At 41.6% G+C, this 72089-nt stretch overlaps 2 protein-coding genes across 5 annotated transcripts; one reads left to right on the forward strand and one right to left on the reverse strand.

Moving 5' to 3' along the window:
* Positions 1-12227: 12227 nt before the first annotated feature.
* On the reverse strand, positions 12228-46743 carry LYRM7 (LYR motif containing 7). 4 transcript variants are annotated; one of them, XR_012463700.1, is made up of 8 exons: positions 46699-46730; positions 43609-43681; positions 42883-42953; positions 40854-40935; positions 33388-33490; positions 32612-32690; positions 17128-17168; positions 12228-16447 (listed from the first exon to the last, which is right to left on the reverse strand). XR_012463700.1 is itself a non-coding variant. In XM_074165878.1 (5 exons), the coding sequence occupies exons 1-5, from the start codon at positions 46714-46716 to the stop codon at positions 33414-33416; spliced, it is 321 nt and encodes a 106-aa protein (XP_074021979.1). In that variant the 5' UTR covers positions 46717-46730; the 3' UTR covers positions 32872-33413. The 4 variants fall into 4 exon arrangements, 2 of the variants coding, with proteins under 2 accessions (XP_074021981.1, XP_074021979.1); XR_012463701.1 differs by lacking the exons at positions 12228-16447; positions 17128-17168 and adding an exon at positions 26882-27824; XM_074165878.1 differs by lacking the exons at positions 12228-16447; positions 17128-17168; positions 32612-32690 and having other exon boundaries at positions 32872-33490.
* An 8059-nt stretch (positions 46744-54802) lies between these two features.
* On the forward strand, positions 54803-58597 carry HINT1 (histidine triad nucleotide binding protein 1). The gene is made up of 3 exons (XM_074166051.1): positions 54803-54950; positions 57394-57498; positions 58256-58597. Exons 1-3 carry the CDS (start codon positions 54840-54842, stop codon positions 58418-58420), a joined length of 381 nt encoding a protein of 126 aa, XP_074022152.1. The 5' UTR covers positions 54803-54839; the 3' UTR covers positions 58421-58597.
* The last annotated feature ends 13492 nt before the right edge of the window (positions 58598-72089 follow it).

The following is a 72089-nucleotide window of genomic DNA, read 5'->3' on the forward strand; positions in this document are numbered from 1 at the left end:
TCTGCTTTTTTCCAGTTTAAAGCCATTACCCCTTGTTCTGTCATTGCCGGCCTTTGTAAACAGACTCTCCCCAGCCTTCCTTTAGGCCCCCTTCAGGTACTGGAAGGCCGCTATTAGGTCTCCCCGGAGCCTCCTCTTCTCCAGGCTGAACAACCCCAGCTCCCTCAGCCTGTCCTCGTAGCAGAGGTGCTCCAACCCTCTGATCATTTTCGTGGGCCTCCTCTGGACCCTCTCTATCAGGTCCATGTCCTTCTTATATTGAGGGCTCCAGACCTGCACACAGTACTCCAGGTGAGGTCTCACCAGAGCAGTGTAAAGTGGCAGAATCACTTCTCTGGATCTGCTGGCAACACATCTCTTGATGCAGCCTAGGATGCGGTTGGCCTTCTGGGCTGCAAGTGCACACTGCCTGCTCATGTCCAGCTTCTCGTCCATCAGCACCCCCAAGTCCCTTTCCTCAGGGCTGCTTTCTAATACCTCATCCCCTAGTCTGTATTGATAGCGAGGATTGTTCCAGCCCAGGTGCATAACTCTGCACTTGCTCTTGTTGAACCTCATGAGGTTTACTTGAGCCCACCTCTTCAGCCTGTCCAGGTCCCTCTGGATGACATCCCGTCCCTCTGGTGTATTGACAAGACCACACAGCTTGGTGTCGTCCGCAAACTTGCTGATGGTGGACTCCATCCCTCTGTCTATATCGTTGATAAAAATGTTGAACAGTACCGGTCCCAGCACAGACCCTTGAGGGACACCACTTGTCACTGCTCTCCATCTGGACTTAAAGCCATTGAGTACTACCCTCTGGATGCAACCATCCAGCCAATTCCTTGTCCACTGAACCATCCACCCATCAAATCCGTATCTCTCCAGTTTGGTGAGCAGGATGTCATGGGGGACCATGTCAAAGGCCTTACAGAAGTCCAGATAGATCACATCCATAGGTCGTCCCTTATCTAGTGACATAGTCACTCCATCATAGAAGGCCACTAAGTTAGTCAGGCAGGACCTGCCCCTAGTAAAGCCATGTTGGCTGTCCTGAATCATCCCCCTGTGCTCCATGTGCCCAAGCATGGCCTCCAGAAGGATCTGCTCCATGATCTTCCCAGGCACAGAGGTGAGGCTGACAGGTCAGTAGTTCCCAGGGTCCTCCTTTCTACCCGTTTTGAAAATGGGTGTGATGTTTCCTTTTTTCCAGTCTGCAGGGACTTCACCTGACTGCCATGACTTTTCAAATATCATGGAAAGTGGCTTTGCAACTTCATCAGCCAGTTCCTTCAGGACTCTGGGATGTACTTCATCAGGTCCCATGGACTTGTATATCTTCAGATTCCTTAGGTGATCACGTACCATGTCTTCAGTTATAGTGGGATGGACTTTGTCACCTGGGTCCTCAACTTGTGGGCCATCAACACAAGAGCTAGGAGGAGAGGGGTTGCCAGTGAAGACTGAGGCAAAAAAATTATTGAGAACTTCCGCCTTCTCCTCCTCCGTTGATACAAGTTCCCCACTGCTGCTCATTAGGGGGGGTACATTTTCTTTAACCTTCCTTTTCTAGTTAATGTACCTGTAGAAGCCTTTCTTGTTTTTCTTTACATCCCTTGCCAAGTTCAATTCTAGCTGTGCCTTGGCCTTCCTGACCTCATCCCTACACAGCCGGGCAACATCCCTATATTCTTCCCAGGATGCCTGTCCCTTCTTCCATTTCCTGTGTAGCCCCATCTTGCCCCTTAGTTTGACCAGCAGGTTGCAGCTCAACCATGGTGGTCTCTTGCCTTCCTTGCCCAATTTCCTACATGTTGGGATTGAGATCTTTTGTGCTCTACGGAGAGCATCCTTAAAGATCTGCCAGCTTTGTTCTGCTCCCTTGTCCCTAAGGGCAGTTTCCCACAGGGTCCTATTTACTAACTCCTTGAAGAGCTGGAAGTTTGCTTTCTTAAAATTTAGCGTCCTAACTGTGCTTCTTGTGGGCTTCAAACTTCTTAAGAGAGTGAACTGCACTAGAGCATGATCACTGCAGCCCAGACTGCCTTCAACTTTGATATCGCTGATGACCTCACTTGCATTTGTGACCAACAGGTCCAACAATGCATCTCCTCGAGTAGGGCTGGTGATTTCTTGTCTCAAGAAGTTGTCGTCTAGGCACTCTAGAAGCTTCCTGGAGTGCCTGCAGCCAGCCGTGTTGCTTTTCCAACAGATGTCAGGGTGGTTAAAGTCACTCAGCAGGATGAGAGCCTGTGATCGTGATGCCTCTTCCAGCTGGAGTAAGAAGGCATCGTCGACAGGCTCTGCCTGGTCAGGCAGCCTGTAGTAGACTCCTACCACAAGGTTCCCTTTGTTGTCCTGATCTCTAATTCCTACCCATAAGCTTTCTACCTGCTCATGGCTATTCTTTAGCAACAACTCTTCACACTCTAGCCACTTCTTTACATAGAGGGTAACACCTCCACCCCTTCTTCCTCTCCTGTCCCTTCTGAACAGTTTGTAGCCATCAATGGCCACACTCCAGTCGTAGGACTCGTCCCACCAAGTTTCCGTAATTGCTACTATGTCGTAGCTTTCCTGTAGCAGGATGGCTTCCAGCTCTTCCTGTTTGTTTCCCATGCTGCGTGCATTGGTGTAGAGACACTTCAGTTGGTCTGCTGGCTGTGTCTTCTTCTTAGAGGGGCACTCCAGTGATCCCCCAACATGCTTTATGCCAGCTATGCTTCTGTCTCGTATTGTCTCAGGGGATCTTGATCCCTCTCTGCAAGACCTTGCCTTTGTTACAGTGTTCACAGCATGTGTCAGTGCAACAGGTTGGAGGCCCTTGCTGTCACTACATCCTACCAACCCTGATGTGTCATCCTGCCACTTGCCACGGACTCTTCTGATACTGTTGTCATCTCCCACTTCAAGTGAGATGGCAGGCTGAAGGCTCTCATTAGGCTTATTTCTACTGGACCTGTGTTTAACCCCCTCCCTCTTCGAGCCTAATTTAAAGCCCTTTCAGCAAGCCCTGCCAACTCACATGCCAGTATCTTTCTCCCCCTCTGAGACATGTGTACTCCATCTGTTGCTAGGAGACCTGGTGCCATATAAAGTTCCCCAAACTTTATGGGGATTTATGGGGATTTGGAAGTTCCCCAAACTTTATGAGGATGCAGTTGGCCACCTGGGCACACTGCTGGCTCATGTTCAGCCGACAGTCAACCAACAGCCCCAGGTCCTTTTCTGCTGGGCAGCTCTCCAGCCACTCTGCCCCAAGCCTGTAGAGTTGCATGGGGTTGTTTTGACCCAAGTGCAGGACCCGGCACTTGGCCCTGTTGAACCTCAAACCACTGGCCTTGGCTCATCAATTCGGCCTGTCCAGATCCCTCTGCAAAGCCTTTCTACCCTCAAGCAGGTTGACACTCCCACCCAACTTGCCCCCAAACTGACCGAGGGCACACTCAATCCCCTTGTCCAGATCATTGATAAAGATATTAAACAGAACCGGCCCCAATACCGAGCCCTGGGGGACACCACTTGTGACCGGCCACCAACTGCATTTAACTCCATTCACCACCACTCCCTCTGGGCCCGGCCCTCCAGACAGTTTTTTACCCAATGAAGAGTACTCCTATCCAAGCCATGAGCAGCCAGTTTCTCCAGGAGAATGCTGTGGGAAACAGTGTCAAAGGTTTTACTAAAGTACAGGTAGACAACATCCACAGCCTTTCCCTCATCCACTAAGGGGGTTGCTTTGTGATAGAAGGAGATCAGGTTTGTCAAGCAGGACCTGGGTTTCATGAACACATGTTGATTGGGCCTCATTGCCTGGTTGTCCATCATGCGCCGCATAATGGCACTCAAGATGATCTGTTCCATGAACTTTCCAGGCACCAAGGTCAGACTGACAGGCCTATAGTTCCCCGGATCAACGTTCCAGCCCTTCTTGTGGTTGGGCATCACATTTGTTATACGCCAGTCAGCTGGGACGTCCCTGGTTTGCCAGGACTGCTGGTAAATGACGGAAAGTGGCTTGGAGAGCATTTCCGCCAGCTCCCTCAGTACCCTTGGGTGGATCCTATCTGGCCCCATAGGCTTGTGTATGTCCAGGTGTTGGAGCAGGTCCCTCACCATCTCCCTTTGGATTACGGGGGCTTCATTCTGCTCCCTGCCCCGATCTGCTAGCTCAGGGGTCTGGATACTCGGAGAACAACCGACTCTACTACTAAAGACTGAGGCAAAGAAGATATTAAGTACCTCAGCCTTCTCCTCATCTTTAGTCAATATGTTACTGCCTTCATCTGATAAAGCATGGAGATTCTCCTTAGTCCTCCTTTGGTTGCTAATACATCTATAGAAACTCTTTTTATTGCTCTTTACATCCAAAGCTAGGTTAAGTTCTAGTTGGGCTTTGGTCCTTCTAATTTTCTCCCTGCATAGCCTTACAACATCTTTGTATCCTTCCTGAGTGGACTGCACCTTCTTCCAAAGGCCATAAACTCTCTCTTTTTTCCCTGATTTGTAACCATGTCTCTATGTTCAGCAGGGCTGGTCTTTTCCCCTGACAGCTCATTTTCCGGCACATGGGGACAAGCATTATGCCTGCTCCCTTTATAGGTAGCATATGTCTTTTTCTGATTTAGATCCAGAGACTTGAAACACAAGCTGAGCTGCTCTTTCACCAAGTAGCATAAGGCAGGGTCACCACTCACCAAGAAAGTGTGGGGAGAATGGAAAGGAATGTGTGTCCTCTGGACTCAGTCATTTCTCACTCACCATATAAAGATCTGAATTTGGCAGAGCTTTTCTGCCCAATAAAAAGAAGATCCTTGAACAAAAGAAGCTCACCAACTGAAAATCCAAAGGGATTTTCTCAGATAATAATACTGTTTCTATCAGAAAGGAACTTTGCTAAATAGCAGTAATACAGTTGCTTCATTGTAAGCCTGCAATGAAATCTCTATATGACACCTTCATTCATTGTCTCTTTTTCTGACAGAAATGCAACCCACAAACAATAACATTTTTTACATTTGCAAGAACCAGGGCTGGTAGTTACATTTTTTGTAACTTCTCTTAGTTTTCTTTCTGTGGATGTACGTGGCTTTGTAAAGTCATAATTATTTAACAGGCACCTCTGTTTCCTCTCTCACCAACTGGCTGTCTGGTTTGTCTAGATTGGATATTTCTGTTATGTTTGTGCTATGTTTGTACATTGCCAGCTATTAAGCAACTCCCAATTTGTTTGGCTTCTTTATTTGCTATTGTGGTACAAATAATAAATAATTCTACACCTTTAAAATTCGTTATTATTTCAGAAGCTCTAGGGATTAACTTTGTTTTCCTGTTTATGATAATATAGTTTTATTGGTTTTACCAGAGATCAGGGGTGTTCCATTAGGCCCTGTGAAAAGCAGGCTTGGCATGTTACAGGCTTTGTAACATACTACTATGAAACTGGGTAGAATGGTCTGGGAATGGGAGGAAACCCCCTGGAATCCTCTGTGATGTCTAATTCTTCTCCCCATTGCTGTTAATATTCCTAAGTGTCTTGCTAATGTCACAGAGAGCTTTACAGATTTATCTAATTAGTGAACCTAGGTTCAAGTGTTTTCCTAGGAAGCTTTTATTTATCTAGGAAAAAGTCCTCTGAAGTCAACAGGAGGAGGTAAGTTACTTACTAGGTCTCTGAACCATTTATGATTATCCTTCCTAGCATCCAGCCAGCACTTCAAAAGCTGATATTGTTGTCCTGGTTTTGTTCTTTAAGTTAATTTTCTTCTTCTTTTTCTTTTTTGATTTTTTAATTGTCACTTCCATTAAAGATTTATACTTATGCTTTTTTTGAATGCAACCATACCAGCCCTGTTCTGAACTGCAAACCAGGTGGACTCACATTGTCACAGCTATTAACCTGCCTGTCCCTGCAGCAGAACCAGCTCAAATTAATTGAGAAATGGTGACAGCATGACAGCTCTTCATCAGGTAATGATATAAATCCCCATTGCTTTTTCTCACTTCAAGATCTTCAAATCCTGCCACCCCCCCACCCCTCCCCCCACCCCAAAAGAAAAAAAAAGGGAACATGGAAAGGAAACGAGCATTCCTAATACTTTCAGAATAATTCTATTTCTCACTTTAAAAAAATTCAATAGGGTGCTGTATCCAGTGTCAGGGGTATTTTGTACTTCTAAGGTGAATTCTGTTCTTTCCATGAAACATTCTCTTGGTTCCTAAACACAGGGAAGTACCCCAATCTGATGCTGACCTTAGAATTTGAATGACCTAGTGGAAGATACACCACTGTCTTCACTGAGACCAGATTTTTACCTTGTAGCTTCCTAACACAGTACTTTGTGTGTCTAAATCTTTTTTCTTCATACCAGGAGCTTTCATATCTAGTTCCAACTTACAAATTTGTTACTCTTTTCCACTGTGCTTTGCTTTTTCACACTACACTACACAGTGTTTACAGAAGCTATTTTACTTTTGTTATTTAATTTCAAGCAAGTGAACAGAATCTTACTCAGCTGATGGATAAGTAGTACTAAAAGCCTGCTTGCAGCAGTATTTGGCTGTGTCATCAGCCACTATATTACGATGCCTTCCTTGTTTACGTAACTGGCTGTAAGTTGCATCAACTCATACATTGTTGGTATTTTTGATCTCTTGCCAACCTGCTAGATTAATTTGGAATTGCTTTCAGTCCTAAGCCACCAAAGATTGATGACATTTGTTTTGAACAGGACACTCATATTCATGAGAAAAAAACAGCCCCCCTCAGCATCTGAACAGTGACTGTATGCCCTGAAGCATATGCTCTTTGAACTTGCAACTAGGATTTCAGACAGTGCTATCATTAAGTACTAGAGTTTATTTCTTTTCCATAGTACCAGTCAAAAGAGGTGGGGCTTACAACAAAACTAGGTGATATGACAGGAGAAATGTGCAGAGCTTTTCCTAGAACAGGAATCCCACTAACTGCTAGCAGAGTTGGGAAAAATTAAGAAAACTCTCAGGTCGAGCCAGTGGGAGGATATATATGAAGTTGCCTCAAAAATTAAACTCAAATGCTACACACCCCACAGAAAATACATGTGTGAGGTTACAGAGGGTTTTTTTTTTTATCACCATGCCATCAGCCTCACTGATTCATTCTTGGGGAAGCTGCAGGTTTGCATTTCCAGCTGCACTGCCAGACAGAGAGAGTTTGCCACAACAGGGCATGGGTGTCTGCACAAGGTTCAGCCCCAAAACCTGCCTTTTTATTCCTGAATTGAACAAGACCACTGATGTAGCAAATAACATTGACAATGGGGTAGAAGTCATGTGGATGTTGCCCATAGTATTCAGTAGGAGAATGTTTTCCTGAAGTGTAAATGGATGATAACATCCATTCTGAATGCTAGTCTCAGATTTGCAAAGGGAAGGGAAATCTTGATCTTTTCCAAAACTACAAAAGAACAGGAACATACATATAGGTTGAAATATGACCAAGATGGACTAACAGTAAGAGAACAGTATGAAGTTCCATGAATGCTGGAACCCATAAATTCTAGGTTTTTAGGGGTTTTATCCTGTGATTGATTCCCTGGTGTTTCATAAAAAGTCAAATGACCAGTTTTTCTTGCAGTGGAGACATTCACAAAGTCTTCTGTGTGATTTCTCCACAGTCTAATAAAGGGAAATAACATTCTGTAGTTTTCCACCTCCTGGGCAGGGTTTCTCTTATCTCTTGAGCTACCTCTTTTATTAAAACTTGAAGGGACTTACAAAACTGGGACTTTACCTTTTTACGACAAACACAGAGACATACACAGCAAGCACAACTTGAACTAAGGTAAGAAAAACCTTACTTACGGAGACACAAAAAAAAAGAGAAACTCTAGCACAAAACTGAAAAAGAGAGCAAATAGAGTAACAGGAAAAGAGCTTTAGAGAAATCTCAGATTTTCACATTTAAGTATTTGGGAGAACTGCAATTGAAAATGGGGCTATCCAATTACCCAGTTGACATGATGAAAATCATAGCTGCCATAGGCAGCCAGAATACATTTTTTCCAGCCTTATGCCTGTAGCAATATATGGTGGCAATAAGTTCTGCCAGCTAATCGCACTGTAAATCCAAACAGTCCCTGAAACTCTATTTCCCCTGTGTCTTGAGTAACTGTTGAGCTCTCTGCAGCAACATTGCTGTTAACATACCAGAGCATTGGGATATCTAACCTGAATTAAATATAAACCTGTTATATCCAAAGACAAAAGTAAATATACATGTATTTCTATAATAAGGGAATTTAATGCCTTGGAAGTCATGCTGAAAAAAAAAAATACACCTGTATGAATTAACTGGTAAGTTGCAAACTAAAGGATTATCAAGTATGACTTGTCAAAAGAAGTGGGTTTCAGAAGCATGAGCCCTCAGTGGAAGTAGCCTGCTGCTGTGCCTTCAGGGTTTTATCTGGCAGTCAGCAGCAGGTGCAGTGCAGAAGGTTGGTACTGGTGTAATGAGGGTGAGATGCCCAAAGCGTCCTTCCCACTGCAATGGAATTTGTATCAGGCCTCTGTCCAGTGAGACAAGACCTTAGACGGTCTTTGGTATGATAACCAACACTTTGGTTGTCACTGAAAGTAAATTTAAATAAGGTTGATTGCTCTGTGTTGTACTTCACGTGTTCCTGGAATGCTCTTTTTTGTGGACAGCCACAATAGCACTGCAGGAGGCAATTGCAGCGCAGAGTAACTTCTTCCCTTGCAATCATTCAGAGAAATCTTGGGCCATTCAGAATTCACCACTTGTATCAAAGTCTTGCCTCCATCATGTTATAGATTTGTCTAAAGAAAATATTTGAGGTGAAAGTAATAAAATGACCACAGTAATTCATACAAGTAAGTTTCTGTGAAAAATTGCAGGAATGCACACCTGATTTTCCCCTGTAAATAGAAGCATTCAGCTGCTGCTAATCGGCATACCCATGTCCTGCAATTTTAGTAGAGTTTGGTGGATTCTGAGTAATTGCAAAGAAAAAGCAGACACTGCATGATTAAATGGGGTGGAGAAACTTAAAAACAATCTAGGCTTTAAATGGATACTAAATGTAATTCAGGTTCCAGATTAGGAGCCCCAGATCTTGGAGGTGCTCCAGATATTGAACTCCAGTTGAAACTTACAGCAACTTCAGCCACATATCTTATTAAAAAGCAATAGGACTTTCATTGTAGCCAGGTAGATTTCAGATACTCATTCCAGAACCGTTCATTCTGTAAACAAAGCACTCTAATGTAGGTACTCTTCATAAGCAAAGCAACTATGCTAGCAGACCAGGTTTAGGAGTTCGATGGGCTACCCCTTGCTAAATGCTATAACTGTTATTTTTCTAACATCCCAATAATAGTCCAAGCAAAATGTTGATGAATCGTTTTCCACTTTGAAAATCCCTGACACGGAGACTGATTTCAGTGTGCATAAATAAACAAATAAGTTATAGTGAAAAGGTGGAGGGTAGCAGCAGGGAACAACTATAAAAAATGTCCCACCCATTTATAGATTTAGGAAAATAGTCCAAAGATTTCTATGCTGAATACCTCACTGAAACTGTAAAGGGTCTTTTCCTCAAACAACTCATAGCTGAGCTGTACATGGCAATGCTACCTAAATAGGACTGTGCCCTGGAGGACATAAGGATGTATAATTTTGAAAAGTCAGTATGTACTTTGGTGCTTTCTGTCCACCATGTGATTGCTTCCCTTTTGGTTTCTGTATTTTTAGCCCTGTTGGTCCAAATACACATTTGGAAGCAGGTTAACCACCCTTGTTTCACTGAGACCATACACAGCCTACCTGCGTGACAAACCAGCTGAGAGGTCCTAGTTGTTAACACACTGCATTGCCCTATCCAGGGAGCAAGGAATTCAAAACGGGGAGTAACATCAGTGTATCACACAGGTCGTTGTTATGGCTTTATTTCGGTCCCTTTATTGGGTAGAAGAGGGTCTGTAGGACACCAAAAGCAAGCGACTTGCTTTGGCATGTGGAGGACTGGGCATGGCATTTTGCTTCATGACTCCCCCAGATGTTTACAGTTTTGTCACCATCTGGTTATATATAGTAGCTCTATTTTGAGGCCCTGTCCCTCAGGCCCTTCAAGTGCTGATAGCCAGAGCTGGGCTTAAACCAGAATCTTGCTAGAAAATAGCTAGCGCAATTTACCCATGCAATGTGAGATCACATTAAAAAACCACTTAAATCCATTCAACACTAAGCTTTTTGTTTAAATTAATCTACACATTGCCAGCGCTAGGGCAACTTCAGTAACATTGAAAACAAGTGGGAACAACAGCAAATACATGCTGCTGGCAACCAGTGCTGCTCAAACCTGTTCCACATAGCTGTTAGAGCTTTCCCTGTAATACTGCACAAGCAGATTCCTACCACTCAGGAATGGTCGGAAATTTCACAAAAAATTTTTGGTAGCCTCTAGCAAAAGTTTATAAATTGGTATTGTAAGATACTTTATCTAGAAGATATTTGTAGTGGAAAGCTGAGTTTAATATGTAGGCACATGTCAATTTGGATTTAAACAAAAAAAAGTACTGACTCATTTGGGTCATAGGACAGATTTGGAGTGGTCTTCCAGGTTTCTTCCCCAACTCATTCTAGATTTGGAAAAAAATTAGAGATTTCCTGGGAAGTGAAACTCTTTACCTATCTCCCATGCCAATTCCTCAAGGATGGAGAGGTACTTATGACGACATAATCTGACAAAAAAAAAGAAATAAATGATAATGCAAGGATGTATCCTAGAAGCCTATTTCTGTTCCCAGTGAAATCAATTTAAAAATTCCCACTGACTTCAGTGGAAGCTGGATTAAGCTTAGTTAGTTTTAGAGGAACTTTAATAGGAGAACAGATGTCTGCCTTTGGCAAAAAGAGAATGAAGGACTTTCAAAGTATCAAATTAGAGATATGGGTCTCATGTTCCATTTATTATGCCCAGAAAATCTAGTGTGGGAACAGAACAATTAAATATGCTCTGGTCTTCCTTCACAAATTTCCTACTACTACTTCTCTCAAATGAGACTTAAAAAGAACACACAGAGACACACAAAACCCCCAAACCCTCCTGTTGAAGCTATAAATTCCTCTCTCCCTTCTTCCCTCCCTCCCCAAAACTCCCTCTGTATCAAACAGTTCTTACACACACAAAAATTTATAACCCAGGAACAGGCCAGATTCTGTTGCAGAATGTGCCTCAGCTTTGCTGATAATTTCATGTTTACCTGTTGCCATCAATTACATGCATTTCAACTTATATTATTAATTGGGTCATGATTGTCTTTCCAGTGTCTCAATCTAGGAGTGCACACTTATATAGAGCTGGGATACAGCCAGGGATATGGAAACATAGTGTACCTTCCTCTTGTTCCCAGCTGTACCTTGCTTGTTACACAGAGCTAACCAGGGTTAGCAGCCCACTGGGGACATGCAATGTGCTCCAGCAGGGTCTATGTTCAGCATGGACCAGGACAAGGGAAGTGCCACAAAGCACACCTACCCCACAGTGAAGATGCACCCTATTTGTCCCATACTAATGTTAGAAAATCTCACAACTGTCAAATTGCAGTTCAAATTTTTTAACTACTGATATGTAGTGCCTGAATGAGATACCAGTTTCTCTGGCTTTTCAGTCCATTTGAAGTTCACTCATATATGACCACTGCATATATACAATTTTTACAAGCACAACAAACTGAATTTACAGAAGCAGAAAATGGCTGTATATTCATTAATTCCCAAGGTGGTCAACTGCTTTGAAAACAGGGAGCAAGAGCAAGCTGAAAATGTAATGGAAGCTCAGGATATTAAATATGATTACTCTTAGTTTTGTTGTTGTTTACTGTTTGTCTTGGGCCAGCATCCAAAAGCCCCTCTATGTCATATTCAAAACCAAACCAAGAAAATTCTCACATATGTAGAAATAGATTCTGCCTTGAGGAGCTCACAGTAAAGATGAAGAACAAGATGAAACAAGTAAAAGTAAGAAACAATCATGAAGGAGGAGATGAGGATGGTTAAATGACAAGTTCGGTGGCCTTGGTAGCACTCTGACAGTTCCAGACTACCCACTGAAAGACAAATCTTTCTCCCCAGGTTTTTATCAAAATCGTCTGTTTCAAACCAGTTTGACACTGAAAAAAATGCCTTTGCTAGTGTGAGCACCAAAGGAAAATAAACCAAACAAAATTTGGCTACAGGCATATCTTATAGCAATTTCTTTATTTCAGTTGTCTCTTTTGCTTATAATCATTTCTCCTTTAAAGTACTGAGGATTCAGGAATTTCCAATTAGTTCACACCTGCATTTGTCTTCCAAAACCTCCAAAATGTGTGTACTGTAGACATCAGGTCCTCTGTTTTGCTCTACTACACTGCTGCTGCTGCACCATGCTACTTGCACATGTAGAAACTGTCTTTCTGAACTATTTCAGATTTAGAATAAGCACACCACGCAGCAGACTGTAGCAACCCATGGAAAAAACATGGCTGGAGTGTGTTAGGCTTTCTGTCTCTTCTAAGCAGCTCTGTCATACTGTGTACCCTATTACAATGCTTAAGTATGGATTTACATACGTAACTTTTGTCATCAAAATTTGAAAGTGACTTCTAATCTGGCTCAGAACTCAGGACTGTTGGCTTCCCAACCTATATTCAGGACATCTTACAATCCCACTCTGCACATAGGATATTTATTTATTTTCTACTTTACTCATTTGAAAAACATAACTGCTGGATCCTCATTTGGCAATACAGAAAAGAAAACTGCATTGTTATACACTTGTTTAAGTTTCAGATAAACCTACTGTGACACAGAGACATCAAAATGTAGACGTGCTCTAAAAATTAACTTAGGCCATCTGAATTCACTGATGTACACAAAAGATGTAAATTGAACAGCTCGGCATAGAACGTTTCACTTCGATGATGTTCAAAAATTAGACTGTCGGGCCTTGGCCATTCAAGGACTGTTTGATTGTACTTGTATTCTCTACAGAGAATTAATAAATATTTACATCAAATACACGTGCATGCATACATGGTTGACAGAGAGAACTAGTTCCGTGAGGCTCCAACAACCGTAAACTCCTATGACATCATAAAAAATGGAGAAGTGCCTTACAAACTGAGTACTAGCAAGAGTAAATTTGCAAATAACAGTGTATAAATATAAACTAATCACAAAAGTAAGTTTTGAAAACTCTCTATAACAAGGCAAGTGGTTCATTAACAACATCCCCATTGTTTTTCTGTATTCCCTTTTGTATCAGTGGTTCGGCTGTAATTCATTTTGTATTCTTGAGTCATTGCCAATGGTGCTATCTGGAGAGAAACAACTGAAGTGAGTTTAGAGATTGCTGTCTTTATATGGCCACAAGATGCTAATACTGCGAGGCTGCTAATTCTGCAAGCTGACTTTCTCTCATTTCATGCTTCTATTACCCCAGATAAAATAACTATTGCAGAAAATGTTGTGCGTTTCTCCTCAGGTTGGCAGCAAGGTGTTGCAGAAAGCTGTGTTCTTAGCTGCTACTTCTCCTGCACATCTTTCCCAGTGTGTCTTCGCTCTACTGTCAATGGTAAAGTGGGTTTGCAATCACAAACAGCAATGCAGAAGTCAAAGGAAGAAAGCTACTGACAGGGAATAGTGAAAGTACCCATGAAAGAAGAGGACCCTTTTTCAGTGTCCTCTTCTAGCAAGGAAATCGTCTCCTTGGCTTGTGGTTTTGACTAGGTTAGACTGAATGAACATTCATTCTTTGACAATGCAAACTGTCCCTTTTTAAACACAAAAAGGGAATAAAACACACATTCCCTAATTTGCTTGAAACACATGTTGTGGTGGACAGTCAAAATGCACTCCAAGCATTCCCCTGTGGTGTAGGCCTGTAAATAAACTCAGGAAGATGGTGTAGCACAATACTTATGTTTGGAAATCAGGAGACTTCTGTAGGATTTAGCTTTCCTTTTTAATTTTTCCCTGAATATATCATTGCAACAACTTTAATACATTATAAAGGCCCTAGCCCTTCACATACACGTCAAACTTCACATGGACAAGTTGTCTTACTCATTTAGCATGTTTTTGAAAATGCAAAGCTACTCATATCTGATACTGCCTATCACAGTGCTCTACCTTGTGCTGCTTGCCCTCACCAAGTGCCTGTTCTGAAGTGAGTGTAGGTAGCCCAGCACTTAAACCCAGACTATATGACTTGGCAGTCAGCCCCCAGAGCTGCAATTTCACCAAACGTGTGACCTGTGGATATCTCTAGAATGGCAATCTGCCTCACAAGTAAGAAAGATGGATTATTCTTCTTTGTCGTCTATATGTGAACAATTCAATTGCCTTCAGTAAGACTATTCACAAAGTTGCATGTAGATTGAAGTCCTGCTGTGCACAGAAAAGAAAATATGAAATTCTGATACTGCTCTAAGTTGTTTCACTTCTCTGTCTGATAGAAGAATTCAGATGTAGGGTTTAGGTGTTTATTGTTAAAAACTTCAGTGTAAGAGGAAAGTTAAGTGTGGAGAGAAGTAGCATTCATTCCATTTAGAGTTAACCTGGTGAACATGCAAGGAGGCCTAAGATATCGCATATGTTTTAAGTCTTAGAATGTCTTGTTACTAACCAGAAACTTTTATTATGCAAAGAAATACTTTTCCTGACTCATGTAATCTGATGTAGTTTATTGAAAGCCTAAGTTTAACCAAGCTATTTTTATTTTCAGGAAGTCATAGTTTATATGGTTTAAAACATGAATGCATGGAAGACAGCCCTGAGGAAACTAAGCCCATATCTGGAAATGCAGCAGACGATCCCTTGTGCCAATTGCCAATTTAACAAAATCTGTTTGCAGAAATCAGAACTAATAGTATTCACGCTCCCAGTTTACTCAACATTGTACTCCTCTCAGCAGCAAACATCCTCCTCTATTTTATTAGTGATTTTAGCCATATTCTCATCATTGACAACTTCTTATAGTTCTCCTTTCCTGTAACTGGAATTAAGTATTTCTATTATACAAAAAAAGCATATGTGGATAATGAGATGCCCTCAAAAGAAAGTGTCACTTAGATCAAGGCCATGAGACTTAATATTCTTGAACTACACTCTCACCTCTGCCACCTACTTCCTTTAAGATGTTTGATAAACCACTTAATCTCTCTGCATCCATTTCTCCATCTGCAAAATGAGAATGGCAATACTTTCCAAGCTCACTTTTTAATATTTTACAAGGTACCTTTGCAATTCATCAGAATGTCTCGCAAGAGCCAGGTGTTACTGCCCAGGCCTCGATGAACTCGTCACAGTATGTGGGATGGAGAGAGCCCTGGTTTGACCTGGGGGATTATACAGCTGGCTGGCCATGACTGCTTTGCATGTTGATACTAGTGGAGGCCTACAGTCACTTTATTGCAGAACTTTCTTTGAAGGTTTGTAGATCTGGAGTTTATTCAAAAGCTAACTTTGTTAGCAGATGTCATATACTAATCTGGCAGAGAACAGTTTAAAACCCCAAAGTAAAAATACAAGCAATTTTATTTATTTTTTTCCCCAGAAATTTAATGTATTAAAATTGTCTTTTGGTGCATCTTGAAAATGAACGTCATTTTTAGGATATATGCAATTTGACTTTGGATTTGAATATTTTCTAGAGTTGAGAAGCATACGGAGGGTTTGGGGAGAATTTAGGATTAAAAGTGGAGACTGATGCAGACAAGAGGTTCTTGTCACTCTGCCAACCTCCCCTGTTCCTCTGGCTTCCTTGACTCACTCCTCTTTTCCTTCCTTGACCTTTCCCTCTCCAACCTCTTTCCCAAGGGCCAAATGATCCCATCCCAAATGATGCTTCAGTTCCTATGCTTCTGCTAAAGCACTGTCACTCTTCCTGACACTAGCAGAGAATGGGTTTCAGTTGTTTATGTGCTGTATTATACCACTGTGCTGTATGACTATGGGGTAAGAGCTGGTTGAATAAAGGATACTTTTAAATTTCATCAATTGTTTAAAATAAAAAAACAATGTTGATTTACATCAGGGCTGTTTTATGAAAAGGGGTCAGGAAAGGTAGGTATTTCCTTAGAGGTGCAGTAAAAGATGGAAAGCTATCTACCTGAAAGGAACAGACTAACCTTGGTACTTGTTTTTTCCTGTTTCTCATTTAGATATTCCCAAATTGAGAATTTACTAATGACGGCCTTTATAAGCCCCACTCCTTAGCACGTAGCCCATCTCAAGTGCTGAAGAGAAAGCCGAGGATACAAACTCCATTCCACTACTAAATTAGACATCAAAAATATAGGGGAAATAACATTCAGCAGTGCAACAGCTTTTTCCTCCTGTAGAGATGCCTCTAGTCTTTTCTCAAGTGACAACAGCTGCAACACTTCCATCATAGAATGTAGGTCTTAATTAGGTACCCTATAGCAGGGAAGGGAGGTAAGTAAGGAAAAGAAAAAGAATGACATATTAGTCACTAGAAGGATATATTTTATTTTTATCATCTATTTAAATTTTATTTTATAGGTATTTATTGCCATCAACTTCTATATATGAAGGCTGCTGTTATTTCCTTTAATGGGCTTATTTCACTCCTCTGCCCACATACTTTCTTTGCATCAAGCATGCCTTCCTGGCAATATTGATTATGAATCAGTTTACTTCTGACTACTCCGAATACAGCTTTTAGAAGGCCAGGAAATCCTTTTTTCCCAAGGTGCTTCATGCACAAAGAAAAGTTAATAACATAAAACTTAATGTTTTCTACAAGCTCAGCTATAGTGTACAAAGAGAAACCAAGACAGAGACATAGTTATTTTTGTCCAATGGTGTTCACTTCACCACAGGGTAAGCAAAGAAACCTTTATGTGACAGATGTCCATAATAACTGTCTGGGACCAAGCAGGCAATGGTCATAGAGCAAGACACCAGCCTCACAAAAGTACATGCTAAGATAATTTTAAATGGCTGTGAGGGCTGCTGGGAGGGGATAGATCTAATATTCATTTATTTTCCCTCATTATTTTTCCTCAATAATGAGGATTTAACTCTGTCTGTAGCTGTACCACTTTAGCTCAAATTTCCATAAAGACAATTAGTACCTTCAGAGGTCTTGAAGCCAGCCTGCAAATGTCAGCTGTAGCTGAAAGAAAAAAGGATTCAATTAATAAGAATCACATCCAATTCGCTTGGGAAATGCAGAAGCATAAATTGTACCTGTGGCTTCTTAAGACTTTTGCATCCCAAAAGAGAGATTTCTCCTGAGAGAGGTCAGGAGCTGTTTTTACCAGGAGCTCTGTTATCGCCCCCAAGAGACAGCAGCAGAACTGAGATGAACTAAGGGGGCATCCTAAGAGAGCACATGGTTTCACTGTCACCCTGAGGTAATCTTAAGCAGTGTTGCTGTTAAAGAAGCACTCCTGCTCCTCCCATGACATCCAGCTGCTCAGGATTGCCATGCGTTTGCACTGGCTGTAGTGATCCCTCAGCCATGAGACATGCCAGACCTCTGATCTTACTGAAGGCCAATATGTCTTTCTTGAAGGCATAGTTTTCAACCACATCAACAAGCTGATCTGACTTGCCAAAAAATTCCTAGTTTCGACAGGAAAGAGGTAGCAAGAACATATACTTGGGAGCGAGGCATCATCACCCCTTTCAGTGGCAACTCCATCTCAGAGCAGCTTAACCTAACAATGATATTATGCTGAAGAAATGTCTAGAACACATGCTTTGCTCTGGTAGAGCCACCTGATTTTATGTCTTCAGTGTTCCCTTGCATTCCTTCTATTAGCATTACATTTGACAAAATGTATTTTCATCAAACACAGCCTGATAGTGTCAGTATCTGGTTAAGCCAATTTTAAACACAACCATTACACTTACATGAGAAATCTGCATGTAGCAGCAGGGAGCATTTGGGCTTGTCCTTATGCCCCAGTGAGAGCCCTAGGCCTACACAGGTGAGGTAACGGCTAGCTTGTGCTGTGGAGCAAGAAGCCCACAGAGACATGTGTCACAATTCACAGACTCACAAGTGCAGCTACACAGTGTCAGCTTCATGAGATATTATTTTGTGATCAGCTCCTCTAAGTTTCACCTGAAGGCTCAAGACATTCAAGAATTACTTATATATGAATAAGCAAGCACACACACACAGCATGTACCATAATCTAGGCATTTTATTAACAACATGACCATAACTTTCAGAGCTTTTTCTAGGACAAACTAAATGCAAACATGCTGTATTGGTTTTTTTATGTCTGTATTGTAGAATTGTACAACATCAAACAGCACACCCAACAACTATTAAACTTCCAGCATGAAATTTTTCATATAATTATTGCTATCCTGTTGTGGGCACTAGCAAATTCTCCCCAACTTTACACAGTGCATGTCTGCAAAATGGTTATTGCTCAGAAAGTATTTTCCATGTGAAATATTTATTTTGTAGCACTGTGAGGATGTATGTAATTGACCAGAGAATTGTAGTAGAGCACCATATCTCATTGAATCAACTTTAATAAGTGATTTCTAAGAAAAATTCCTGCTGTAAGAAGCAGAAAAATTAGAACAGTGTTCAGTCCCTGCAGATGTATTCTTCAGCTCCCAGATTTGCTATTGCCCTAAAAATACTACTGCTTCCCTATAAAAAGTCACTGAAAGTAACCTTATCAAGCCTAATATATGACAAAATGACAATATGGCTGTTATCAAGACTTTTTACGTATGTGTTTGTGAGTGCATTTACACACATGCAAATCACATATGTAGGTGCCAGTCTCCTCATATAAGGGAGGAGGGTACTAAAACTGGGGATTACAAGAATAAGACAAGGTACAGTTCCTCGTACAAAAATGGACAAAAATAACAGGGACACAACCTCAAGCACTGAAGTCTAATGAGAAGTATGGGCAGGACATTTCTCTCCAAACAGTATTGATACATCCATCTCAGATAAACACTGTGAAAACAGACTTGAACTCTTCAACATCACCCCAAATCCCAGACTTTTGCTCTTCCTCTGGACCTTTCCTCCATGTTTTAGATCTGCTGACATATCAGGGGAAGGCCAGGTAAAGAGGCAAAGGCAAATGTTTTCTTCTCACCAAACCAGTGGAAAAAACCACATAATTTCATGCAACCTCCTCTTTGTGGGCAAATTAATTTAAAGATCAGACATGAGAACTGCCTCTGCCGATACATCTCCCTATCAGCTGTGCAAAGCAGGCCATCCAGGTGCACAAGCAGGTTCTGGAGAGCGTACTGAAAAACAGGAGTTTTAAACAGGCAGCCTTATCCCTGTCCCCCTGAGGGGCAAGCTCATTTATTCCTCTAATAAAGAGATACTTCCTCCTAAGGAAACTCTGTAATGCCACCATAACCAATTTCTTTCTCCTAGTCTGCTTTCACAGGTCTGCTTGTGGCCAGCTGTGAGCACGTGCTATTCTGTTTCTTTGGCTACTTGTGTTCTGTTCCAGTTTAAGAAGTGTCCTCTTGTGTGTTGTGGTTATATGCATAGCTGCTGATCACTTATTCACTTCTTCCATGGACCTACTCCCACCCCACCCCTTTGTCCCAGCATTGTGCAGGGTATGCTGGTGAGTAACAGAGCAATCTTGTATTCTGTACAGCCACTGTATCAGGTGCACACTCATCAGCCTGCTGCTTGTGTGATGTGAATGCAAATGCAATCCCATCACTGCTAATTTTTATAGTGGTCCCATTCCTGCAGCTAAGTGCAGAAGACAAAAGAGAGAGGTAGAGTTGCTCTGAAATGCATGCAACTCTACTGTCACCCAGACTCTGCCTTTGGGAACTATCACTTGCTCTAGTCTTTTCTGCTGGTAGTGTCTAGTTTTTATTATTTTTAGCTGCCATTATTGCATGGGCTATTAATGCACCATGGATACATAGCCAACATTCATCCTCCCACTTGGCCAGACATCTGGCAGTTCATCTGATCTCGCCTTCATTCTGGACCAGGCAGTGTGGGCAGGTTCACTCCCCGGTACCCCCATGCTGCCATACAGATGGACCCTCCAGATCCTGATGTGGATACTGTGCTCTTGCCATGGCTCCAGATGTTGTCTTCAGACAGTACTTGCAAAAGAACCAACAGCAAATTTCAAGATGGGAGGGAGAGGCGTTATTACTACGCAAACAATTTTGTGCTTGCAGGGAAAGTACTTTGTATATAAGAACTTCAAAGTAGGACAAAGTGATAAGAAACAGATCTCAATCAGAGATTAATTTCCTGTTTTTTACTGAAAACAGTCCTATGTCACAACCAGTGCAGTATTTCTACCCTAGCATGGCCAGAGAGATTTTATCCTAAACACTTACTCATTGCTATAAGCAGAATATGAAGAAATAAGAACACACAAAATATTTTTTCAATAAAAGATTTTAAGATCTACTTTCTTTCTGCTGTTCTGGTAACGAAACTGCAGCATAAATTCTCACAATCCTCTACCATGGTTACTGAAACTTCTTTCCCTCTGGCTTCCCACTGCCATTTAATCTACAAAGAAGATCTTAAAACTGTTCTCCTTGGCTATAAGCCTGACGTTGTCCACTCTGTTACATTTAGCTCAAGGCTGGTCTTCTGACCTCCCAGTCAACTGCTAGCCAGCTCCCCTTCAGGAATTCAGCCTCTGCTGCATCTCAGCCTTCATGATGCTGGGTTCCTATGCCCACGTCATGGTTTTCTCTTCCTGCAACTGCCCTCAATCTCCTTCTGACCATCTCTGGGTCTTTTCTTCGTGAAAATCTCTCCTTAGTTCCCATTTCCATTTCTTACCTCAATCTCTGTTTATGTGTCTCTGTTAACAGTATATACATACATGTCCTAAAACAAAACTTTCTGGTGTTAGGCTGAGCAGCTAGGTCAAGTTTTTGTTGTACCCAGGTCTATTTCTCCTTTTGTTGCGTTATGTTTTAAACTAATTTATAATCTCTTCTTTGCATTTTAAGGCCTCATCCTCTGGCATTTGCTTTTACTACTGTTAAAAATGGTAAATAATTGTAATCATTATTAATTTACACAGCAGCTTTTGGATTTGCAAAGTTCAGTCTGAGCCACTAAATTAATCTTTTTGGAGTCAATGAAGAAGGAGTCAAATATCACCGAGTAATTAAATTCAACAGACTACCAGACCTTACGCACAATTTGTTGTTACTTTCTTTTTCCATATAATAACTACAGCTCTACCCTCAGCATCTGGCCTACCAAACTGAGACTAGGATAAAAATCCTCCTTTGAAGTACCCAATTTAACTAGTTTTGCAAGTGTGACAAGCATAAAGACTAACAGACACACATTTCCTTTGCTTAATTAATTGGTATTGACATTCAAAATACAATATGGTCAACCCCTTTGGCAGTTTGCCTCCAGCACAAAAAAACTTGAAAATGAGAAAAAAAAGAGTCATGTCCCATTTCCTAAAATAGTTTCTAGCCTGGAGTACTGTTCTTACCAGGAAGGAATAATGAATAAATCTTCAGGGAAATGACTGCACCTAGTTCTCAGCCTGTATGCAGACTTCAAAATGCAAACATAACAATCTGCATAGTTATACAGCACTTGTAACTTAAAACCAATACTTGCCAATACCTAATGCAACAGCAAGGGCAAATCTGGACTTCCTGAGTTGCATGTGGCTTGCAAACAGTCCAGCTACAGGCAGTACCTGCTGATAGATTGTGCGATGAGAGGGCTGCATAGGCACAGAGGATGGGCCTATGTTGGACGATGCCAAGTTCCTTGGCTAAAGGTGAAAAGAAGAAAAGGAAGATTTCCTGTGATCAGTATCATCATATAATCCTCTTTTCCTAACTGACCCTCAGGTTGCTGCACTCACTTGGCTTAACCAACAAAGAAAATCCAAGCAGGAAGCTCTTACACCACTGAAGGGAATTACAAAACCACTGTGGGTCTGGAGGGAGCTGTAGAGAAGCATTTTGATCTTTTCAGAAATCTACAATATTGCCTTGTCCGGTTCTTCATCTTGGGGCAATGTCCGTCTCCCACAACCCCCCTGTCATCTTCTATGCTTTTCCCAGTACCTCTCTCCCTCTGCTCATGCTCAGACACTGAGAACTGCCATGCAGAGGGCTGGTCATTGCTAACCAACCCTGTTTAACAAGGATAGGGACTAGCGTGCAGCCCCCTTGACTCCACCATGTTCTCATGACCAAGGTGCTAGATGATGTTGGGAGGATCCAGTCCTGCCTCTTGGATTACAGGAGAGGCTATCAAGGCAGCAGCAATATTTAGTATATTGAAACTGTGACTAGCGTGGGGGCTAAGGATGACTCTGCAAGGAGGTCAGGACACTGGAAACTGCAACACTGCCAATTCCTGTGCAACACACTCCTAAATACCACCAATAGCAGCTCCGGGCTGAGAGCAGGCACAACTAGCCCTCCCCACTCCCATGCCATGCAGTTCTCTCAGCAGTGTCCCAGGGACTGCTTGCAGGACCCATCCTCACCTGGTTTCATCCATGAGATAGGAGATTGGGCTCCTTAAGGTCTGTGGAAATGGGCCAAAATACTGTCTGCCATGTGGAGCTCTAAGAAAGCAGTTCTAAAGTATGGAATCAGGTTTTTAATTAGGATGCCAAGAATCAATTCTCCATTCACATCTCCAATTTTCCTGTCATCCTGCAAGGACACATTATTACATACAATAAATCAGCCTACAGCACAGGTGAAAGCCGTAAAACACTTGTGTGTTGGTGTCTGTCTGATGTGTTTGCATTCATCTAAGATTATCTGAAGATGTTCAGGTATATGGATGGAAAACTAGAATACTTTATTATTTCAAATGTAGTGTTCAAAAAAACAAATGCATTGTTCAAATGGCCACAATCATAGAGTTTCAGTCAATGGCTCAATGTCCAATTGTTAAGCAGTGACAAGTGGTGTTCCTCAGGGGTCGGTACGGGGACCAGTGCTGTTTAACATCTTTGTTGGTGACATGGACAGTAGGATTGAGTGCACCTTCAGCAAGTTTGCCAATGACAACAAGCTGTGTGGAGCAGTTGACATGCTGGAGGGAAGGGACGCCACTCAAACGGACCTTCACAGGCTTGAGAGGTGGGGTTCTGTGAACCTCATGAAGTTCAAGAAGGCCAAGTGCAAGGTCCTACATGTGGGTAGAGGCAATCCCAAGCACAAACACAGGCTGGGTGATGAGTGGATTGAGAGTAGCCCTGAGGAGGACTTCAGGGTGTTGGTGGATTAGAAGCTCAACATGAGCCAGCAACGTGTGCTCGCACCCCAGAAAGCCAAACACATCCTGGGCTGCATCAAAAGAAGTGTGGCCAGCAGGTCAAGGGAGGTGATTCTGTACCTCTGCTCCACTCTCGTGAGACCTCACCTGGAGTTCCAGCTCTGGGGGCCCGAACATAAGAAGGATGTGGACCCATTGAAGCGAGTCCAGCGGAGAGCCACAAAGATGATCAGAGGGCTGGAGCACCTCTCCTGTGAAGACAGGCTGAAAGAGCTGGGGTTGCTCAGCCTGGAGAAGGCTCTGGGGAAACCTTATAGCGGCCTTTCAGTACCTAAAGGGGGCCCACAGGAGAGATGGGGAGGCACTCTTTATCAGGGAGTGTGGTGAGAGGACGAGGGTTCATAGGTTGTAAACTGAAAAGATAGGTAGATTTAGATTACATTTAAACTTGATAGGTTTTAAAGATGGTAGATTTAGAGCAGATATTAGGAAGAAATTCTTTACATGGTGAGCATGGTGAGACACTGGAACATGTTGCCCAGAGAAGCTATGGATGCCCCTTCCCTGGAGGTGTTCAAGGCCAGGTTGGATGGGGCTCTGAGCAACCTGCTCTAGTGGAAGGTATCACCGCTGAGGGCAGGGGTGTGTGGAAGTAAGTCATCTTCAAGGTCTGTTCCAACTCTAACCATTTTATGATTCTATGAAATTATTTCTGAAGTCAGGGAAGTTAAAGCATTAATGTACCATACATAAAGGCATAAAGATGAGCATTACAAACCAACTAAGCTACAACACTTGATGCAGTGTGTAACTTGGCTTTTTGAAGCAGCCTATTCACAGCTGCACAGCTCTGCAAGCAGTCCGTAGTTTGTGAGTTTCTTTGACAATTTTGTTGCTCCATATTAAAATGCATGTACTGATTAGAAGGTCTGAAGAAGGCTTTGCTGATGGTCTCTGCAGCTGGTTCTGTGACTGTATCTTTTTGTACTGTTACCATCCTATATATATAAAAATACATATATATTTAACTGTACTATATACACTTCTTAGATAACAGCCACATTGTCAGTAGTGATCGAACGTTCAAGTTATGAGCCGCAAAGCTACTTTCTATGAAAAGAAATCAATCACCATGGTGAAGAACTATACAGATATTCTCCTAGTTAAAAGTTTTAAATGGCTCCAGAAATTAAATGAGTGGTTACATAACTTTTCTATTGATTTCTGTATTGCTTTTAGGCTACTACTTACCCAAAGTCACCCAGTGCAAACAAGAGCTTGGCACACTTTGAAGACTATACCACATCCTACCTGCTTTACGCACCAAGGTGAATTCAACGAGACTGCTTCTGTGCACAAGGAAGGAAAGATTTACTCCCAAGTTCCTTATTTCCTTGGCAAACTGTTGCCAAGGAAAACTTGCTGCCAGTTCTGCAAGCATTTAAGCACTGCATTTAATTGGCCTGTTTATATAAGCTGGAAGGTGTATTTGTTTAAATACTGACCTGATAAAATTCTATGCCATAGCTGGAATTGTCATATAAAGTCATGCTTTAAGGAGGTAAGACACTCCTTACTGAAAGTCCTCTTCCATTGCTGCAGCAGTAATGGTGTAGGTGAGCGCTACACACCCAACGGTTTTAAACCTGTAGTTCCATACACTGCTTTTCCACTTCCTTGTTGTGAGATTGATGGTTGAAGATAAGGCAACAAGAAGTGCTAGCCCTTCTGGTTTTAATGGACTCAGAATATCCACAATTATTTATATTCTGCAAATATAGCTATCTGGCACAGAACAGGCTGCTGTTTCTTCTCGCAGTTCAGCAGGGGCAGAAAAACCCATCAACCTCTCAAAAAGAATCATCTGAGGTATTTGGCACATGGTTAGCATTAGTCCCTGTATCTTGACGAAAAAGGAGCATTCTGGTTCTCAGACAGCAAGAGAATGACAAAAGTCTTGAGGGAAGAAGACCACGACAGATGGTGGCTAACAGAAATGAAAGATAGAGAAAAAAGACATTTTTGTGTACCTAGGCTAAGACTGGTCCTGTTATTGTACCCTTGTCAGAGTTTGCTGGGGGCCAACACTGTGTAGGTAAGCAGACTTACAAGAAGCCCTCTCACAATCCTGGCACAGCTGTTAAACGAACCCAAGCCAAAACATGTTGAGTGCTTACACTGATTCAAGTGGGATTGAGTTTCCTCACATTTAACTTAGTGGAAATATTAGCAGAGTCCCTGCAAATGATTTCTAGCTGACTTCTTTCTGGAGTAGAATATCCAGAATCCATCGGCTGGGTAAGGATTAAGTAACCCATGCTAATACAGTGTTAACAGTTAGTACTTGACATCTGTGAAACTGGCTCTGCACAGGGCTCCTGAAGGCACAGGCAGGAGAAGTCAAATGTGCAATGTTCATACATAAACTATTAAGACAAAAATAGAAGAGTAGTAGCTCAGACAATTTTCATCTTAAGTCATCTGGCAGGAAGACTTCCTGTTGTAGAGACCATGAGGGGTATTATAGAGGGGTGTGCTCCCACCAAACCAAGTGCAGCACAACATCTTCTTTTCCACTGTCTCTCTCCTTGTCTCCTAATTTCCTGGTAAGCAATGGTGGAGGTGTAAGAATCTCCTTCCCTTTCAGCTGCTGTTGCCTTTGGTGTGGGTGATCATGTTGCTTCTAAATTACTTTAACATACATATGTTATAGCCGGTACAGCTCATTATTTCCCCAGCACCCAGCTGAGCCCTCATTCCTACTCATTCTAATCTGTCTACTGCATATGCTTTAGTACTGTGGGAGGTGAGACTTCAAACATCCTAATACAAAAGGTGTACGCTTCCCTGAAGGCAACACGCACTAAGAGAAGATACTGAGCAGAGTGTAACTGGCATCAGTGAGAGCTGCACTTCATGCTTTTCTTGATATTCAGCCTGTATTTACCCCACTTCCTCTTATCCCCAGTTATATGTTGTCAAACCATGCCAACCTTGCCTTACCTTACCTTCTGAGGGTGAAAGTGTGCAATTTTACACCAACCAGAACTATAGCTCCTTACTCTTAATTTCCTTATGTATACCGATACTTCTTTGGAGATTACTGTTCAGCTAATCTTAGTTTATTCCTAACTTCATATTGGAATGGATATAAAACATTCTTTCTTGATCTGCTTTAATAAATATTACGATAGCTTTTTGCACCTGTTTAGTTACTTAGTGATTTCCAAATATGAAACATTGCTCTAAATAATTAATAAAATAACAAAATTCTCAAAATTTCTTTTCTTCTTGCTAAAATTTACACAGGTGTATTACTTCCGCAGAGGTTGTTTTTCTAAGGTCCAAGGGGATTTTAGTTTCAAAACCATGCCAGATGCTACAGGCAGTTCAGTTCAGATGCTTTTGTGATTTTTTATTTCTTTACAATTTCAGCTTTCCCTATTTATTTTCTTTCTTTGACATGGAATAGAGGAAACGGCACTTAGAAGAAATCCCTGAGAGATCACTTGACTAATTTCTGTGGTTTGAGTTACTGTGTATTTGAATAAATTACTTAGGTAACTACTTCATCTGCTAGAAAAATAAATTTTAAATAAATGGAACTGTACAAGATCAAGGTGTCGAAATTTGCAGCAAGCTTTACTGAACGTCTTGATCACAGAAACAATGTTCTGTACTTTGTTCTTTGGTTTTCAGGTGGTTTTCTTGGCACTCCTTTCCTCTTGCATATTTGGGGTCTTCTGCCCTGAAATGATGACGGAATGCACATGCCAGCATTCTTCTTTTCTCCATTTGTCTTTTCTCCATTTTAAGTGTTTTTAATTTCAAACATTCATTGAAATGTGGTTAAAAAATATAGCGAAGGAAATCCCAAAGCAGAATTCCAATCACCACTCTTTCCCCTATAAGGGAACTCTTAAATGTTATAATAAGGAGTCCTATATTCCATTTGGTCTTCCTTATATGAATTTTAATGCTCTCATCTTCATTTATATGCTCATTCATTTCACATTTCATGTATTGCTTTGACAGGATCCAGTGTCACCTCAGCTACTATTGGACAACACTGCAGGTTCCAGTGAGACCACTTGTCTGCTTGTATTTCCACAAGGCATGTTCAGAGGAAATTTACTGGGGAAACCAAATGCATAATTAAATACTAGTGACCAAAAAAATCTGGCACGTTCTTAACATTAAAGTGAAATTCCTTCAGGGACTATTTCCTGCTAGGTAAGAACTGCTTCTCAGTACTTCCTTTTTCAGTACTATGTTGTTACATAGGACATTTCTTCCTTGCTGATCCAGTGTAACACGTCGGCCAAACTGCTACAGAAATTTTACTATATATGTAGTCTTTGAAATGGCATCCAAATGAATTACAGCCCAAAAGCCATACTCCGTGTTGTGACATAGCTAGACACAGCTAACTGTGAAAAGTGCAGGTTTATTCCTTCTCCTTAAAAGCACTTGTTTTTCATGGGCAGAGTTTGTGCTCCAAAAGTCCTGAACTCAAGCCATAGCCTTTCAGGTAGATGAGATGGAAAGCTGAAGCACATACTGCAAGAAAAAGGGAAGCATAATTTGAAAAGTTGATGCTTTTACTCCTCCATCTCATGCAAACCATTTTATTGAAGTGCCAACTGAATGGAATTATTTGCTTATAAAGCCAGCAAATTATTTAAACTTAGTGCTGTTTATCAAAGTATAAAGATGTGCCGTTCCTTTCTTTTCCTCTCCCCAGATTTATGCTTTGTGGCAAAAAAAAAAAAAAGTCACAGGAAACTTTTAAAAAGCTGCATAAAGCTGTCATAAAAGCTTCACTAGTGAAGTCTTTCAACGGAATTAGAGATCTGGATACCTACAGCACAGATTTAGCCCATACAAGTAACATATACTTTACCCTCAAAGATGACTGGATTTCTACTAGAATTATCAAAACATTAAACCTTTGTAGCTGTAAAATACCAGTTTTTATAGCAAATTCATGTTGCAATTTGTGCTTTCTGTTAAGTAAGTGATTTCCCATAAAGCTAAGGATCAAAGATTTGCGAGCCCACCAAACTCCAGAGTTTATGATTAAATTGTTGCAAGTAGTTTGGAAAGAGTTATCTAAGGCAGGGAAGTACTAGAACTCAGCTTTTCCTGTAAGTTGGTCAGCCTTTAGTTTTCAATTGTTAGTATTTTTTTCCCTTTTTAAAGGAAGCGTAAAGCACTGCCAGTACTTGAAGCGAAATTACTTTACAGGTCCAGTATGATACAAACAGGACTGATGATGCTATGCAGCATTCAGACTAGTTCAGCTCCTTCAGCTGGCATGACCTCTAAGAAAAAGAATGAATGCTAATGCTAGATTCAGTCACTGAAGTTGCCACAGGTTCGTTGACCTCATATTACCTGAAAAACTGCCTGAGAACTCAGCACCTTGGGGAAGGTACAATCCACTTTTCCACATTAAACTTCTAATGCTACTTCCAGATCAAGTCTTAGTGGAATCCCTTTGTGGTGTATAAGAGCACTCCCTCTAAAAATAGCAACTACATTCTTCCTTTACCAAAGTGCACAGGAACAGAGAAGGGGATAAATTTGGCCCTGCTAAATTAGAAAAGCCATTTTGTTTCACCTGAAGAACATAAAGACTTCAACACAAATCCTACCCATGCAAACAAAATCAATTCATAGATGAAATCTATCATGTGTGTTTTATGAACATCAGGCTATAGCAAGTGTACCAATACCATGCTTGATCCCTATCCTGAGCTATTGCTTGCAGAAAAAACCTAAAGAAAACTGTGTTTTGAAACTGTTAAATAAATGAGACGGGAAACTTTATAACAAAACCAAAACTTAGTATTTAAAAGGGAAATATTCCCTGGCTGTATTTAATGCTTTCATTAAAGCTACAGTGCACATAAAGTCAGCACTTAATGAAGGAGAACACCAGGGCAGAAGGCTCTAACAGACACGTCTCTGGTAGACGATTTCAAAAGCTGAAGTGCTTAGAATTTTCTTATGTGTAATCACTGAGGTGACATCTGTTCTGCCAGAAACTGTGTAAGCATGCGACTACCTCAAGTAGACCTGAAACTTGCCTTTAAAATACACTAGCAGTGCTGCTTAGCAGTACCTGGTATCTGCACGTCTCCAGCTCTGGAGAGCAACATCCACTGGTTAGACCGTGCTGACCTATTGGCTAGAGCAGCCGAACCGTAGCAGATCTGAATAAGCAGTAAGCCTTTCCCAACAGAATTTCCTACCCACCTGCAAAAGATTTCTACAGATTTTTTTTTATATAAGACATAGTTAAACTACAGTTTAAAGAACTATTACCTTTAAGACTTATCTTTTAAGAGTGATGTATACACATCTGCTCTAAAATTCTGCAGTTCCAGTAAACCTGAAAAAGTTTACTGTGATGGAATCATGTTCTTGTGAGCCTATTAAAGTACAGTTTCTACTGTAAAGAATCAACTTCCCTCCCTCCCAAGTTATTAAGTGAAAGCCCATGTAATGTTTTACACAGTTTCAGCTAACATTTCAAATTTTGCAGAGGGAGTGCAACAATACCTCCTATCCTTTTAACATCATTTATTACTTTGTAACAGTATTTATGACATTTACCAAGGAAAACAAAGACATATATGAGCACAAAGCCAGCAGTATCAAGAAAAGATTTACGCCTGAAGTGAAATGAAAATGGAAGCTGGGGAGGTGACTGGAATGTGAACCAACAGGTAAGCATGGAATAAGGGGAAGAGGAACAGCCACTACCACCAACTAGCACGGAGAAGCCTTTAATTACCAGCTGCTTATTAAGCAGTTTTGTCAGTCTTTCAAGGTTGGAAAGTTAAATTTGTAGAAAGCAAGCACCTGCTGGAATCAGACAGTGCCCAACTCTGAGATACTTTTAGGCTCAGTTCCTTACTTGGATTCCTATTTATCCTGATCTGGATACCCCCTGGATTCCTGTTTAAGATCATATTGAAACAAGAGCAACAAATAGGCCTGTTAGCCCCTTACTTTAGTAGTCTTTTGCCTATTAACTTCATTTTCCTCATCTCAGCACTGCAAAATTCAGTTTATCTTTGCTGCCCAGGAATGCACAAGGACAGCAGGAACATGCAATGTTAACGCACAGACCATAAATACACTGCACAGGAGTGTAAGGAGAATTCTTCTGAAGGCCATTAAATTCTACCAACTTTTTTGTACAACGTCCTTTATTTTCAGCAGTTGTGTATGTTATTCAGGTGACTCATTCTGTATTTTTTATTACGAGTATTCAAAATGTAGGTAAGATGAAGCACACAATCTGAAGCCTGATCTGTAACCTGGTATTTCCACAGTGTCTTTCCATTAATGTGTTAATTCTTGTTAAAAATAACAACCTCAAACACATAACAGCAGAATATCGAAGCAATAGTCACATGAAAATAGTTTCTACACTTGCAATTTCCTCAAACATCATACAAAAGACTGCCATCTACTGTTGACATCACTAGGTCTTTTAGAACATATTTTGCATAGTAACAGGCAATACTATTTTATGTCATTACCAAAAGAGAAGACCTACCAGGCCTCAGTTCTATGAAGTTGATCTGAAGGATAAAATCACTTATACGTTACTCCCACAACCTAAAGCAATAGGTCTTTGAGAGATTAATTCCCTGCAATTACAGCATGCCATGGGATGTATACCTTAACAGTTGTATAACTTGTCATTTTTACCAGACCCATGTTAAATTATTTGTGCTTGAAAATTGGTCACTTCACTAGAGGTAATATTCTATTTTGTTTCCTCTTTACAGCTGCAACTACCTTCTATTTTCTCTCCCGTGCATATTCTTCTCTCATGCTCCTTATGGAAAAAAAAGTCAATGTAGACTGGCTGCAGAGAGATGGGAAACCAGACACAGAATATGCCTTCTCCTTAGGGAATTACACAACACAAGAGGCCTATAACAGCACATTCCCTACAGACCAAGACATTTGGTTTTTAGTGGAGCCACTAGACTGCAACAAATAGCAAGAACTGCACTCATTTTATTCTATTTCCCATTGTTTCCCATCATCAAACCAAGATTGTTGGTTGTGGCGCTAAGGAAGCCAGAGAACTTTTGGCAAATACTGTTTACTGGCATCCTGTGCTTGCTATTGAAAGACTTCCCTGCAGAATGAAACGCGGGAGCTGTTTTCTGGCAGGCCCACAGGCGCTTAGGGCAGAAATTAAGTATACAGTGCAAAATTGAAAGGAGAACCTTGGTTGACAGCATCATCTTCAGAAAGAATGTTTATCTTCTATTCTGTCAGGCTGTGAAAAGCTGTTACTAAATGGGCCAAGGATAGAGTTAAAATTGCAGTAAGTTGTAGTGCCTTTCAGTGCTGTGTCTCAGATCTCTGTGATCTCCAGGGTTAGTGGCACTACTCCTTCCTCTGAACAAAAGAGCTGAGAGGGACAGAGAAGGTTCTTACATTATTATGGCTGATTATTATGCCCTCTGTAAGGAGGATCCTTCTGGTCTGGCGTGACTGAGAGCGTAGAGGGGCGGGTGTCAGGCTCTTCTCCCAAGTTGTGGGTGATAGAAGAAGCGGAAACGGCCTCAAGTTGTGCCAGGGGAGGTTCAGATTGGACGTTAGAAAAAATTTTTACACTGAAAGGGCTGCCCAGGGAAGTGGTTGAGGCACCATCCCTGGAGGTATTTAAAAGACAGGTTGACATAGTGCTTAGTGACATGGTTTAGTGATGGTTTTTTATCAGAGTTAGGTTGATGGTTGGACTAGATGATCTTAAAGGTCCCTTCCAACCCAGACAATTCTATGATTCTATGATTTGCCTGCTGCCTTCCAGCTATAACACAGGGAGCATTAGCGCAATTGAAAGAGGGTTACCGACAACATATTCACTGCTGGCTGCCCTGCTCAAGGCAGCCAGAAGCAATAGTTTTAAAGAAAGGAGTACTTAACCACACTGACATGCTGTGAGAGGAAAACAGACTGGATGCAGACAGTAGTTTTCTGTTTTATTCAGACAGTGAAGCCGCATCAGTGCCCACACGGATATGCAATAGTGACATGTTGGAGGCTTACTAAAAATAAACAGAATCACTGGGACCTGTAATACAGCTGAGGGGTATTACTGGGCTACCTCACTCCTGTGGTGAGGTATTTAGATCCTAGTATGGTGCCTGTTACTGATTTCACACACAGAAGATTCTATATGTCACCGTAGTTGTATCTGGTTCCAATTAAAATGGAAATGAACAGATCACTGTGATGAACTCTGCAAGAAGCAGAGTAAGTCTCCTTTAAAAAAACCTAAGTGATAAGGGCTTAGTAAATAAACTCACCATAAATTCACTCTAGGCAAGTCAGATCACTTGCGACTAAGCAACAAGCCTCTTTTCTTTGCAACGTGCCTCAGTAACTCTACAAACACAAGACAAAAAGAAAAACCTTTAATTCATAGACCATGTGATCTAAACCAACATCCTTAGGTTAGGTTGTGGCTGGGTTCTCTTGTTCCACTGTCATCTATCTAAAACTCAAACCCTGCCATTCTTGCTCAAAGGTGTGGGGGAGAAGAAAAACACTACACACACTCTCCCATCCCTAAAACCTGAATAATTTATTCAGATAGACATTAAGAATGCTCTCAAACATCATAGTATATTAGTGTACAATCAATGACAGTCTCAGAAACCACATTTTTGGTGCAAAGCATAAATTCAATGCTAAGTGCCACAAGACAGTTTTTCATTACTTCAAAGCAGCATATGATTCACAATAAACTTATAAATATTACCAGGATTAAGATCTGCATTTATTTTGTATTTAGTTTTGAAAAACTCTAGGAAACAATCTCTGTCTTACAACTGTCATAATTAAAACATTCCTGTCTGAAGTAACAGCGGTGTATTTTTAAGAGAACTGTGTCTTATGTTTCCATGGAAGTATTGGTATCTTCCACAAAGGAAGTGCATGATGGTATCTCAGCACACAATAAAATCGGTGACTTGGTTTCAGTCTCTGTTTTCCTGGTAAGAATATTTAACTGTTTTTAAAATTTAACTTTAAGATAGGTATCCACTATCGGTTTTCAGAAATATCATGACAGGATATTAACCTTCTGGGGAGAGGGGCATATTTTCCTCAGGATTCATGCTTTTTTGTTGGTTTATCGAAGTAAGGAGTGTTGTCTTGTAGCAGATCTTTCCTGGGTACGAGCACTGTAATAGAAAAAAAAACCCTATAAGGATATAATTTTATCGAAAATACTATTTAAAATTCTAAAATTGTTTTTAAATTTACAACCAAAAAAATCAGGTTACTACAAAAATAATCAGGTTACTAAAATGAGAATTTGTATAAGCAGAATCATGGTATATACCCAAGACAAAATTATATTAAGATTTTTACTGTTTGATGGTCAAAATATTGGCTTCTCCTTTTTCCTTTCAAAAGCACTGAAAATATTTTAACAGCTTTAAGAATCCATAAAAAAATGGTAAAGTGTTGCAGTAACTTTTCGCAAGCGAGAGAATGGCAATTTTATCATGCCTGAGTCAGATTACACTTACTTCAACGGTTCCAAAAATTAATACTAAATTTGACTTAGCCCTCTCCCCCAGCATCCTGTAATCTGATCTGTAATATTCATCTTGTCCCACTTGTTTTAAAGGCCAGCAGGAGAAGAAAGCATCAAATGAAAATTATGGTCACTATTTCGTCACAGAAGTGCAGTGCGTTTCTCTAATTATATATAATTTTAACCTCTTCCTGACTGAGTTCTTGCCATCTAGTCCTTTAGAAATCAGCTTGTCCTTTCTTTATGAAGGGAAGGAGCTGTGTCATGTCGGATTTGCTCCAGTAGCAAACACCTGCAATCATAATGCTGTACTTTGACTAGGTCGGACAGCTGCAAAACAGTAAACCTGTTAAACCATGTGTGCATGTGTGTGTAATGAGTAACATTCTGTCCAAAGTGCACTGATATCGCTTATAAGAAAGAAAACTGATTGCCTTGAAGGTATGTTCCTTTTGCAACTGTATACGAATACTGATGCATTTAATAAGTTTCTAAGAGCTTTAAGTAAAATTTCCATTGCATTTCTCTTGGATAAAATACTTGTGAGTAAATTTATGACAAAACATGTTGATCTACACACTTGGAATAGATAGCTGAAACAGAAACACCAAAGAAAAACAGAATTGGACATAAAGTATCGAAAAGCAAAAGTCCAAACAAATAAAGATTGAAAGAAGAATTTTTTAACCTTCCTTTTCAAAGCTAAGTTTTAGACACACACTGCCAACACACCAAATCAAAATCATCAGAACATACTGCATGTGTGGCATATTAATAAAATGTAAGCTCTACTTGTATCAACTTAATCTGAAGTTAAGGTGAAATTAATAGAACTGAGACACTTGCATACTACTAACGTAACTCAGACTGAAACATTCCAAAAAAACCCAGAAAAATTGTCTAATATGACTTACAAGCTTCTAATTGAAATTGTCATCTGTTTAGTAAGAAAACCTCTGCCTAGTTTCTTTATTTACAGATTTACCAGTGAGCCCCAACATGACTATAAGCCACTGCTTCTCAAATTCTTTCTTAAGAAATTCTTTAAATAACACTGTGCTGTGCACTGCTTTTATGACAGCACAGAATAATTTCATTTGATTAGGGAAAATTTTCCCCTCACAATATTTGTTCTCACTGTCTAAGACAAGTCTTTGGTTTTTCCTTTCAGTTATTAAATAGTTATTTTAGAGACACAGGATTGCAAAAATACCCCAAACACCAGGTGTAGCTAAATTGTATATTGTCAGCTATAATTCAAAGAGAGTCAAAAGATTCTGATGGTAACTCACATAAGGAAACCAGCTGCAGCAGTAGGTTTCTGAAAAGAACTTTACCTAGCTTTTCTTCCTGTTCTTCTTGCATACAACATAGTAATTGATCACTTCAGTCTTCTTTTTTTAATTGGGGGCAGAGGGGCGGCGCCATGGTTTGGGATGAAGCAAGGACACTGTACTAATTAAAAATGTAAGTATTTAAAATGTAAGCCCAAATGTAAGTATTTTACAACACTTGCCTTTTTTTTTTTTTTCCCAAATAAGCCAATATACTTTATATTACAGCAAAGTAAACCTTCACCTACGAAGTTTCTAAAAAAACCATGTAGCACTAGAAGAAGCACTATGTAACGTAAACTTTTCAACTGGGGTCACTTGGTATTTGCCAACAAATAGCAACTCAAGCAGTGGCCTTAGGACTGCACTTCCCCTGTTGTTTGTGTGTGTGTTAATGAATCTGTCCCAAGCCTCTCATTTAATACAAGATACCATAAAAGCAAGGAGGGAGCTAACTGCAATTCTATTGGCACTAAAAAAGTTATAATAGAGCATAAAGTTTAAGGATCAAACAGGTTGATTTTATTCTGCTAACACTTCCTTCAGCAAAGCTGTACTGGAATTGAATACCTGTTCAATATGCTACCTAAGCAGACTTGTATACCTACGCAGGCCGTTCCTACAACCAACCTCCTGCCAGAAACTGGTTCCCAGGTGCCAGAAAGCATAGGAAAGTGAGAAGATGCACTTGATATTTTCATCATACATGCACAAGACATTTGGAGGGACAGAGCTGGGACAGCTGACCCCAACTGACCAAAGAACTATTTCATGCCATGGTCAGTAATAAAAGCTGGGATAAGAAGGAGGAAGGGGGACGTTTACACTGATGGTGGTTTGTCTTCCCAAGTAACTGTTAGGCATGATGGAGCCCTACCTTCCTGGAGATGGCTCTAAACACCTGCCTACCAATGGGAAGTAGCAAATAAATTCCTTGTTTTGCTCTGCTTGAATGCATGGCTTTTTCTTTACCTATTAAACTGCTTTAACTCAACCCATGAGTTTTCTCACTTTTACCCTTCCAATTCTCTCCCTGACCCTGCTGGGTGGGGAGTGAGCAAGCTGCTGTGTGAGGCTCAGTTGCTGTCTGGGGTTACACCACATCACCATTTAGGAATAGATTCAACTGGAAGCTGAAGTCCCACTTCTGACGTTTTTGCTCTTTTTAATCTCAGACAACTTTTCTTTACAAACAAGAAAGGATGGAAATAGTAGAGTGAGATAGGTAACAGAGTGGAGCAGCGGTGGAAACACCACCCCTTCATAGGTACAGTTTCACACAGTGCACTGATCATGCTATTCAGCATGAACTACTATCAAAATATGGTGAAAATTACCTCAACTCCCTAAAATTTCCAAGTTTCTGGTTTCAGAAATTTTCTAGTCGCATACTCTGTGCTACCAATGGCATTAACAATATAATAAGAATTATATCAAAATTGCCCCGTTCAGAGTGCTGACTAATCAAAGCTGGATTCTTAGGAAGGATGCAAACACACTAGAAACCTGCTCAAAGAGCAGCACTTAGGAATAAAGCTCTGTTACATGGCAATGTACTGTATACATTGCCATGGTATAAAGGTATATATTCCTTTTGTAAGGAGATTTGCTTTTACTCCTTCACTATAGTATCAAGCTAAGTATCAAGTTTGATCTTCTGCTTTTTTGTATTTTTAGTAATAAATTCCAACTTCACTGAATGCTCTTTATATTTTAATTATACTAGGACAAGTAAAAACATCTATCCATTCTATGCATGTTTTTATACTGTCCATTCTTATTCTGTGAACTTCTATTATGATGCTCTAGGTTTCTTTTCTAAAAATTTCTGATCTTTTAATTGATGATTCACTACATTACCAAGACTAAATATTTCTCACTTCAATATATATTCCAAACACATAAAACAGAGAGCTCAGACCAAAGCAGATACAGGGGAAGGAAGGAAAAAAAAAAAAAAAAAAAAAAGAACGGCCAAGAGACTGCACAATCACATCCTGTTTTTATAAGCAGGTCAAATGCAACCTGTGGACAGACGCACTCCAGATTTTTTTGCCGTGGGACAAAGTCTTTCTGGCCTGTACTAGACTTGGGAAGACCTCCCTCTTTCACAAAACTCATCGCCACCATTTCTCTAAGAAGTCTGTAGAATTAGGTGGGGACAATTCTATCAATTTTTGTTTACAGAGATTTTAAAGGAGATGGCATTAAAGCTCTGATACAGTCAAAGTAGACTATCACCACTACTCTCCCCATGTCTGCTGGGTCAAGTCATTTCACTGTCAAAGAGTATCAGACTGGTCAGAGAAGATCTCCCCTTCATAAATCCTTGGTGATTACTCCCAGTACCCATTCTGTTCTTAGAACATTTAGAAACAGCTTCCAGGATTGGTTCAACCACCTTCCCAGGGATCAAGGCGAGGCTGACCAGTTTCCCAGATCCTCCCTCTTGCCCTTCTTGACAAAAGGAATGACATTTGCTGTCTTCCAGTCCTCAGGCAACTCCCCTATCACCATGACTTTTCAAAGATAAGATGGAGAGTGGCTTCACAATGGTATCAGCCAGCTCCCTCACCACCTATGGGTGCATCACATCAGATCCCATGGATTTGTGTATGTCCCATCTGTTTAAATGTTCTCTAGCTTTTTCTTCCTCTACCAAAAGTTATTCATCCCTGCTTCAGACATTCCCAACGGTCTGAGGCCTACAATTCCTGAAGGCAAACCTTAGCAGTAAAGACAGTGGTGAAGAAGGTACCAAACACCTCAATCTCTTCTGTGTCCTTTGTTACCAGGTTTCCTGCCCTCTTCAGCTGTGGGCCCACATTTTCCTCCTCTTCCTTCTGCTGCTGATATACCTGTAGAAGCTTGCCATCCTTCACGTTACTTGCCAAGATCAACTCCAGGTGGGCTCTGGCTGTCCTAACCTCATCCCTACACACTCAACACAGCACTAGAATATAAATTAGTATTTGAACACAAATTCATGTGGCTTTTGCAAGGGAAGTTCTGCCTTGCAGTCCCTGCTGGAGTTCTCTGAACAGCTCTTGTGATGCTGCCACAACATGCTTGGATTCCCAAAAGTCCCTCAACTAGCGCTTTTAAGAAAACAACAGCCTTATTCTGACTGAAGATCTTGCATGGATAAGTCACTGGTTAAACTGTAGAAGTGAACAATAAATGAACAGGTATCCTAATGTTCAAACTGGAGTTCTACAGGCATTTTCGTGCGCACGTGTCCTGTTCAGCATATTTGTAAGTAACTGGAAAAGAATGGGTTTTAACACCACCATCCTGAATAAGTTAAAAAAACGGCTTACTGTGAAGAATTGCAGGACAAGCTTAAGACAGTAAAATAACACACAAAATTACATGTAGAGACATATAATGCACACAGGTCAAAAAAATACTAACTTCACAAAAAGAAAGTGATAGGTTCAAAGCTGACTAAGAGCATTCATATGAGTTTAATGAATACAAGATAATTTTGTAAAAATAAATAAATATATGTACACACAGGAGCCAAAAATAAAATTCAGAATTAGGGATGACTAGGAAACTGATTGAGAATAAAAGAGAACACACTGTGCCATCACTGTGTTTATAAATGCCTGGTTTGCCCATAGCTTGATGACTGTGCTCAGCTCTGATAGAGAGCTGTTAATCATCTTAGCAGCCCAGGCGGCCAACCATATCCTGAGCTGTGTCGAAAGAAGTGTGGCCAGCAGGTCAAGGGAGGTGATTCTCCCTTCTCTTCTGCTGTCATGATACCCCACTTGGGGTACTGCATCCAGCTCTGAGCCTAACATAAGGAGGACGTGGACCTGTTGGAGCAAGTCCAGAGGAGGACTACAAAGATGATCAGAGGGCTAGAGCACCTCTCCTGTGAAGGCAGGCTGAGAGAGTTGGGACTGTTCAGCATGGAGAAGTGAAGACTCTGTGGAGACCTTCTAGCAGCCTTCCAGTATCTAAAGGGGTCACATAGGAGAGATGGGGAGGGACTCTTTATGAGGGAATGTAGTGATAGAATGAGGGGCAATCGCTTCAGACTGGAAGAGGATAGATTTAGATTAGATATTAGGAAGAAATTCTTTACTGTAAGCCTGGTGAGACCCTGAACAGGTTGCCCAGAAAAGTTGTGGATGTCCCATCCCTGGAAGCGTTCAAGGCCAGGCTGGATGGGTCTTTGAGCAACCTGGTCTACTGGATGGTGTGCCCATGGCAGTGGGGTTGGGATTAGATGATCTTTAAGGTCCCTTCCAACCCAAACCATTCTGATTCTTTTACCTTAAGAGAGATATAACAGTATTGAAAAGGGTGCAATGAATAGCAACAGAATGATCACAGAATGACACGCCTTGACGCAGTCCCATGTAATGTGCTCTAGGAAATCCTGCTTTAGCAGGGGAGTTCGACTAGATGATCTCTAGAGGTCCCTTCCAACTCTGACAATTCCATGATTCTGTGATCACAGGCATTCATCTGTTGTTTCACAGAGAGGCTGTTCCATAGGGATAAAAAAAACAAAACAAAACAGAACAGAAAGGGGGTAATACAGGGCTTAAACACTTATGATTTTGAAGAACAGGACCAGATTCAAAATTACAGCAAGTGTTTCTTCATAAAAACCAGAGTAAATTCTTCATCAAAGGTTCTTTGATGGAATAAATTTGCATAGATTAACAGGAACAAATTAATGAGACAGAAACCCACTGAGGTTAACTAAAACAGAAACCATCCCTGGCTCAGTAAGTGCTGCCAGGAGTAAGCAGCTGAAGATGTGAAAGTTCACTTGCTCTATTCCTACTCTTCTACTGTCATCCGCCTAGGATCACTGTGAAAGACTCAACAATGGCGTAGACCTAACTCTGGCCTTGATCATAATGACCATTCTAAAGTTAAATGCTTTAGCAAGTCTAACACTGAAAAACAGCTACACAGCTTCACAGACACCACCAAGCAAAAGTGAAAGGAAACAATGTACACAGCTGAAGATTTCTCCTATTCTCTAGGACGCAGTTGTATGCTGAATCTACTACTTCTAGTGTTTGACTGCAAGATAAAAGAACTTCTATACTAGGAACCAAAATTTCAAAATTTGATAGGCTTTGCATCAAGGCTATTATTGTGTCACAAATCTTCCAAGGCATAACCTGAAACATAAATTGTCAGAATGAGGTTTTAGAAAAGAACCTTAATCCTCAAAGAAAAACCTGTTCTATGGACAGCATAATACTGCACCTGCTAACTCCCCTCAGGCAGCTTCTACCTATTTGGTAGTGCGAGCACCTACAGATACCATAGCTACTACCTTTAGACATATGCTGACTGACTACCCAGTACATGTATGCTGACTTGCTAACTAATTGTTGTCACTCTTAATACTTAAGGTAGCAAGTTATAACATCTTTCTCTCAGTAAGGACATTAAATGAAGTTACTGTCTCTTTTCTATCAGCCTCCATATTCCACAATATTTGTGTAGAAACACTGTACCTCCGAAATTTCCACCTGCCTAGGTAGTGACAATGAGCATAAATTAAGAGCTTAGGCTGAGAAATGACAGATAAACAGACTTCTGCCCTCCCTATCCCCTTACTTAGTTTTCAAGTTTTATATTTAGTGAACTACAACATTTTTAAACATCTTTTTAGCATGCAGTTTTACTCACATATTTTGTCGGAATCAGTGTGAACTGCCTGAATAACAGAAGTTCTGAGAATCACTTCAACATCTGAAGCCATTTTTAGAAGCTAGTAAAATGAAAAAAACCCAAACAACACCAGAGGGTAAGTTAAATTATATATAGTTATTCCTGAAGTATTTTCCATACTAGACAGCTATTCAAATAATAAAGCCAGTCAGTTCTATTATTCAATTAGTTATGCACTATCCGTACATCTCTTTTCCTTTGGGGATCCTGTAGTAACTTACAGGATGATATATAATCTACCTTAACATACAGCACGAGAGGAAGGAAACTCTTGCTCAGCTATAAAATCTGTATACCCAATTAAAACTGCAATTGAATAAGGTAGAATGCAACTGTGAAAACAAGTAACTAGTTCAAATGATCAAAGTCATTGGTGAATGCCTCAATAACATTTGACTATTCCTAGTGAAAGGGCAATCTGGTTCTTTAACACTTCTGCTCTTGAAATAAGGATCAAAAATACGGGCAAAACATGACAAAAATTAAGAATACTGAGGTTTCACAGAAAAGCAGTACAGGAACAAGGCACTACCTAAAGATTAGCAGAGGCATTAATATTTGACAAAAGGCCTACAATTCCTTCCCTCATTAAAAGGAAAAGTAGAAGCATCTTAGCTAGTTTTGCTGAGCAATTAAGAGAAGCTTCATACTTGTTTACATGACACCTGTGTCAGAAATAAATGAAATTGCACAAGTGAGACGCTTCAGGAGACATGTTTACTCTAGGAAGTAGCACGTACCAACAGAAGGGGATTTTTGTTAAGAGTTCAAGACTTGACATTCCACTGAATTTCTCTGTCCCCCTTTCCCTTTTAAGGGTTTGGACTGGGTATCCTCCAGTTCTCCCGAATGAATGCCTATTAGCAGCTAGGCTGCATGCTCCTGAAGCACACCTTCCACTTCAGATTCATGTTAATGGAATTCTACCATTTGCTCTGAGACTCCTTCACAAAACAAGCCAAATCACAGCAAGTGGAGACAACCAAGGTAACTTCAGAAGTGTACTTCTGGTCTGAGCTAAAATGCTGCAGTAGATTCAGCTGCCACATCTCACATTCTAATGCTGCAGATGGTTACTCCGACCTCCTTAGGTCACTCCATAACTATTTGGTGTCTTATTAGAAGACATGCAGTTTTCTATTCTGGCAAAGTAATACACATTTGGTTGGTTAATATTAATTTTTTAGCTGCTGTCCAAAGCACAACACTAGCATCCCTACATCTACACAAGCAAGTGCCCAAATTCTCACAAGTCCTTTGAGAATGGGAGTCCTGAACAAGTAATTTGATTTAGTTTCTCTATATCCGAGTCTACTCATTATGCATATATTTCTTCCAACTAGTGCCCAATGACAATGTAAATACACTCTGTTAAAAGGCTGAAAGACAAGGACTAAATTATTCATTCTGTATGGAAGTTAAGAACTAAAAATATCTAAAAGTTTCATTTCAGTAAGTTTTATAAAAATGACTCAGTATAAAGCATTAAGGTAACAACTGAGGAAACGTTACTTGTAAAGTGAAGAATATTCTAGTCCTTTAACTGCCACTAACTAAGCAGATGATCTAGATTGTCTGCATCTTTCTGTGCTTGTCTATACAAGAAAGACCAGGTAAACTTAAGTGACCACAGCTTAGATAGATATTACGAGGAAAGTATATAAAATATGTACAGGAAAACAGCAACATAGAATATATTTTTTTTTCCATAATTTTATTATAAGCTCAAAATAAGCATATTGAACTACCAGGAGATACAAAAATACATAAGGAGAAAATATGTGCAAAATTCTTTAATATACTATTAATACCAATGGAAGTAGCAATATATTTATAAACAAAGATCCATGTAAAAGCCTTTCCAATTCACCTGGCTCCCACAATGTCCCAATAAGTACTGACGTTGGTTTAGAGATCGTTTAAGTAAAAAGCTCCTTTTTAACTATTCTTATGCAAAGTGGAAAAAACCAATGAACACAGGAAGTACCTCATTTATCTTCTCTTCAGATGTCTCATCTTGGTTATTTTTGAATTCTTCATTTATCTTTTGTCTTGCAGCTAAAATAAGTACACAACAAAAGTAAAGTGTGAATAAAAAAACTGATCTTGTCTGTGTCATTGCCTCAAAGCTCAAAGTCCTAAGTCCTTTATAGCACATTCCTGGTGTGCTCTACCTGAAGCATTTTAACATACGATTTCCATGGAATTCAGATGAAGTCATAGTTTAAGTTGACTGGTATAGGAATAAAATATGACTGCCTATCTAGCATTCTGAGCTTTAAAAATAACTAACATACAGGCATCACTACTAAAAGTTGTTTTACTAAAAAAAGCAGCATTTATCTTCTGAGCAGCAACCATACTTACAAGAGAATCAACTCAAACGCTTTGCACAGTTTAACATGCTTTGGCTGGACTGAACAGGGGAAGATTAAAAAAAAAAAAAAAGCAGCAAGGAAGATCACCAAGGTTCTAAAAGAGATGTTTTCCTTATGAAATATGGCTTCAATGCTTGAGTCTAACAACCAGGTTTTTGTTTCACATTAAAGAATGTCTGGTTATAGACACACAGGTTTCCCCAATGATTGCTTATAAAATGTGAAGGGAATAATTTAAAAGAACATTATGTTAAAAATTCTCTTTCTGTGTATTCAGAGAATAAAGTTTCACAGAGAGACTGGTAAGCATCCACCACACAAAAAAAGCATCTCACCTTCAAGGGCTCTGGCATCATTTTTAAAAACTTCTTGCCGGGTTCTGTGTAATAATTTAAAAAGCTTCAAAACCTGTCAATACAACATTGAAAGAATTAGCTTGTTTGCTAGCAGGATTCTTAGTTAAAATGAACATGTTGCAACTAAGACTGTTCTGGTTGATCTTTCATGTTCTTTCCATTAGTACAGATTTTGGTATGGAATCAGTATCTAAGATGCTTTACCGCTTCCTGATCAAGTAACTTGCACCCAAAGCAAATGCGAGGAAATCCAAAACCTAGACAGTTCTAGATGCTTCAAACTAACCTAAGATGCTACAGGGTACTAGCAATAGACTCCAGAATAATCATTTAGCATGATGGGAGCATAATCCTGAAAATACATTGACACAAACATATTTGTGACAATATCAAATAAACCCAATAAAATCAGAATAACTCAAGTCACTTGAATGGCTATAAAGGGTACATCACTGGATATTCTCCGATTACAAAAAAAAGACAGAAATATATACGGCTAAAGTATTCTTATGCTTACAAGCCAATCGGAGAAAAGTGAATTTTGTAAGTATCTCAAACTGCTTATTAACTAGTTCAACAATTATTTTTCATGTCTCTGTATAATACCTGGGCATAATCTTCTACAGTTGATGTGGCAAAACAAACACATTGCAAAGTCCTTTCCTAAGTATAACTGCCAGATCGGCAAATAAAAATTTCAGTAAAAGCAAATACTCAAAAAAATTAGGATTTACAATGTAGAGATCACACCTCTCAGCATGTACGTAAAGCAAAACCCCTAAGAATAACAGTTGAGTCATGTGGTTTGGGCTGTTTATTCATACAGACTGAAACAAATTACAGAAATCCTGAAGTCCTTATCAGACTTTTCTAGTGTTTGTCGGAGATTAACCAGAACCTTCTACAAGCACAAAAAAAAAAAGTATCTTGATAACGACATACCTTTTGAAGTTATTTCTAGTACTTCCTACTGTGTTTTGGCATGCCTAGAAGGCACAATTCCACAATTATGATAAAGTACCCTTCATCATAACCTTAAATTGTTTTCTTCACAATTTATATTCCAGTTTTGTTTTGTTTTTTTTTTTTTTTTTTTTTAGAATGTAGAGGAAACACAGGGGTGTAACTGGCTGTATTCTTTATCAGAATGCTCTGTATCTGTCAGCTGGAGATGCAAACAAGACTGTCCCCTAAAAGGCCAATAAAAACATCCTGGCAGGCCCTGGAAAGAGTGTGCCTCTGATTCAAGTATGACAAACACAGAGAAAGAGAAGGCGAGCATCTCTGAAAGCTATTACTTCCAACAGATGTGAACACATTTTTAGATTTTCAAGCTAAGTTCTCACCCTCTGCTCAGCTAGCTACACCTTGAGATAATTCATCCAGAAGTGTATGCACACAAAAAGACAGGTTTTAGGAAGAAGACATAAAACAGTAAGCAGAGACAACTTTCCAGTTCAGTTCATAAATATAGTACTACCACAGCTTTAGTGCTATTAAGGGAGAACTTACAAATATGAACAAATTAAAATCTTGCTTCACCATGCAGATAAGGCCGTGTCATAATTTCTACTGTAATTTATGATTCAGCATCCTGTTGATTATATGCTACTGCATAACAGATCTTTCTGGAAAGAGGACAATCTAGTGCATTCTGAATTGCGTAACGGTCTCATGAATGTTAAAGTAAAAAATTTGTCACTTTTACAAGAGTTAGTATATGACTTGACAATCAGTTAAATCAATCTCAGCAGAGACATATAAAAGAGAACATGGACTCTGCTCTTTCAGCTTCTGTATCCTTAATAATTAGAAACTGAACACAACCATGTTGCCTTTAATTGCAGCATTCTCTAGATGGCTGAATCTGTGGAAAGTGAACTGACAGAATTAAAAGCCAGCAAATAAACTTCTTGTTCTTTTCAGAGATTTGACTAAATTATTTGGACAGAACATCCTGAAATACTTCTACCCTATATTTTCAACATCACTGCAAATAGTAAAGTTAATATTATAAATGGTTTTGAGTCAAAGACATCTATGGTGAAACCTGAAGAAGTGTTTTATGGTTATTCTGAAACTCTTTGATCAACAATTTTCATGCATCCTCCTCTGTTATTAGCCTATTTATGCAAACCTATCCTGGAAAGTTCTTCACCACACCAACCACAGAGTAGTTATATTAGATGACTTTGAAGCAAAATACATTAATGCACTGACTCCTTTGAGCTCTAAGTCACCTAATGAAACACAGAACTCCCCTAATACCTCAGTATATTAGTACCCCTGATACTAGGCTTTAGAACACTTCTGGAACAGGGGCTTAACCTCCAGAAAAGTACTCTATACTGGAAAGATTAAAAGTTTAAATAGTTTTTGTCTTCTCATTGCAATTCATTCTCTTGTTGTCATCTCGTTTCCTTTTTCTGCGACAGCATTTGCACGCAAAACCCTACTTTCTGTTACCTAGTTTTGTGTCCTTCTTGCCCTGAAAGCCTCTGCCTGTTGATGCTATAAATGCCAGTAACTGTTAGGATAAAAGTTCCTATTGTCCAATGAGATACAAGGCAAAACTCCCCTAAACATATGATGTGTGTCTAGTTAAAACCTAAAGTCGCAAATTTGAGAGGCAGCGCAGTGCACGAAGGACGGAAGCCCTACATGCGGCATGGCCGCAACGGCCCACTGGCGGCAGCCTGCTCCCTCGACCACTGGGCCACCCTGTAGACCACGCAGGCCAGCAGGCCGTCTGCGTGCAGGGCGCGGGCCAAACGGGGAAGGACAGGATCAGCTCCGCAGCCGCTATAAGGCTGCGACGGAGGTACGGGGTGCACCGGCAACCTCCCCTGCCGACGCCTCAAAGGGGCAAGGGCGGGCCCTCCCCGTCCCTTCCCCACCGGCCCCGTCTGCAGGCGAACCCCGATTCCCCTAACCCCGCCGCCAGCCTCAGGAAACGCGGCCAGGCTGGTGTCTCGCCGAGAGAGGCCGAGAAGCCTCCTCGGGTGCGGGCGGCGGCCGCTGGCACCCTCTCCCCGCCGCTTCCCAGTCGCGCATGCGCTGCACCCTTACCTGCCCGCGGCTCGCCATAGCGACCACCTTCCTTTTCCGGTCGGGGGGACCGGGGAAGTTGCGGAAGCGGAAGTGACGTTTAGACGTTTTGCGCCTTCCCCGGCTCCGCTGTTCCGGGCGTCCTTTGCTCCTCCGCCAGACCGGGGTCGCTCGCCGCCGCCCGCCGGGCCCTTCCCGCCTGCTTCCAGTTTCCAGCCCCGCCATGGCCGAAAGGGCGACCCGGCCGGCGGTTGTACGGGTAACGCGACCGTGGGTCCGCGGGGTTCTGTAATACACGTGGACGTGGAGGCTTCGTCCTCGAAATTGCTCTACCTTGTTGCAGTTTGCCACAAAATAATCACCACTAGCAAGCGTACTACCACAAAAATCACCACTAGCAAGTGTACCTGTGATTAATAAAGCAAATATTTAACTATCCCAAGCTATTATAAATTACTAGCAGCAATCAATAACAGCAGCAATCAGTTGTATAACAACAATCAGTGCTATAGCAACAGCCCGTAACAGCAACAAGTTGGGATTTATTACTGCAGGCTACTGCAAGCTTACCGTTAGTGAAGCAACTTACCAACAATGAGACAGCAGATATATTATGACAGATAACTTATATGGATATATAACACCAGTATCAAGTGAGTTAGATTGCAGAAGGGGCCAAACCATCCAAGAGCGGAGGACACTTCACCAAAAGGGTTGTCAAGCACGGGAACAGGCTGCTCACAGAAGTGGTGGAATTGCCACCCCTAGAGGTATTTAAAAGATGGGTAGACATGGTGCTTAGGGACAAGCTAACCAAGTGGTGGTTTTGGCAGTGTTAGGTTGATTTTTGGACTCGATGCTCTTAAAGCTCCTTTCCAACCTAGACAATTCTATGACACATCAATCCCAGAGAGGGACACGGCCATCTCAGAGACGGGAGGACAGACCAAGCCAACCCCAATGGTGGTCCTGGGGGTAGACCATGAAATAACACAGTCTCACTTCAAAGATGATCTGCTTCACAGAGTCTGAAGCCAGCTGTGTATCCCCAGTGCGAGTCCAAGGTCTCAGAAAAATTCTGCAGAGAATTGAGCCTATTTAGGAAGGGAGGATTCCGTGCAGCATGGCATGCTTTCAGAGAGAGAGGCTCCATTTTGGGAAAAAATGCAGTAATTTTTATATCGTAGAGACATAAGAAGGCATAGGACACCACCACTGTCAGCAGCTAACGGGTGCTGTTAATTTCTGTCTTCTACCTGGGACAGCCAATAGATTATGTTGTTACCAAAGAGGCCTCTGCTTTGTTTATCACCATATGCTAACTAAAATGTTGTTTACTTCCTATTAACCTTCTTACTGTGTGAGAAAATGGTTAGTCACCCAGCTGATAGTGATAAGGATGGGATAAGAAGTAGTTAATCACTTCAAGGTTCTCTCATATGTCAAAACATGTACTCCTATAGCAATTAGGACAGAGCTGTGGTACTTCAAGGAACATCCTTATCATCCTTAAGAAGCTGGCAAACTTACAGTAAACTTTTACTGTCCTGAGCTGACTCAAAACCTTAAAAGGATAATGAGGAAGGGTATCCCTACCCAAACAACCACTGAAGAACTCATGCCTGCACAGAGGTGTTTTGCCAGTGCTGCAAAATTTAATACGCATGTGCAAAAAGGCTATTCGATCATCCTAATGCATATGTAAGCCTAGGTAGAATTATGTATTAGATAGGCAGAGTTATGAGAAATTTTTTGTATAAATAATGGATGAATGTTGCTGGTAAGGTATGCTAGATTTGTGGATTCCCATCAAGCATCTGACGTCAAATAAAGCAGTATCTCCTCTCTAAACTGCTTCTGTTTTTGAGAGTTTTTGTTTCAGGTAACAATGATGATGCTTGCTCTTCTTACGATCTATTTTTATTCTGCCAAGCTGTTTTGCCAACTGTTCTTGCAGTTAGAACACGCAACAGCAGTTACAAATTCTTACTTTTTCAGGGTGTTTTCTTCTTTCCCAGACTATTTTTCACCTTTTCAGACAAAAAGTTGCTGTTAGATTTCCTTGTTTCTGTGCTTATTGATGGTATGTCAGGTACTGTTTTTAGGTACCCAGCTGTACTTAAAAAAGGCCAGCTGCACTTTTCAAGGATGCTTCTGGTTCCCAAGCCCACAGCTCCTATGCTGACAAGCATTTTCTCTGCTGGTGTTTTTCAAAAGACATTTTCTTCTGATTCATCATTTTCCCTTTACTAGCCAGGTCACCTTTTTGGCTGCTTGCATCAAGCTCCCCACAGCCCTACTTTCCCTGGCCCACAGCCTGATTGACCAGCCCAGCCTCAGTCCGGCCACCCCAGGGCTGTGCCTGGTACTTTAAAAGTAAATTGCCATTCTCTAGAAAACATAAAAACCGCAAACTTATACTTCAATAACACATCATCCAGCATTAGCTACAGGTAGCATATGGATTTTAATTGTAATCAGCTTTACTGCTTCACTAGACCTCTAGCTTCAATATATAGTCTATTTCATTGTTTAATTGCAATCATATTCAAAACTAATCGAAGGGTAGGCATACTAAACTACTACTAAATATTTTTAATATTTCAAATTTCCTAAATGCATTTATTTTGCACTATGTACTTCATAAAGAAGCTTCATCTGTTAAGCTGGAGAAATAGTCTATGTTCATAGATCTATTTGCAGGAATAATTATTGCAGCTGTGAATGAATGCCTTAAATACTTTGAAAAGGCCTTGTTATATTCAAAATAATATAAAATATGCCATTAACAAGGTGAGACAAAAATATATGTTGAAACCAATTATATGAAAAAAACGCTTTTGCATTTTCAGAGAAACATCTTAAATTGTCTCTTTATATTTTCTCTTAAAATAGAAATATGCTTTCTAGACTGACTCCACAGCGGCCCATGGAACTACTTAAATACACTACGTACAAATGGATCCTGAATAAGTATATGTATATTAAACTCTTCTTTAGTCTGTTTAGCTAGTAATATTAACTCTTCTTTCACAAAATATGTTTAATTCCTAAGAAAATGGGGGAATAAAATTATTCATATTTTTGGTTAATAACCGTGGTTAGACAACAATAGAAAGCAAATAAATTTGCTCCTGAAGCGCCAATTCCATCCTTGTTTTAGCCGTCATATTTTAATACTACTCGTAGGACATATACATGTCAAAATATCATAATACAGCATCATCAAGTGAGACACAGAATATCATCCCAGTGTTTAATGTGCTTTGTCAGAGCTTTGTTTAGACTGTCTCAAGATACATAATTTCAGAGTTGCTACCAGATATGTATGACAAATTCTGCTCCTTTTATAACAAGTTTGGGTAATCGCATGTGGAACCATTTTAGATTTAAACCACTTAACGGTTTTTAGTCCCTCCCTCCGTCCCTCCCTCCAGAATTACCTTCCCTGCGAGACTTTTGTCATGAGGCAAACATATAAGTCTGTATTAAAATCTTTCTAGGCAAAGCTTGAGGGAAATCAGATCCAATCTATTTTAACCATGAAGTTTAGAAAATAAAGCTTTGTTGTCACACTTTTAGGGTTTTTTTGTTTGGTTGGTTTGGTTTTCCTGCTTTTTCATTTCTCATCATATATATGAAAACAAAAAAGCATTTATGACTAGATATGGAGCTGTGTAATATTGTGTTGCCCTCAGTGAATTATTGATATATTGGTCATATTGATTGGTCCATTCTAAGGTTAGGAAATGGCTTGTTGTTGCCTGTTGCAGGCGTGGCGACCTGGTTCAGGAACGGCACGGCGACCAACCCCAGGCCGCTCGGTCCATCAGCACGCTGACACCAATATGGTGGACGGCAAATGGCGTTTATTGGTAGGAGGCATGGCATTATATAGCCTGGGTCTGCGACGTCACTTCCGTCCGCTTACGGAGGAGGGGCCCTCTCTTTCCGTACAACGCGATATCTTCCGGTCGCCAGACCCTAACCACCTACATTTCCCCCCTCCCTATGCACGCCAAAGTACAGTATTCCCAAAAACTTTTATTGTTTTAACTCCATATAACAATCTTAGAAAACATACATCGTAAACTTAAATAAAACATGAGGTATCATAAACAAGTAGAAACTTGGGGGTAACTGGTAATAATGGGGTGTAACCTGAGGTAACTAGGGATAACTGGGAGTAAACAGAGTAAACACATTCTCAAAGCAGCTGTTGGTGTTCTACCAACGTAACGTTAACCTTTTCTAGCCGGCTTGTGACAAACGACACGAGCCTGTTTAGTGTGCAGGGACTCCCAGGCTTAGACTGGACGCTTGCTGGTTTGTCGACTTCTCTCGCCACTGGGGTATACGGGTTACAGGGGTGTCCGATGATTCGGTCCTGTGAACAGAAACTCACAGTTTTCGTTAGTTTTATTCTGAAGGTCCGGTTTAATAGACTTAAGTGGACACCATTTGATTCTGCCGTCTTTTCTGACCGCGGCGTACCCTCGCCCTGTCAGAACTAATTTCCACCCTTGTTCCCAGTCTCCCAGCTCATTTCTAACTATGACCGACGGGCCTTCTTCTAGCACTCGAGTGGCCCAGTGTTTTTGGGCTGGGCTATTCCTCTCCTCTCCCCTGGGGAACTGGTTTAATGCTAATAAGGCAGTCGCTAGCAAGCGCGCCTGGTCTCCTGAGGGAACAGTGTTGGTAAAGCCTTCTGTTTTTGCTAACACCTCAGAGTTTGGTTTGCTCGTTCGACTATGGTCTGTCCCGTGCTATTATACGGGATGCCGTGTATTAGAGTAATACCCCATTTCAGAGCAAATGCTTGGACTGATTTAGATACAAATTTCGGACCGTTGTCCGTTTTGATCTGATTAGGGACACCGAGCCACGCCATGGCTGTCAGCCAATGTTGGATGGTTGCTTTGGAGTCGGTTTTAAGGTGTTGTGTAGCTACGATCATCCCGCTGTATGTGTCTACGGTTACTGCTAGCCATGCTCGAGGTTTCAGTAGCTGACAGAGTGTAAAATCTGTCTGCCACACCTCGGAGGCTTTGAGACCTCTGGGGTTGACTCCACTAGACCACAGTGGTGCTTTTCTGCATCCCTTAACGAAACGTCCTTTCTTTCCACAAGCCCAACACGGTCCTCTAGATCGATTCTGGCATGGGGGGAACGCTGTTGACGGGTCCCCCAACCGAGGGCAGTTTGCCGCCATGTGGCCTGCCTGGCCATATTGAAAACATGCCATCACATTGGCTATTGCAGTGCTAACAGCCACTTGAATCGGGGCTAGATGCTCTTCATTCGTGACATGCTTAATCATGTCCGCGATGCTTGACCCTGCTGGCAGAGATCGTAAGATTTCTTTGGTTTTCGAATTGCACTGCTGACGTAGGCAGTCTGCGACAACCGGGCCTTTTGCTTCCACGGGCAGGGTCGAGGAATCGACCGCTGCCTGGAGGCGATCTACAAATTGTGTAAAGCTCTCACTTTCATTTTGCTTTATTGTGGACCATGGTGATGGCTTGGCAACAACTCTAAAGGCTACACGAATAGCTTCTCTGGCCGCACGAGTAGTTGTCATAACTTCATGGGCCCGCAAGCCCTGAGCTTGGGCGTGGGGGGTAATCATTGTTGGGTCTGTACCCATTAGCCTCTGTAGGCTGGAGCCGTGTAGTGGATGGTCTGCCCTGGTTACTCGGGCTAGTTGTTTCGTGCAGTTGTCCTCCCATTCTTGTTTAAAAACAATCATCCCTGCCCCGTCAAAGATCAGTCTGCAAGTTTGTTTTATGTCAAACGGGAGCATATCGTCCCCCCCGAAAACCCCATCTATGAGGGTGGAAACCATGGCAGAATTACGCCCTTTGTCTGCGATTGCTTTAACAATTGCTTGTATATCTTTAGGATTTATAGGGGAGTGGACTCTTTGTCCCCCATCCGTCACTCGGACCGGGAATGCTAGTGCAGCCGATGGGGCCCAATCAGCACATGCGATCTTTATTTTTCTCCAATCCGTGAGGGGAGTTTTTCCCCTTCGCGGTTCCTCTTCATTGGGAATGGGGATATTTCGGCTTTCGTGTCTGTTCGCCCTTATGTCCTCCTCCTCTGAGCTTGAATCGATTGCGAGCCACTCGTCCCAGGAAGTGCCTGACTCGGAGTCGGAACTCGACTGACCGATCACTTCCGACTTCCAGTGCCTTTTTGTTGGGCTCTGGCCCCGCCCACTTCCCTTGCGGGCGGGCCGTTCCGTCCCTCTCAGCTCGCCCCGCCCTCCACTCGGCAGGGTGTTCGCCCTATAAGGGCGTTGTTTTAGACGGTCGCTCTGATTGGCTCTCCGCCCCTCGTTCACGCCCCCCTCTTCTCCGCGGCCGCCCTCGCCGCTCTTCTTCTCGTTCTCCTCCCCCTCCTGTTTGCGCGCGCTTATTGAATTTGGCGCTTCCCGCCTGTTCCCGCCGGGGGCATCCTCACCCCGCCCCCAGCTTTGTTGTTCGGCGCCGTGCTGGGGCGCGTAGGGCGGTTGTCTCGCCCACACGTCCTCAGACTCTGATTTCACCGCGGCACCCCTGGCTTCCTCGGCTAATTTGCCCCAGAAGGATTTTGTTTGATTTTGTCCCTCCGTGAGCGGGACGGGACTCGGGGACTGTGGGGGCGCATCGCCTTCCCACAAGTTTGCAGGTTCAGCGGGATCGCCGTCCTCTGGGGGGTGCAGAGTCCGCGCGGCTGCCCCGGCTCCCGACCTCGGGGTGACCGACAAACAGTCCCTTGCCGCCCTCCAGGTCCCCTGCTCTTGCGTGGCTTTCTGCAGAGCTTGCACGACTCTCCCCCATGATTTAAGATATTTCCCACTACCCGAAGACATCGTCTCCTCAGCTAGTGCTTTAGTGCCTTCATCCCACACTTCTGGGTGGAATATATCCACCGGCTCATTAATGACCCCAAGATATAAAAGCCTCGCAACGGCGAGAGTAAAATCCTTGGGCTTACAATCAATTCCCCACTGCTTATGTAATTGGGATACGACCTTCACAAGGGTTTCCATCCTCCTTGTTGGTCCTGGTCCGGGAGCGTCCCCCCGCGACCTTCCCCGCCGGGCTGGTCCAGCCGCTCCGGCCGCCGTTCACCCGAATCCAGGCGACGATTCCCGGGTTTCGGCACCACTTGTTGCCTGTTGCAGGCGTGGCGACCTGGTTCAGGAACGGCACGGCGACCAACCCCAGGCCGCTCGGTCCATCAGCACGCTGACACCAATATGGTGGACGGCAAATGGCGTTTATTGATAGGAGGCGTGGCATTATATAGCCTGGGTCTGCGACGTCACTTCCGTCCGCTTACGGAGGAGGGGCCCTCTCTTTCCGTACAACGCGATATCTTCCGGTCGCCAGACCCTAACCACCTACACTTGTGTGTAGAAGGACTACCACATTAAGCTTCCTGTGATTTCCCCTCTGCCATCCCGATGCTAGCAAGGCCCAACACGTCAAACTAAACCCTGTGTATTTTATGGCTTCACCCTCCAAGCTTTGGGAGGAGTGCTGATGTCCGTAAAAGGCGCCTACCCACCTCAGCCCAGGCCTATCTTGATGGGACCCTGTGGGCCCAAAAGGCCTTCAAATGCTGGTGTGGTCCATTCGCCTTGTGGTCGGTGCCAGGGGCCATGCAGCTTTCATCTTGGCAACTTGCGCCAAGACCGCAGGGCCTCCAGGTGAAGATTCACAGCAGGTTGTGCTTCTCCTGCAAACTTGTATGCTAAAACCCCAAGAGCAGCCTTGCCAGAAGCTGTCTTTTGGCTGCAGGACACAGTCCCAAGAAGTCACACAGATATTTGCGCTGGATGTGATGGGGAAATAAAGAATATTTCTGGGTGCAACAACCTCTCCATAGTCATAACAGCATCGATTCCTCCGCGGCGCCCCCGCACCGGAGGCCCCATCACCACATTCCTCCCCTCCCCAACTGGGATCCCTCCGCGCCCGCCTGAGGCCCATCACTCCGGCTCAGCGAGGGCGGGACAGCAGAGTGGGCGGGTACTAGCGAAAAAGACAGGCGAAACTACCAATCGCGAGATGCACACTGTGGGCCGTGATCCGTCGACCCAATGAGCGCCGCGGGAGGCGTGGCCTCCGGAGCGGCGACGGGGCGGCGGGCGCCGAGCGGGAGCGGCTGCCATGGCTGACGAGATCAGCAAGGCGCAGGCCGCCCGTCCCGGAGGCGACACCATCTTCGGGAAGATCATCCGCAAGGAGATCCCCGCCAATATCATTTATGAGGATGATCAGGTGCGGGCGGTGCGCGGCCGCCCCCCTCTCGCAGCCGTCTGGGTCGGGGGGTGCCGCTGAGGTGCTTGGGAGCGCGGCAAAGAGGGCGGTCCGGACGGGGGCTCCTGGCGCCCTCGTGCAACGTCCCGAAAGCATCGGGCTCCCTCGGTGCGCGGCCGGCTCGGCCTGGCGGGTGCAGGGCTGTAGGCGCTGCTCGGCCGCAGCTTCCTGTGTCACCGGTCTGTGTGTGTCGGTAGGCCTCTGGCCCCAACGCAGCCGGTGGCGGCCGCTGGCATTCGGCGTGTCGCAGGCTTACAGCATTACAGGCCGTGCAGGCTTTACGGCCATGGGACGGGGTTCTCACAGCTGGTGTAGGAGGGTAGTCGTGAAACCTTAGATCGACCACCCTTGCGGATTCCGGACGTATGTGTCTAAACAGTGCACTGAAACTAGCTGCTTTTTGCGTGTCAGAAGTGCAGGGCTTGATGTGCCTTTCAGTAGCATTATGGAGATTATGCGGCTGTGCCTGCCAGGCTTTGGTTACGAACCTCTGAGAGGGATTAAAGTAGAGAATTATAGAGAACTACAGCTTTTTCTGCTCTTCACGAAAATCGGGAACGGGTTATCTTGTAGGCTGCAAAAGTCCATTTCAGGGGTGAGTAGGGACTGGTAGCATTCAGTGGTGCTGGTGCACTACGGTGTGCTGGGAGCTAAGTGAAATAGCTTATGAAAAAATGCAGACTAGTATGCAGTAAAGTCCCCTTTTTTTTCCTTTTAAATTTAAATACTGAACATTAACAAAGGTTTTGCCTTTGAAATAAGGGGTTATCAGCAGTGTAGAATACAGGCTCACTAAAGATGCTTTTTGCGTGATTTGTGTGCTTAAACATTATGCATAGTATGGAACAATGTTTGATAGATACGGAAATGTTGCAGCTGCCATGTACTCAAGAATGGAAAATGGAAATTTTCACTACTTTCTGAAAATCATGCTTATGTTAGTGTTCTGTGTTCATGTGAGGGTGTGCATCCTTTCCCTGGGTCAAAGCTGCATGAGGTTTTTGCTCAGCTGTAATGGCTGCATCAGTGTAAATTGAGCACTATGCTTGATTGAGAACCAGGCCATTGACTTTGATGAGGACTTGAGAATATATCCTCTCTGATTGCCATTAGTGCAAAATATTTTTTGGAAGGGCAATTATCTGCAGTGTTTTAGTTGGTTTTTAACCTTAAAGTACGCAGAAATGTAGAACTGCTTTTAGAGTTTAGTTCACTGTAAGGGATGATGTTTAATGCGTTTCATTGACTCTATGAAGGTCTTTTTAGAGGTGCCTGGAAATGTTACAAGGATAAATGTAAGGAAAGCTTTTAATATTAATTAACATGCAGAGAAGAGGAGATACTAAAAATTACAAAGTCTCTGTGGAATTAAGCATTATCACTGTTGTTTTAGTTGAATCTAAACTTGCTGAAATGAAGGTTTGTTTACCATGCACTCACGGACTTATGATTGTGCTTTTGTTTGATACTATTTCTGCTCTCTGTACCTTGAAAAATTATTTGCTATTGGTCTTCTGTTCATTAAATTCTTTGGCTTAGTTTGGTCATTTGCATTCTGCCGCTGTGTGGACCACATAGAATAGAAAAACTGCTTCCAAAATTATCAACTCAAGATCTATTTAATTAAGATGCAAATTAGTTTTATTCATCCATTTTTTGCTTACCACCCTTCTCTGTTTGGGAGAAACAAGCAGTTCATCAGAGGTTTAAAACTGGACATTATCTTCTTAAAGGTAGTTTAAAATAGGTCAGATTGGAGGTATACAAGTTAAAGCATTGTTAATGTAAGTAAAGGTTGAACTTTTCACCACCTTTACTTGGCAAAGGCCACAGTTCCTCTTGGTATTATAAGGTATTTATTTATAGGTATGGACTCTGTGGCGTTATTGAGAACAGAAATGTAATACGACCTCAATCACATAATTTCAGGTTCTTTGAAATTGCCTAATTATCTTTGATGAAGGCAATATTCAGACATAACTGGAAGATGATTAGCAACTATTTGACATTTGTTTTATTAAAAAGGGTGTTAAAAAGCATAATAAACATAAGCGTACTTTTTATAGGTATGCATGCCATCAGCTCTGTTAGTTGTTAGGCATATGCTGAAATAATAAAACATGAACCTAATTGCATATTAACTTGCAGAAAAGACTATAGCTTTCAAATAGTGCTTAACACGGAATAATGATTTTTTTTATATACCAGCAGATCTTGGTAAGTAAGTGTTTTGTGCATAGAAATTAGAGGACTTTGAATAATGTATCACTTAAGAAAAATCAACACCTCTGCTTATGTTTGCGGTATCTGATAATCTGCTCAAATAGATGGGGCATATTGATTTACTTAAACAATTGCCTTTCTCTAAAGCAAATTATATTTTAACTGTTTGCTCTTCCTCCAGTGCCTTGCGTTCCACGATATTTCACCCCAAGCTCCAACACATTTCCTAGTGATTCCTAAGAAGCCAATTGTCAGGTTGTCTGAAGCAGAAGATTCTGATGAATCTGTAAGTACTCTAGAAGCTTTCTGTATGCCAAACTGTACCTCTAATTACTTCATGATTTACTCAACTCTCCTTCTTTTCCTCTTGACATTTCAAAGTGGCAGAGTAGTTTTCCGATACTATAATCCTTTTCCTCTAGCTTAGAATTGGAATGGAGTTGGGATTTTCCAGTAAAAGTAGTGATATAAAGGAAAATGTATCTCTGGGTATGTTTTTGCAATGCAAAATGCGTTGTTATTTCGGAGTACAGTCTTAATGTCTGTTTTCATGGTTTACAGGCAGTAGTACTTATTCTAATATGGGCTTGAGGTTTTTCGCAGGTCAAAGTTAACTAAAAAGTGCTGAATATTTCATTTGTAACTATAAAGATAAGTTCAAAGATTTTTTTAAACCTTTACATGATAAAAGAAAGTTTCTTTTCCACCAGAATATTGTCTGATGAAGTAACAGGGTCTTTAACCATGAGATAAATTTAGCTTCTATGACACTTGCATATTCTGTTATTGTCTAACTTGAAAAAAATCTTTAGCTCCTTTTTTCCCCCCATATTATGCATAGTCAGTCTTTATAGCTTTTATTGGAAAGTGTCAATTGCAAGCAGACAACAATTTGAAGAGCAGTGGCTGAATTTCCAAGAATTAGCTGACTAGCTTATCTGAATGGTTCTCTGCTCTCATTCCTTCCCTTCCTGCCCTCTCCCCTTTTTGTGTGTTTTCCGTTTGTTTGTTTTTGGTTTTGTTTTTCTTTTTTTCTCCTCCAGCTTCTTGGACATTTAATGATTGTTGGCAAGAAGTGCGCTGCTAACCTGGGCCTGACCAATGGATACCGGATGGTTGTGAATGAAGGGCCTGAGGGTGGGCAGTCTGTGTATCATGTACATCTCCATGTTCTGGGCGGTCGTCAGTTGGGCTGGCCTCCTGGCTAAGATTTTTCCACCACAAGAGTTAACTGCATGCATACAGATTACCGTCAAATAGATTTAATATGCTCCTCATCAATGTAGCCACTGTTAATGTTGGGGTTATTTCTGAATGTGTCTCTATAAAGGGTAATAAATGCTCTGAATAACGTACACACAATAAAGATTTAGCATGTGGGAATGAATTGTCTCTGTCTGGCGTGCCTTACTGATGGATACAATTCTGCGAGTTAAAATGGTGTTCTCCAGAGTGTTAAGTATGGAGCATGTTTCAGTCTGCTGTTAACAACCTTCTGTAGATAGTGATTTGCTGAGACATTTGAAACCTGAAGGTGCAACTGCTTATCAATCTTTCATGTCTTTTGGGCTCAAAACTTCTAAGCTTTCTGAATGTGGTATGCAAGTATTCATAAAGCCAGTGTAGGCAGCTGCTAAAACTTTTTTAAAAGGCGTTGTATGTGAAATTCCAAACATACCATGCAAGGCCTATGTCAGCATGCTGCAATTTTTTGGAAACCTACAGCTCCTGTTGGAACCATCGTGTCAATGGCTGCTTTTTAAGGTCCCATCTTTCTGATGAGAAGGGCTAAAGCAATAGTCTTAATGGCATCTGTGATAGTTCCATAGCATTTACTTCTATGTCATGATTTTGATGGAGTTGAGGACTTGAAAATACTGAACTGTATCTGTGGGGTCTTGTAAGATGCTCACGGCTTTCCATCTTAGCCCATACGCAGCATTTAGATTCCTGATTTTATTGGGTGGACTTAATTTAAGTAAACTGGATATCTGCAAGTCCACGGGTCCTGATGGGATGCACCCGCAAGTGCTGAGGTAGCTGGCAGGAATCATTGCTGGGCCATTCTCCATCATCTTTGAAAGGTCCTGGAGTGCAGGTGAGGTGCTTGGGGGCTGGAGGAAAGCCAGCATCGCTCCAGTCTTCAAAATGGGCAAGAAGAAGGAAGACTCAGGAAACCACAGGCCAGGCAGCCTCACCTGGGAAGATGGTGGAACAGCTTGTTCTGGGAGTCATCTCAAAGCATGTGGAAGAGAAGGAAGTAGTATCAGAAGCAGTCAGCTTGGTTTCCCCAAGGGGAAATCATGTCTGACTAACCTGATAGCCTTCTATGATGGCATGGCTGGATGAGGGGGTGGCGGTGGCTGTTGTCTACCTTGACTTCAGCAAGGCTTTCGACACTGTCTCACGCAGCTTCCTCATAGGTAAGCTTAGGAAGTGTAGATTAGGAGAATGGATAGTGAGGTGGATTGAAAACTGGCTGAATGACAGAGCTCAAAGGGCTGTGATTAGCGGCACAGAATCTAGTTGGAGGTCTGTAACAAGCAGTGTTCCCCAGGGGTCAGTCCTGGGTCCAGTCCTCTTCAATATATCCATCAGTGACCTGGACGAGGGGATGGAATGTACCCTCAGCAAGTTTGCTGATGATACAAAACTGGGAGGGGTGGCTGACACACTAGAAGGCTGTGCCACCATACAGAGAGACCTGGATGGGCTGGGGAGTTGGGTATAGAGAAACCTAATGAAGTTCAACAAAGCCAAGTGTGGAGTGCTGCACCTGGGGAGGAATAACCACATGCACCAATACAGATTAGGGGCTGACCTGCTGGAGAGCAGCTCTGTGGAAAAAGGCCTGGGAGTCCTGGTGGACAGCAGGATGACCATGAGCCAGCAATGTGCCCTTGTGGCCAAGAAGGCCAATGGCATCCTGGGGTGCATCATGAAGAGTGTGGTCAGCAGGTGGAGGAAGGTCATCCTCCCCCTGTACTCTGCCCTGGTGAGGCTGCATCTGGAATACTGTGTCCAACTCTGGGCTCCCCAGTTCAAGAAGGACAGGGAACTGCTGGAGAGGGTACAGCAAAGAGCTATGAAGATGATTAGGGGACTATAACATATCCCTTGAGGAAAGGCTGAGGAACTTGGGTCTTTTTAGTCTGGAGAAGAGAAGACTGAGGGGGGATCTGATCAATGCCTATAAATACATAAAGGGTAGGTGTCAGGAGGATGGGGCCAGTCTTTTTTCAGTGGTGCCCAGTGACAGGGCAAAAGGTAACGGGCACAAACTTGAACATAGGAAGTTCCATCTAAACATGAGGAACTTCTTTACCTTGAGGGTGGTGGAGCACTTGAACAGGCTGCCCAGAGAGCTGGTGGAATCTTTGTCTCTGGAGACATTCAAAACCCACTTGGACGCCATCCTGTGCAACCTGCTGTAGGTGGACCTGCTCTGGCAGGGAGTTGGACTAGATGATCTTCAGAGGTCCCTTCCAACCCCTGTCATTTTGTGATTCTGTGACTTTGTCCTTCAGTGGATAGTAGTTTCTCTATGTTGCTGCGTACAGTTGTTACGCAACACTGTCATCGAACCTCCAGGACAATGGGTTTTCTTTGAGTTTGGATTACAGATGTGTCTGCCAGTGTAAATATAAAGCAGTTGTTATTTCTATTAATTGAGAAGTCTCAGCTAGCCAGTTTTTATGATGGAAGATACTTGGAAGCCTTTGGGCAGATGCCTTAAGTAAAACTGGAGTATTTTTGTACTTCTCCACAGTACAATTTTAACACCAAAGGTGTTAGAGAAAGGCATGTGAGAGTGTAGAAGGTGGACAGGTAAACGCTATGAGCTGTGATTTGTATTCAGATAAAAACTTGCAAGTTTGGTAAAGGCATTTGAATTCATTCAACTTGAAAGTATTCTTTAAGTACTTCTGAAGGTCCTGAACCTTCAGAGCTTTTACCCTGAGACATGACTTCAACTGGAAAATCAGCTAGAACTCCTGAAGGTGGCTGGTCTATAGTTAAGTTGGGTTTAAAAAGGTGGTCCTGTAGTGGCACCCTGACAGCTGTTCTCCTGGATGTCCTGCACAGAAGTGAAAAAGAAAGCCACCCAACCACCAGAGGTACAGCATCCCTGAGCAGGCAGCTGAATGTGTATCACAAGAATGAGGTATCACTAGCAGATAACAGTGTGGCTGCAGTAAAGATTTAAGGCTCGGAAAATTGCTATCAGAACAAGTTCATGAAAGGCACTTAATAATGAGATTAACCATCGGCACCCAAATGTGGGAAAGGGCATGCGGTGTCTGTACTACTTTCAGTTTTCTAATTTCTGTTCTCCTATGTGTATGCTTTATACCAACATTGGCGTTTGTGAATTAAAGCATTACTGGTGAACCCTGTATGAAAGTAACCCAGTAAAGCTTTTGTTGCTTTACTTGGAATCTGACTTATATGTGTACGTGTTTCAGGAAGGTAAGATGACTTCCAAGTGAGGGCAGAAGCATGGAATTGTGTCAAGGGTAGCTGTGAGGCAAGCTTGCTAGCCAGTTTGGTTGTGCGTCAGTTTAAGATGAGTGTGTTCTGCAGTACCTAGAAATCCAAGTATGGATGCTTAAATGGTGAGAAGAGTAGTACTGAGCTTCAGGCACCTATCAGACAATGGTAAACCCAATGTGGTGAAACAAAGAAACTGGACTCATGGAAAAATATAATTGAAGGAAAACTTTCTTTTCTCTAATTTGTGACTTTGAAGAGTTCACTGAACATTCAGGAAATGGGAGAACTGGGTATTAGTTACCCTCTTCTGGCTCTTAAAAGCACACATCAGTTTGTTGCTAAAAGGTGGACTTCAACCTCCTTGCCACCAGTTTTCTTCTGCTTAGGTTGCAGTCTGTTACATCTGTGGTAGTTAATCATCTTTGGTACAGCTGCTCTGTCTTATAATTTCTGAGGTGAGTTACAAAGTGAGATATGTTAACTGTATTATAGGGAGACAGCAATCTTTATCTTAGATATTAAAAAAACAGGGACATGGACATGGGAAAGCAGGGTTGTTCTACATAGCCCTTCAACTTTACATTACTGACAGATCTGAGACACCCCCTGGCAGATGTCTTGGTCTCTTGTATTTCTCCAAGTAATCAAATGTAATTAGGTGACAAAACCCTGTAAGCAACCTAAGGACTTCACCTTTATTTAATTGTCTTGGGCAGAAATTATATACCTGAAGCAGACAGAAGCTGATGTATGGTCTGAAATTGAATTGCTGTAGTGTTTGTGTCCACTTAGCTGAATGACTGAGCTAGACAATATCTATTGTTAGATCTCTGTAAACTCCCTGAGGGATCTGGGAGGGGTTCCTGCTTTTCAGAGGTAGGAATGGAGTAGAGAGTGTTGGGGAGCAATAGGCGGAATTTTGAAGAAGCTAGGTATGGCTTATAAATTCAGGAAGACTGGATTATTACTGCAAGTCTTAGTGGTCTCTGGTGGAATTTATGTCTCATCTTGCAGATAATACCACTTATATTGCTTCAAAACAGAGACAACAAACATATTAAGCACTAACCCTCTGAAAAAGAGCTTGGCATAGAAAATTACTGGTAGAGAAAGCTTACTGATCACGTATTTATTCCATTTTTGAGCAGGTAAATCAGTATATGGCTAATGTTTTGTTTAAAGCTCTCAGGGGCCTTGAAGTTGTATCCTCTTGCAAAATAGGAACACTTTTGTCAATTCATTTGTAAAGTGTACATCTGTGCTGCAGGTGCTTTTTTTTTTCTTCTCCAAGAGTAGCCAGTCATTAAGTGCTGTTTTATGTAAGCACAGGCGTATGATCAATGTTTGAGACCATGGCAGCTAGCACTTGCTGAGGCAGCTTGTTGGAGCCACTGTGCTAGTCTCCTACAAGGTCATTCACCCTTGCAGAGTTGAGATAATTCTATTTATCCCCATGCCTCTGTTTTATCGTTATAGTTAGATCTAGACTATGGTGTGTGTAGTGTGGGTGGAGTAACAATTCCAGAAGCTTCATTTCAGGAAGGAAATGTCTGTGTGGAAAAGGAAAGGGAGAGGTGACGAAAAAAAGAAACAGAGTAAACTGAATGGTGATTGACTGGGGTGATGCTGTAGTGAAAATCCATGCCTGTTTATGTTGTGTTATGACAGGAAGGGTGCTATTTTCATGAAAGTCCCCTTGTGCTTTCTTATGTGGCAGTGGGAACTTGTGTATTCCCAGTGTTGTTCTTTCTGTGCCCCTTGCTCAGTGCACTGTGTAGAAATCTGGAGATGAAGTTGCGTAGCTACAGGAGTGGTTACTCCTCGCTGATTCAGCTTTGTGCTAGGGGTCTGTCTCTGTCAAATAACACAGTGCAAGCCAAGGGAGGCTCAGTTTATATTCCTGTACTCTTGCACAGAGGGGAGGTTCCAATAAGCTATGGTGACAAACCTAACATCACTATACTTACACAGCTCTTCCTTTCTGTAGTCTCTTGAGTGGAACGCATTCAATGGTTACATTGCAAATGGCACTGCTTCTAATTGATAGTGTTCGTTCTTTTATATTTAAAATAATTTCTGCAAAAAGATTTAACTTGATTGAATTTTTTGTCCAAAAATTTTACCCCATAAATTGCATCTGCATCTCAGTTTTTGCTTGATGGAATGAGTCAGCTTGTCACCACCTTTTTTGTAATTAGAAAAACCTAATTTCATTCTTAATATTGTGGCTTTTTTATCATTTGACAGCTCAGCAGTGTCCACAAATTGCTTCTGGTTTTATTCACAGAAGAGCAAACAACATGCATTTGCTTTTCCATCTGTGACATAGAAACATTCAAGTTTTGAATCAAGAGGTGTGAAGTAAGTGAGACGCATGGTACAGTTCAGTTTTAGCTCTGAGGCATTTCTCTGGATTGCATCTCGGTCTCCCTGGAGACTCCAGTTATCATTAAGTTGTAAGCTAGCCTAGAGTTTTCCTATGTTATTTCTGCACAAACAGAATGGAATTTCAGCTTTGTGGACAAACAAGATGCATCATGACTGTAGTACAGTGGTTAGGACGCTTAATCTACTGAAGCTTTGAGAATTGTGGAAAACACTGTCATCCTGGTCCCAGAAGAGATGCTGAACACCAGCATGAGGGTCAGGCTGATACGACCATTCTGCAGAGGAAACTGGCAACAACAAGAGGGTGGAATTATATCCCTGTACTTGAAACTCAAAATTGCTCTGTCCCATACTAAAGGTATATGGGATTCGATATGCTGAGTACTTTAAATGCAAAATACAGGATTCAAGGGTAGATATATGGCAAGATCGTGGAGCAGATCCTCCTGGAACCTCTGCTAAGGCACACAGAAAATAAGGAGGTGATTGGTGACAGCCAACATGGCTTCACCAAGGGCAAATCATGCCTGACGAATTTAGTGGCTTTTTACAATATTGCCACAGCATTGGTAGACAAGGGCAGAGCAACAGACGTCATCTACCTGGACTTATGCAAAGTGTTCAACACTGTCCCGTGTGACATCCTGGTCTCAAAATTGGAAAGTCATGGATTTGATGGATGGACCGCTCCGTGGATAAGGAACTGGCTGGATGGCCACACTCAAAGGGTTGTGGTCAATGACTCAATGTCCAAGTGGAAGCCATCGACGAGTGGTGTTCCTCAGGGGTCGGTACTGGGACCAGTGCTGTTCAGCACCTTTGTCGGTGACATGGACAGTGGGGTAGAGTGCACCCTCAGCAAGTTTTCCAACAACACTAAGATGTTTGGCGTGGTCGACACACTGGAGGGAAGGGATGCCATCCAGAGGGACCTGGACAAGCTTGAGAGATGGCCCCATGCAAACCTCATGAATTTCAACCAAGCCAAGTGCAAGGTCCCGCATGTGGGTTGAGGCAATCCCAGGCACAAATACATGTTGGGCAAAGAATAGCTGGAGAACAACCCTGAGAAGAAGGACTTGGGAATGCTCATGGATGAGAAGCTCTACATGAGCTGGCATTGCACACTGGCAGCCCAGAAGGCCAACTGCATCCTGGGGTGTGTCAAAGGAAGCATGGCCAGCAGGTCGAGGGAGGTGATTCTGCCCCTTTACTCTGCTCTTGTGAGACCCCAGCTGGAGTACTGTGTCCGGCTTTGGAGTCCTCAACACAGGAAGGACACGGACCTGTTGGAACAGGTCCAGCGGAGGGCCACGAAAATGATCAGAGGGATGGAGCACCTCTCCTATGAAGACAGGCTGAGAGAGGTGGGGTTGTTCAGCCTGAAGAAGAGAAGATTCCAGGGAGACCTTATAGCAGCCTTCCAGCACCTGAAGGGAGCCTACAGGAGAGATGAGGGAGTGTAGTGACAGGACAGGGATAATGGTTTTAAATTGAAAGAGGGGACATTTAGATTAGATATTAGGAGAAAATTCTTTACTGTGAGGGTGGCGAGACACTGGAACAGGTTGCTCAGAGAAGTTGTGGATGCCCCATGCCTGGAAGTGTTCAAGACCAGGTTGGATGGGTCTTTGAGCACCTTGTCTAGTGTGAGGTGTCTCTGACCATGTCAGGGGGATTGGAACGCGATGATCTTTTAAGGTCTCTTCCAACTGTAACCATTTTATGATTCTATGATTTTATGTTTTGTAATTATTAGAATTTTCCTTCAGACAGCTTTTCTTAATTAAAAGAAAAGAAAAAGTTCTGACTGTGTTTTATAAGTGTCATGGTCTTGTTTGTTGGGGGGTGGTGGTGTGGTATCTGTCTGCCTATGTGTGTGTATAAGGTATGCTGTAAGCAGGCTTACCACACTCTCCCTCTTTGAAAAAATATGGGTAAACATGGAGCTTTCTGGAGATAGCTGGATAAAACAAATAGGTTTCTTGCAGATTTAAGCACTTGCAGGGGAAGAGTGTTATTCTGTCTGGGTATTTTGGACATGGATGAGCTAAGTATCTGTGTCATCTCTAGTATCATTATCTTCAGAGTTGAATGAGAGGCCATGGCGTTACGGAAACTGCCTGCATAATTAGAATAATATGCTGTCTATTGCAGAGAAATAAAAAATTATGTTTATGAAACTGTTTGAGACCTTTACATGGGTACATTTACCTTTGTAAGAGGTTTTGGGTTGGACTGTATTTATGATTAATAGGAGCACTTCTACGTCAGTATGTTAAGGAAGTGATTTCCTGAATTCATCCCATATATTACTGCAGGAAAAGAGAAAGTGTGTAGCAGAACAATGACCTTCATCTCCAGAATAATGGACTTCAGTTTCTTAAGTGAGTTTGTAGATAAGATCCCATGGGAGACAGCTGTGAAGAGTAAAGAGTGACAGCTCTTTGATTGTCAAGAATAGCCTCTTTCAGTTATAGGAACTGAATGTTTTGAAGCTTGCAGACTAAGGAAATGTGGCAGGAGATCCACATGGCTGAATGGGGAGCTCTGACTGAACTCAAGTGCAGAAGGCACTTGTACATAGGTGGAGGTGAGGATGGGCTACATGAAAGAAATAAACATCGCTCAGATGGAGTAGAAGAGTCAAGCTCGGTTGGAATTGAAATTTGTGGTGGAGAAAGGCAACAAGGGCTGTTACAGCTGCCTAAGCAGCAAGAGTGAACTGAAGAACATGTAGACCTGCTGAAGAATGGGGCCTAGTGACAAAGAAAGTGGAAAAAGCTGAGTTACTCAACAGCTTTTTTTGCTCTTTTTTACTTGCAAGATTCTGTCAGGTCTAGGTGTGCCTAGAGGCCAAGTTTGGGCCGTGGTGAAGGAAGACTGAGTTAGGGACTTCTTAAGCAATCTAGACATACACATAAGTTCATGGGACTGAGTGGGATGCATCCAGTACTGCTTAGGGAGCTCGTCGATGTCATTGTGAAGCCTCTCTCAGTGATATTCAAAAAGGCATGGTGACTCGGTGTGGTACGTTATGACTGGAGGAAGGCAAGCCTCACAGCTATCCTGAAGGAAGATAAGGTGTATTTGGGGAACTTCAAGCCAGGCATCCTAATCGAAATCCCCATAAAGACTATGGAGCCAGTCTTCCTGGAAGCCATTTCGAGGCACATCAGGAGAAGATCAGCAACAGCAAGCACAGTTTTACCTGGGCAAGTTGTGCCTGACCAACCTGATTGCCTTATAAAATTACCAGCATAGGTGTGGAGAGAGCAAAACTTTCACTACAACCTCTTTGTGTCCAAAATGGAGGAACATACACTGAATTGGCAGATTGCCAGGAAAAGCTGGCTGACCCAGTGGAAAACTGGCCTCAAAGAGTGGGAGTTCAGATTGTGGCTGATTAGGCATGACATTTCTCAGGGGTTTATATCGGGGATGCGAACACTTAATATCTTCATCAGTCACCTAGATAACAGGATGGAGCATACCGTCAAGCAGTTCACAGAAGACACCAAATTGGGGAGGGGAATGACTGACAAACTGGAGGTCAGGGCTGATATTCAGAGGCACTTCAACAGGTTGGAGAAAACTGATGGGGACCTTCTGAAGTTCAACAGAGTCAGGTGCAGCGACTTGCACTTAGAAGGGACCAGCCTCTTGCAATAGCTACACTGGGGATTGACTGGCTAGGAAGCTGCTTTGCAGAGCAGGATCTGGGAATTGTGGTGGACAAGTTGAACAAAAATCAGCGGTGTGCCTTTGCAGCAATGAAGGCCAAGCACACCCTGGGCAGCATTCGGAGCAGCTTAATTGAGGGAATTCATGAATCCCCTCTCATTAATCCCCTCAGTTCAGCACTGGTGGGATGGCATCTGGAGTGCTGCATGCAGTTTTGGGTTCACCAGTACAAGGAAGATGCAGTCTATACTGGAGAGAGTCTGCTGGTGGGCCGCTGAGATCTAATGAGTGGTCATAGAGAAGACAGTCTCCTGGAGGTGCAGAGGTAAAGGTGAGAAGCAATGAGCTGATGTGGTCAGTCTGAACTTTCTTGCAGTTCGCATTTTGAAAAACACAGGATAGATTTAAAAAAAGCACAACTTTTAATCATCTTCCACAAGGAAATATATTATTAATTGTTAATCTTGAGCTGCTAAAACTTGTGAACTGCATCTGATGTGTTTCAAAGGTAATGTTGTGACAAAATGAGTGAAAAAAAATTATAAAAAATTTGTACATTGTAAATGAAGCAATGTATAACATAATAGAATAAGAAAGACTAGGACAATCACAAATCTAATAGTTACGTAGTGTAACAAAAAGAAAGAATTTCAAGACAGATAATGGGATGAGGAGAAATTGATACTGAGAGGTAAGAGATTAAATAAATATGTCTTACTGAACTTGACTTCCAGTCCAGATGTTAAGTAAGTATAATTTTTATATATATTTTATTGTATTTTTCAAATGCTGTTAGCAAATTTTTGCCTTTGAAACTTACACTGGTTTCAGTGTGAATCACTTTCAGCCCTCCCTGAGCACTTCTAAAAATTCCTTATGTCCTGTCTGTCCACACCAGGGCATATTAAAATGTTAAATTCTTGTGGTAATGAAAAACATACTGGTAATCAATGATGGACATACTGATTCTAGTGTTTGTTCTATAATTGAAATAATGTGTACTTCAGTAAGTAGGCAAAATGAAAAATGCCCCACCCAAGTGTCCACAGTGAAATGTCTTTCTCTTGCTGTTACAAATGAGCATGCTACCTTTTCAATGAAATAATTGTCTCTTAAAACCAGATAAATTTCTGAGCAAATTTTCCTAAATGTACTTCCTAGGCCCAGCGGCTTGAGGGCAGTGTAAGACTATTGTTAAATTCAGCCTCTGATGTTTCAACAGAGGGGCCACAAGTGTCTTGGCTTTTCACTAACGAAATGTGAATTCTAATATCAAAAGTTTTAAAAATAAGTTATTCAACTTTTTAAATGGCTTCTTCTCTGATGCACAAAAGTTCTTGTTTGCAGAACAGCAGCATCAGTTCAGCATGGTTGATATGGGCAGATAGCCTTTTTCAGTTTTAGCTTTTAATTAGCTCAATAGAATCTTAAAAGCTGCTGTGTGATAGTTCAGAAGAAAATCTTGCTGGTATCATTGTGCATCATGCATTGATTGTCCTTGAGAATTTGTCGTGTACACTCGTCTTCGTATGAACTTTTTATCTTCTGGAAGATCCTTGCCAAGAATTATCAATGCAAGTGCTACCAAAATTATACTTAGTTTCATGTTTTGAAGGTGGAAAGTGTAAGAACTTGTCTTCACATATAATAAATTGTCATTGCAGGCACATAAAACATACATGGTTACACAGCACTTTCCTATAGGAATCCTGCTATTGCTGTCTCACTCAGACAAGTACTGGATCATTGCAGCGTATCATTGCATTTCTAGGACTGTCAGAGGGAAAGGATCATAAAACATCTCTGACTAAGAACTAGAAGTAAACTAACAACCATTTAACTGTAGTTTTCTTCTTAACTTTAATTATATATCAATGTAATATTTCTTTCAAAAAAATTTTGGCTTTATGCACAGTATTATAAAAATCCCTACTGCATAATTCATTTATCATTGATTAAGTTTTTTCAAATCACTCTTTAGATGGAGGGTTGGATTTCAATCAGGAGGAGCATTAAAGTATAAAATGAGGGACTGAGTGCCACATGCAGTCAAGGATATTCTGAATTTTATTGGCTATTTCTTTTTTCTTTTTTCCCATGTAAGTGGGGTTCTCATACCTATTCACTAGTCCTTCCATATGTTTTGATTTTAACTGCTGGTGGTGCCATGCATGCTTCAGAAGCAGGAACCAGTCCTGTGTATTTTATGGGCAAACACTTCAGTTAACTGAGGGAAGAAATCATTTGAATTACAATAGCTCCTAAGCAGTGATGATTGTATCCAAAAATCTTGGGCTACAAGGGTCGAACAAGAAAAAAGCAAGCTTTAGAAAGCTGCTATGTGAAAGCAGTTTTGATTTTGAGAGAGAATAAGAAAGTGAAAATAAATGTTGTAATCTAAAGGAGAATTAGGAGTATGAGTCTAGAACCAGATGAGAGTCAGGTTTGACTGAAATACCTGTTATTTTGCCATATTACTAGGGTTTAGTATCTCTCAAATAAGCATAGGCTATTTTAGCCCTTAAAAAGCCCATTGTCTTGGGGGAACTATAGTTTAGAGAAAAGTAAAAAGGACCATATTCTGTCCCTTTGCTTCTAAAGTTACATTATAACTAACAACTTTCTAAGATACAAATGATAAAAAAACCTGTTCACTGAACTTTGTGGTGTATGGGCTGGACCTCAGCTTCTGCAAATGGGAAAAAAATCTGCTGGAATGCTGTCGGATGCTATCTGATCCAGTGAGGTAGGAGCTTTATTGTAACTATTAATGATGATCACTTAACATTAATGATGATTACTTGTTACTGGACAGAGAAATTTTGGAGCTGTCAGTCTGCTCTTCTCAGTAAGTTTCATGTTCACATTGAGATTTGCAAGTATGGGGCAGCTCGTGAGACAAGGTCCTTGAGTGGTGTGTACTTCTAAGTAGAGGAGCCTGTTTGTTTGCCAGAACATCATGAGTATATATGGTGCTAAGTAAATTATTAAGGGAAAAAAATAATTCAGGAGTGCTATCTTTAGGTTAGCTGCAGACCTATGTTTGAGTAGAGAGCACAGTAAAGAAGTATGTTGTAATTCTGAAGTTAAAAGCTATATCAATAAGTAATGAACGCCGAAAGATTTGTATTTCAAGCTACACTGCATCATATGTAAATATTCTTCTCCATCTATAATAAAAATATATTGTTTTCTTCATGCTTTTTCCTGATTGCTGCATATTTATGCATGTCTGTACATTGTTGTTAAAACAGCAAAAACAACAACATAAGACTCATTCATGGAATCATAAACTGGATGAGACTTTCAACACAATGTGTATCTCATTTCTATCTTTAGGATGCAAATGATTTGAAAAGGTAAAAATAAAGCAGAAAAAGATGTATTTTCTGAATTCTAATACAAAATTCAAAATACCTCAGGAATACTCCTTTCCAGATGTAAATTGTTTTGAAGAATCTTAATACTCAATTGAAAATACCTCAGGAATATTTCTTTCAAGATGTACTTTGTTTTAAGGGTTTTGTTATTAAAAAAATAGAAAAAGAAATATTGAAACCTGGTAGGCACAGTTTGGCTCCATAAAATCAGGTCCCTTCTAACACAACCCATTCTACAGTTCTGTGTTACTTGCTGGGAGCAATTCCAGTTTCCTACCTGTACTTCATGATCGGCCAACTGAAAAGGTATAGTGTTGTGCTTGCTTTTCTGATTGGAATATGCAAGCTGGTGACTGGGCTTCAGTAGAAAAGTGCATTTTTTTCACAGGTTAAGTTAGATCCTTGCTTGATTTTATTTCACCCATACACCAATGATCTGCCTTCTATGAGCATATGTGGGAGCAGAGTTTAATCGTTGAATTAATGTATGTGGAAAGTAAGCACGACTGAATAGAAAATGAATCAGAATTAGCAAAAATGTTAGCAGAATCATATTCCCAACATGCAGAAAGAGACTGTTACTGAGGTTCTCCTAGTAAGACTAATGGCATCTACATTTTTTAATCTGGGTAAGACTTTATCCCCTTGCTATGCTGGCAGAAATGAAGGACTCATAATTGAGGGAAATATTCTTGTAGTCTGTAAGATAGACCATGACTGGTGCTTTCCCTCAGACACAAGTGAAATTGCTAGGCAGGGGTGATGAATAAAACATTGAAGCTAAAGTTTACTGTATGGTTCTAATACAAAAATTTGTTCATAGTATTTCCTGAAAATTAATTAATACACAGGAAGCACAGCTAACTCCTAATTGCTCATACATAGTGCAATTGTCAAGGTGGAAATGAGCAAAATAAATAGACAAGCTTCA

Source organism: Numenius arquata, chromosome Z, assembly GCF_964106895.1.
Source record: "Numenius arquata chromosome Z, bNumArq3.hap1.1, whole genome shotgun sequence".
Classification (NCBI taxonomy): Eukaryota; Metazoa; Chordata; class Aves; order Charadriiformes; family Scolopacidae; genus Numenius; species Numenius arquata.

What these genes read in the sequence shown, in the direction of transcription:
- HINT1 (XM_074166051.1), top strand. Translation starts at nt 54,840, where the DNA reads ATGGCTGACGAGATCAGCAAGGCGCAGGCCGCCCGTCCCGGAGGCGAC. An exon ending in TCATTTATGAGGATGATCAG is followed by an intron (nt 54,951 to 57,393) that starts GTGCGGGCGGTG and finishes CTCTTCCTCCAG; the next exon opens with TGCCTTGCGTTCCACGATAT. An exon ending in CAGAAGATTCTGATGAATCT is followed by an intron (nt 57,499 to 58,255) that starts GTAAGTACTCTA and finishes TTTCTCCTCCAG; the next exon opens with CTTCTTGGACATTTAATGAT.
- LYRM7 (XM_074165878.1), bottom strand. An exon ending in TGATGCCAGAGCCCTTGAAG is followed by an intron (nt 42,954 to 43,608) that starts GTGAGATGCTTT and finishes TACTTATTTTAG; the next exon opens with CTGCAAGACAAAAGATAAAT. An exon ending in CTGAAGAGAAGATAAATGAG is followed by an intron (nt 40,936 to 42,882) that starts GTACTTCCTGTG and finishes TCATTTTACTAG; the next exon opens with CTTCTAAAAATGGCTTCAGA.